The sequence below is a fragment of the Sebastes fasciatus genome, chromosome 2, assembly GCF_043250625.1.
Source record: "Sebastes fasciatus isolate fSebFas1 chromosome 2, fSebFas1.pri, whole genome shotgun sequence".
Lineage (NCBI taxonomy): Eukaryota > Metazoa > Chordata > Actinopteri > Perciformes > Sebastidae > Sebastes > Sebastes fasciatus.
In genome coordinates this window covers 42,298,119-42,370,207 of record NC_133796.1, presented here as the reverse complement: position 1 = coordinate 42,370,207, position 72,089 = coordinate 42,298,119, and the positions used below count along the sequence as shown (strand labels likewise).

At 40.1% G+C, this 72,089-nt stretch overlaps 2 protein-coding genes and 1 long non-coding RNA gene across 3 annotated transcripts; 1 reads left to right on the top strand and 2 right to left on the bottom strand.

The window, feature by feature from the left end:
* Positions 1-2,783: 2,783 nt before the first annotated feature.
* Positions 2,784-9,244, bottom strand: LOC141762189 (uncharacterized). The gene is made up of 3 exons (XR_012592747.1): positions 9,044-9,244; positions 2,955-2,994; positions 2,784-2,816 (listed from the first exon to the last, which is right to left on the bottom strand). It is a non-coding gene; the product is annotated as an uncharacterized LOC141762189 (long non-coding RNA).
* Positions 9,245-20,927: 11,683 nt separating this feature from the next.
* On the bottom strand, positions 20,928-69,422 carry LOC141761087 (uncharacterized). The gene is made up of 14 exons (XM_074624317.1): positions 69,187-69,422; positions 50,032-50,172; positions 46,121-46,379; positions 43,768-43,904; positions 43,453-43,687; positions 40,457-40,573; positions 39,005-39,028; positions 38,831-38,872; positions 34,864-34,895; positions 34,497-34,581; positions 34,242-34,382; positions 32,866-32,964; positions 31,280-31,385; positions 20,928-21,548 (listed from the first exon to the last, which is right to left on the bottom strand). Exons 1-14 carry the CDS (start codon positions 69,243-69,245, stop codon positions 21,523-21,525), a joined length of 1,503 nt encoding a protein of 500 aa, XP_074480418.1. The 5' UTR covers positions 69,246-69,422; the 3' UTR covers positions 20,928-21,522.
* LOC141760984 (uncharacterized) lies at positions 22,582-30,726 on the top strand. The gene has a single exon (XM_074624133.1). The coding sequence runs from the start codon at positions 22,614-22,616 to the stop codon at positions 28,146-28,148; it is 5,535 nt and encodes a 1,844-aa protein (XP_074480234.1). The 5' UTR covers positions 22,582-22,613; the 3' UTR covers positions 28,149-30,726.
* Positions 69,423-72,089: the final 2,667 nt, after the last annotated feature.

Genomic DNA, 72,089 nt, shown 5'->3' with positions numbered 1-72,089 from the left:
AAAAAATGGAATTGACTACAGTTTTCTTTTATTGTTGGTTTTACAGCAATATCTTTTTGTAATGAAATCACTTGATTTGGATGGATTTGGCGACACTTCTGGTGATTGTTGTTCACATCGAGGGTGTTTTCATAAGAGAGCTCGATGTGAAATTAAACTTGACTTTTGCTGTTTATTCCTACAAATTAGATGAATAAGAAAGAAAAATTGTTGCTGAAGCTACACAAAAAAGAAAACGTATTTTCCTTGATTTTAGATCTTCTGCTAACACCAACCTTTAACTGTAACTATAAGTTCAAACCTTTGGCCTTATTGAGGAATAGTAAACAGCATGGAAGAAGCTAAAAAGTAAATGGATTGTTTTACCCTGGTAAAACAATCCATTTACTAAACAAACTATCTAGGGAGTGTTGCAGGTTTTGGGTGACATTTGACGGCTGTTTGAAATTTGATAAACAGATTAACTCTTGTTAAAACAAGCTTTTTCCAGCTTTGTCTTCTGGCTGAAGTAAAGCTCTTCCTCAGTCGGCACCATCTCGAGAAGGCAGTTCACGCTTTTATTAGCTCCAGACTTGACTATTATAATGCACTGTATGTTGGTCTCAACCAGTCTTCCCTCGCGCACCTCCAACTTGTGCAAAATGCTGCTGCTCGCTTTTTAACTAACACTTCCAGACTTGAACACATTACCCCCCCAAACCCCCTCCATCCTTCCCCACCCGCATACTTTACTCACTCCGTTGGCTTCGAGTTGGCTTTAGAATCCATTTTAAGCTCTTGATGTTTGTCTTTTAAAGCCATTAACGGCCTCGCCCCACCGCATTTGTCCGAGATTTTAACTCCCGCGAGCATAACATGGCTTTGTGGTCATGTGGTCAACTTTTTTTAGAAGTCCCGAGGTCGAGGTATAAGCTGTGGGGTGATCGCAGCTCCTAAACTATGGAACAAGTTCCCCCCTGATATACGCACCATCACTGACCTACAGTATTACTCTTTAAATCTAAGCTCAAGACTTTTTTATTTAGATTGGCTTTTAATACCTAGCAGCGCTGTGACATTTTCCCTGTGCTTTGTATGTATGTATGTTATGTTTTTATTCCTGTTATGTCCTGATGTTAATGTGAAACACTTTGGGTACCTTTTGCTTGTTGTAAAGGGCTATACAAATAAATGCTGATTGATTGATTGATTTTGGGAGTCATTGGCATACAACCTATTCTTTTGTTAAGGTATGAGGACGTGTTGTTTTTATCTGTATTTGTAGCCTGCTTTTTGTTTACAAGGATATTTATCTGATGAAGACCTTGAAGGTCAGATAACCTTCTTTACTTTTTGTGTGATAATCTTAAAAGATAACATTTTAATATGATAAATTAAACATTTATATGACCAGTCATCACTGAGTTTTGCCCTGGTAGCTAACTGACTGTTAAATGCACTGTTTTCTCTGTAGTAGGATCTATTTGAAGTAACTCCAGTTTTATGAGAGTCCTCCAGGTAGTTTTCCACAGTCATTGTTAGAAATATGGCCGTTGTGTGAATGAGGTCAATGACAGCAGCATTGATGTGACATCAACAGATGACAACATGTCACATGCCGAGAAAATAAATGTAGAGAGTGTATAGAAGCTCACTCACATTTTTTTCTCAACCATGTGATTCAAAACATCACTCAGTCAGAACAAGTCACCCTTAACTTGGACGTGTTTGGCTGACAGCTGTGTTAGTTAGCGTTCTACCTGCCACTAAATCTAGGCTTCCTTTTTCCTCAGACAACTAAATATTGTACAAGGAAAAAAAGCTCTTTCTAATGCAACCGACGGTAAATAAAGCAACAAGGCAGATGAATTGAACATGATTAACTTTTATCACCTATTAAACCAAAATACTTTGCATTTTGCACATTGCATTTAGAACATCCTGCTACGACTCAGGTTAAATCTGTGCTGATGTTAGTACAAATGATATAAAGAGCAGGTGTCAGCGTCAAACACTTCAAATTAAGGGTGAAATCAGGCAGCTGACAGCTTAGTGCAGTGGAGAAAAGATCTTAAGTATGGAATCGATTCAGTCGTCTTTACCTTCCTCCTCTTCAGTTATGGAAAAACAAGGTGGGACAACAGAAAGAAATATAACATGGTGTCACTTCACTATTAAATTTTTTCTGAGCTCACCTTGATATGAATTACAGTACATGTTTTAAAAAGCCCAATTAAGTTTGTATGTAAACATTTATATGTGACCTACTTTTACAAAAGCATTCACAATATATGGTCAAAATATTGCATATACAGTGTATACATATACACACACATATACTGTGTGTGTGTGTGTATATATATACAGTATGTGTGTGTGTGTGTGTGCATATATATATATATATATATACACATACTGTACATATATGTATACAGTACATATGTGTATACATACATATATACATATACATACAGTATATACGTATATATACATATATATTAGCAGTGCATTTGAGGCGTATCATGACTTTTAATTAAATAATGAAAAATGTAATAAAATATTGCATATATATTTATATATATACACATACATACATATATACATGTATATACATACATACATACATACATATATACACACATATATACAGTACATCTATACACACATATCTATACATTTACTGTATATACAGTATATATATATATATAGAGAGAGAGGTATTAGCAGTGCATTTGAGGCATATCATAATTTTTAATAAAGCCATACAGCCTGCCTATTTTGTTGTTATACAATGATAAAACAAAGTGAGTGGTTGTCACTTACCCTCTACCTGATCCCTGAAATATGAAAGACATTAAAATTCAAACATGAAATCCCAGCTGACTTCTCTACATCACTTTCTGTTTTAATAAAGGTGAAAGTGAAGTGAACTGATGTAACATCAGACAGAAGTGTGTGTTGTTATTGACACTCACAGTTCCTCAGTGTCGGACATGATGACAGCAGACTTCACACCTGAGGGAGGAAACAAAGAGTGTGATGAGCTGACAGGGTTGAACCTAATACATCCATGGGTTGAACTAGCAGCAGAGACTGACAATGAGCATCTGTCCTGCTGCACAAACAACACACTTCTCCTGTTTACTCTTTTCTTCCTTTTCTTTACTTAACTGGAAATCGGCTTGATGAAAGGTTAGTTGGAGGAGTTAGACCAGAAGATCGATACCACACTCACACATGAAAGTGGTATCAATCTTCTCGTCTAACTCTCGGCATGAAAGCAAATACGCATATTTCCCAAATGATTCCTTTAAAGAAAGAAGTCTACTTGGACCCCAATAATTCCAAATATGATTTTAGTAAAGAAAACCTAATCACAGAGCTTCAAATTCAGTAGTGTACAATGCTAAGAGCAAGCTAAAGCTAAAGATTCCTCTTTGTGGAAACCTGTTCAAACCTTCATTGAAAACAACTCATATTGCTCTTTCTATTTCTGGCTTCATTTAGGATGCAACTAGGCAACGGGTTTTGTTCCCAAATGCACCTCTTGAAAATAACTCTGCTGTGTTTAGGAACATTTAAAATATTTAAAAATGCTTCTTTATAATGAGGAAAATACTTGCTCAAGTACAGTAGGTAAGTAACATTTTGAGTTACTTGTAATTTTATGACCATTTATACTTCTACTGTACGACATTTCAGAAGGAAGTATTACAGTTTTTAGTCTACTGCAATTATTTGAAATCTTCAGTTACTATTTACTTTCCAGTTCAAGATTTTATATGTAAAATGTGATCAGTTATAAAATATGCATTATTACATATTAAACTACCAAACATTCTTAGGTTCTTAGTTTTTACCTAAGTAAGATTCTGAAAGCAGGATTTTGACTTGTACTGGAGCATTTTGTTGTGACTCTTACTTAGGCTATGTGAAAGACCTCAGTACTTGTTCCACAGAAAGGTCAGAGGTCAATGTGTCCTCAGTGAAGCATTTTCACACTTGTCTCAAACACCTCGTCCACAACTGTTGACTCAGCTGGTTGGGAGGTGTTACCTTCCACCTTCTTTACACGTTTGTTTTCACACATGATAATCCAGTCCAAGTCCACAGAAGAGCATACATCATCACCACTTATGTCACAGGTGCCATTTTTAGCTTAAAGAATATTTCATTTTAATTTAATTTGCCACTGTTACAGTTACATGACCTTTGTGGAAGCCACATTAAAGGGTCAGTTTACCGAAATAACAAAAAAAGCTGATTTTTTTACTGACGTCTAGTGGCATCCTGACCTGCAGATAGTTTAGGTAGATAGTTAGTTAGCAGATAGTTTAGGTAGATAGTTAGATAGAAGATAGTTTAGGTAGATAGTTAGATAGTTAGATAGTTAGATAGCAGATAGTTTAGGTAGATAGTTAGATAGTTAGATAGTTTAGTTAGATAGTTAGATAGCAGATAGTTTGGGTAGATAGTTAGATAGCAGATAGTTTAGGTAGATAGTTAGATAGTTAGATAGTTAGTTAGCAGATAGTTTAGGTAGATAGTTAGATAGTTAGATAGCAGATAGTTTGGGTAGATAGTTGGATAGCAGATAGTTTAGTTAGATAATTATAAATAATTCAAATCAGAAGTCCAAAGTTATTTTTTCCTATTTCTCATTTTCCTTCTTGGTATTTAAGAAAGAGGCAATAGAAAATAAGATGATTAAACTGTTACACAAACCTGCACTGAGCTCAGAGAAGTGAGCCCTAAAGATAGCAGATAGTTTAGGTAGATAGTTAGATAGTTAGATAGCAGATAGTTTAGGTAGATAGTTAGATAGTTAGATAGCAGATAGTTTAGGTAGATAGTTAGATAGTTAGATAGCAGATAGTTTAGGTAGATAGTTAGATAGTTAGATAGCAGATAGTTTAGGTAGATAGTTAGATAATTAGATAGCAGATAGTTTAGGTAGATAGTTAGATAGCAGATAGTTTAGGTAGATAGTTAGATAGTTAGATAGCAGATAGTTTAGGTAGATAGTTAGATAGTTAGATAGCAGATAGTTTAGGTAGATAGTTAGATAGTTAGATAGCAGATAGTTTAGGTAGATAATTAGATAGCAGATAGTTTAGGTAGATAGTTAGATAATTAGATAGCAGATAGTTTAGGTAGATAGTTAGATAATTAGATAGCAGATAGTTTAGGTAGATAGTTAGATAGCAGATAGTTTAGGTAGATAGTTAGATAATTAGATAGCAGATAGTTTAGGTAGATAGTTAGATAGCAGATAGTTTAGGTAGATAGTTAGATAATTAGATAGCAGATAGTTTAGGTAGATAGTTAGATAGCAGATAGTTTAGGTAGATAGTTAGATAGTTAGATAGCAGATAGTTCGGGTAAATAGTTAGATAGTTAGATAGCAGATAGTTTGGGTTTGCCCAGGATTTCTTTTTTACTTGTGGTGCTCACAACACTGAAGAATTACTTTCAAATCATTCAACATCTACTTCTATCCTGGATGGGCCTTTTTCATGGAGGACATGTTGACTCCTCACAGAAGGAAAAGCACAGGTGTAAATAATGAAATTAACGATGGCTGGATTCCATTTAGCTGGTTTGATTTCAGGTTCCTGGTATTGTGCATGCTGGCTCACTGTCCCTCTCACTGGAACACTTGAACACTTGAATAGAAGAGCTATCAATAGGGTTATCAGTAACACCTGTTCTTTTCCTACTATGACGGGTCAACATGTCTGCTGTGAGAAAGCCTATAGTCCACAGACATCACTGTTAAAAGGTTTCCTAGGGCGCGACTCGCATACCACATGGGCGCAAATGCTCTGAGCAGTGAGTCCCCACTTGGATTCCCTGCTGGCCGTACCGCTGGCTGCATGCCATTCCCCTACTCTCTTTCTCTCATTTCCCCTCTCTCTCCCCAAAAATAATCTTCAATAATTTTTTGTAGGAAACTTTTCTTTGCTAAAATCACTCCATTGTTCAGTCATTCACTACTCCATGTACAATACACGCTAAACAGTTCACTCAATAGTGAGCAGTAAATTGAGATTTTAGACACTTATGAATCATCATTTGACTATGACATATTGTATCTGCTAACAAGCAGAAAGTACTTTTGACGTTCCATTGTGGACATTTTTAAGGGCACTATAGTGCATAAATTTAACATTCAGAATTCAGAAACTCAAATAAAATGGCTAGGGGTAAATATAATGCACTATATAGTAAATAGGGAGTGATTTCAGACACAGAATCAGATATTTTTAAAGGTATTTTTCATGGTTGTGAAAGTTAACAGGATAATAACGCGTTAACGGAAATTAGTGCAACTTGAAATTTGTAGGTTGTAGCGGGCATGAAACTAGAAAACCTGATGAATCCAGTTTGCCATGTTATGATTGGAGCATATTTTTATGCTAAATGCAGTACCTGTGAGGGTTTCTGGACAATATCTATCATTGTTTAGTGTTGTTAATTGATTTACAATAATACATATATACATACATTTGCATAAAGCAGCATATTTGTCCACTCCCATGTTGATAAGAGTATTAAATAATTGATAAATCTCCCTTTAAGGTACATTTAAAACAGATAACAAATGTGTGATTAATTTGTGATTAAATACTTTAATCGATTGACAGCCGTAGCATTTTTTCAAAGCTGTGAGCACCACAAATGAAATCCCATTCACCTCCATTGTACTGGAGTGGAGGCAGATATGTCAGTCAGATACCAGAGGTAAGTGAGAAAATTGAACCAACCCTTTAATGTGACCTGTTCCAACTGTTATCGATTAAATGGATTTCACTGCTGGTGCAAAACTCGCTTGATTTGCATTGAACAATGACCTCTCTCCTGGATTCACCACCAGCTTTCACAGTTCATAAAGAAATGCCAACATCCAATCTTATATACGGGAAATACCCTCTAATCCGCCCAAGGTCTTGCTGAACCTACGAAGCATCATTTCCTGGTCCAAAGAGGATGAGGAGCAGCTCTGTTGGAGACAATGTGGGAGGTTTTCTGCTCACTCTATTCTATATATCATATTTGATATATATATAAAATGTCTTTGGATGACTCCTTCACACTTAGCAGTGAGCACAGCTGCAGAGGACTCTGAGGATTAGTTCTGGATCATATTTCTACCCATCAGCTGAGGAACGGTGTCCAAATAGCTGCTTTAATCCCCCGGCTCGGTCCAGCGGGAGGGTCCTCGGCACTCAAACAGCCAATCAGCATCCGCCTCTCCAACAAACAAGCTCTTTGATCGACTTCCAGCTGACAGCGGCCTCACCTCTGTGTGTCCAGCATTCACTCAGTACATACCGACACTTCAGCACTTTGTATATTTAGTGGATGATCACTTCACGTCTTAAGTATGAGAACACTGAATGCTTCGAAGTCTTTCTGAGTCTTTCTGAAACTAAAACTCGGCGCTGAAACTGAAAGACTAATGAAACAGGTGAGACCGCAGAGGAGAATCACATCCTGAGCCAGTCAAGAGCAGATTTAGACGGAACGCCGATATGACACGGATTTAAAGGCCGATACATTAGTCTGGAGAAGGATGTGTATTTTGCTTCTGACAGCAAATAAACCTTATACAGTATATGTATCATCACCATCTCAAAACCTTAGATCTCTGAATATGCTGGCCTGGTTTTCAAGTTGACCATGATGGCTCTGTGGCAGTTTAAAGTTCAACATACCGACAACAGGTTACAGCAGGAGAAGCTTTCAGTTTCAGCCAAATTTAAACCAAAGATTTGCTCCTCTGTGATCATGCATGTGTAGATATTTACACAGGTTAACATGTACCATAGGGTGGAAGAACCACATTTACAAAAACAGACTATGCAGGAAACAAAGACAAAAGAAACGCCAATTTCCAATCAAAACAATGTCATAATAAATATAACTAAGTTAATTAGGAACTACATTTCAGGCATTCAGTCAGATTTTGGATATCGTAATATGGCATTTTCCTGGTTTTAAAGGCTGCATTACAGTAAAGTGATGTCATTATCTGAATTTACCAGACTGTTCTATTATTTGTCTTTAACCACTTAATCATTATATTCACACACATATTTTGTGAAAGCACCAACGGTCAATCCTACGATATCTATATCAAGGTATTTGGATAAAAATATCGTAATAATAATATTTGATTTTCTCCATATCGCCCAGTCCTACTTTGAGGCACATAAGACCGCAGATAAGTATTAGCCTGTAGTACATGTAGTTGTGATTTTGATGGTGATGTCGACCGCCCATCTGTGAGCCTCTAAGCTTCAGGCAATTAAGCTCAATATTGCACAATTCAGCGGGTCTCAGTTTACATCCAATGGCAAACTTCAGTGCCGATGCGGCAAGTATGCTATTTGGAAGTTGATTTATGTGTAACTAGACTTGAAATGATTTAAAGATGATGCTGGTGGGTTCAGGTAAAAACAGTTGGAAACCAAATTAAAGTGATGGGAAACATAAAATCCATTTATAGCTGCAGTTCACAGCTTCACAGCTTCACAACTGAAAACCTCAACATCACATAAAGTAAAGGTGCAAACTGCTCTAATTTCACAGTACATTTGGCAGTATATCACACTACTTTATAAGCATTTGATTACTTAAATACACACTGCTATTTGCCTCCAGGTTTACTCCATCATTTGAAATGATCCATGTCCTTAAAAGGTACATAACTAATGACTCAATTACATAAAGTGGCATTTTTATGAACCCGTTAATCAATCTGGTGTCAGGAAACTGGACTCCCGCTCTCGAGACTGTTTACCTTCCCAAACATAAACTACACATGTTTGACGTGCTGCAGAACATGTCTACGCCAGTTCAAACCGCCACGCTGAGGTTACAGCCTGACAGACGGTGTTTTCTCCTTCAACACCTGAGGCTCTTTTCTCCTGCTGCACACAAATGTGATAAAAACCAAATCTTCAACCTGCTGATTTGTAAAAGGAGAAAAACAGTCCGAAACATGTGGTTGAGTAGTGAGGAGTGATTTGAGGTTAGGTTAGGTCGGTGGTCGTCTTACCTCAGAGAGCAAGAGAAGCTCCTCGGACGATGGAGATGAAGGTCTGTAAGAATCAGAGAATAAGTCCTTGTGTTATAGTGATACATGAGCTCATCAGGCCCTTATTGGCTGTGGGATGAGAGTTAGGTGTGTGTGTGTGTGTAATGTATATGTTTATGTGTGGAAAAGATGGGGAGAGGGAGATGAGGGGGGGGAGACAGGCATGACCCTGAGAAGGAGATGGGTGAAATACTGTGGATGGAAGAGGAGGGCTCAGGTTTTGGAAAGGAGCAGCTGAGAAGCTTCTGTTGCTAAATTTACAGTGATAGAAGGCTGAGAGGGGGGGGGGGGGGGGGTTACACATCAGCTTGGCATCCAGACAATGGAGGGAAAATGTGTGTGTGTGTCTGTGTGTGTGTGTGTGTGTGTGTGTGTGTGTGTGTGTGTGTGTGTGTGCGTGTGTGTGTGTATACCAGGCACTTCATCAACCAGTCAGCCAATCAGTCTGCACAGAGAAACAGAATAATAGAATAATAATAATAATTGGACTATAAACAGAATGCTCTACCAGTCAGTCAATTTTAATGTGAGCAATAGAAATACACAAGAACACACACACACACACACACACACATATATATATATATATATATATATATATATATATATATATATATATATATATATATATAGTATATAGTAATTAATTTGATAACACCAGTTCATTTCATGTGTGTGCTTAATATAATTTAGTTCATAATTAAAGGTTAAATATATTAAAAACTGTATAAAAAGTGTTTGATAAAATGGATGAATAATTCATTGTAAATTAAAATACCAGCTATATTACAAAATACTGTATGGTAATCCATTGGATTGTTTTGAAGTATATCCTTAGTTATTGGTTATACATGATGAGATACTGTGAAAGTAGATAAGAACTGAATGAGCAAGATTACTTACTATCCTGCACTATTTGTGTAGGTTGGTTTTTCTTTTGGTTCTATTAAACGACAATAGAATCTGGAGGATTCAGTGATGGCGAGCCAAGCCCAGAGAGACCATGGATGTTCGTGGAAACGGTGTGGCCAACCGTAGGACCTGCCACAGAGGACATCTGACTGCTCAATTCATTTGGATACCAGATAAGAACACGAACACACTTTTACTACCCGGGTAGTTGGGTAGTAGGAACTTAAATACTGGAACTTGTAGTATTGTGGTGGTGGTGTATTCACATTACACCCACACCAAGACAGAAATTGCACTCTTTGGATCATCTTAATTAGAGGAAGGAATTTCATCTTAAAGGACACTGATTTTGGGGGAATTTCTATTTTATTTGTACTTTGAAAGAGCTCCCTTTTATTTATTTTTACATTTCATTTCATACTTTGACATCTATGTGAAGCATTTTGAATGTTGTTGAATTGTTGTGGTGCAATAAAATTGTCAACTGTTCAATCTATAATAACTCCTGAGTTATTTAAGGCAACTGCTCATCGATGTTGGCGTATTCATTATTCTCATCGGCTGAGTACCAGAGGCGCTACATAACCAAGTATTTTTGTAACCTAAACTCAACCAAGTAAACATGAAATCTAAGTAAACCTGCATTGTAAGTTTCTCACTGACACGTCGTTCCTGACACGTCCAAAAATGATGCGAGAGGGGTACCTGGAGCGTCATAGTTTGAAGCATAGGATCAATGACCACGTGTCAGTCAATATTTGACGAGTTGGGAGTGAAAACATGTTGATGAGAGAGCTAAACCTCATTAACAGGATATCATAATCACCATTAGTTGGAAGGAGCTGCGTTTACATGAGGATATCATTAGAGTAACGGTAAGAGGTGTCAGGCCAAGGTTATAACGGCCAAGCTGTACAACTAGATGAATATGATTGGTTGTCAGTAGTCAGCTGGTAGCCAAGTATAAGTTGTGACCATGAATGAGCCGCTGATGGTGAAGCATGAATGGAGCAGCTCATGATGAGATGCAAGCCAGACTTCAGTGCTCTGCCTGAGCTAACGCTACGCTCCATCACATCACTGCACAACACCAGGGAAATAGAAAACTGGTTAAACAACAAATGTATCTGGAGTTGAATCCTCATCACTAGTAGCAGCTACTCTCAGACAGCCCTGATGGTGTACTGTCATAGGAAGACCAAATCAGAGCTAAAAGGAGAGTGAATGTTGCACCTCCATTCTGCAGGTGTCCAGAAACACAACCCCTGACGGATGCCAATGTTGCTAACTGTTTGCTAACATGCTATATCCTTTAACTACTCTGTAAGCTGGTGGCAGGTTGTTTCTCTGTCAACTCGTTTTAGCTAGTGGCCAACATCGATTAATACAGCTTTAAAGATCCAAAACATTTCTACCGATAACTTGGTTCAAATGAGCATAAGATCTCTTCAAAATGTACTTACTGTTTATTAAGAAGGAACTTAATTAATAGTGCTAGAGAAGGTTTAAAAGGAAAGGATGAATATCCTAAACTTTTAGGGGTGGTCTCAAATGTGTTGCTGGTGTTAACTGAGAATAGCAGCTGGTCCATAGCTAGCTAACGTCTCACCAGTTCAGAGGAAGGGCCACTGACTGCTGCTGCTGCTCAATGCTGCACAACACTGCTTCTGGTGGTTAGAGGCTTTAGTGCTACAACACTGAGTCTGTGATCAGAGAGTTTTATTAAAATACAAATGACAAAATATTATGGCAATCGATTCAATCGATTCAAATACTAAATGTATTAAATTAATGGCATGATTATCAATAATTAATTGCAATTAATTGCAAATTAATCACACATTTTTTTTAACTGTTCAAAATGTACCGATATGTACAGAATGACAGATATTGTACAGAAACCCTCCCAGGTACTGAATTTAGCATAAAACAATATGCTCAAATCATAACATGGCAAACTGCAGCCCAACAGGCAACAACAGCTGTCAGTGTGTCAGTGTGCTGACTTGACTATGACTTGCCCCAAACTGCATGTGATTATCATAAAGTGCGCATGTCTGGAGGTCAGAGGTCAAGGGACCCCTTTGAAAGTGGCCATACCATTCTTTCCCCGCCAAAATTTAGCGCAAGTTTGGAGTGTTATTTAACCTCCTTCCTGAAGAGCTAGTATGACATAGTTGGTACCAATGGATTCATCAGGTTTTTTAGTTTCACATTGAAAGATATTGAACTTTGATGTCAGTATCTTCAGTCTAGCTTTAAAACTGAGCCCACTACCACCTAAAAATCGCAAGTTGCGTTAATGCGTTAAAATATTTGTGGCATTAAAACAAATTTGCATTAACACGTAACTATTGTGTTAACTTTGACAGCCCTAAAAATACACAAAACTATGCCACAAAGTTACATATAATTGAAATACTGCCTACTGCCCCTGAGAGCTGAACAGTGCAACCACAGCCTAGAGGGCCCTGAGGGCTCCACTGCTGTACCTAATGGTGTCCATGCCTTGCCTAAAGGCAGATCAGCAGAGTCAGGGCCACTTCCTCAACCTGCCCAAGAAATAAAGTCTACAAGATGACGCAAAGTTTTTTGAGGAAAAGTAAAGTGAGGCTTGATTTACAGAACAGGCGTTGCATGGCAACACGTGTTAACAGCAGCACTTAACAGGCGCTGTAACTGTAGTCAGATCACAGCTACACACAGTCTGGGTGTTAGATAGGGGATAGGTTTAACCCAACCTTATTAAAATACTTCAGAATTGTACAAACTGAACAACTTCACCCTCAACCTTGGGTTTGAGAAATTTTGTTTTTGCCATCGAATGCGGCAATCATTATAAATCTCCTTTTTAGAAAACAAGAAGCTTATAATACAGTCATACAGACGTAGGCAAAGTTGTTGGTACCCTTCCGTTAAAGAGAGAAAAACCCACAATGGTCACTGAAATAACTTGAAACTGACAAAAGTAATAATAAATAAAAATTTACTGAAAATGAACTAATGAAAATCAGACATTGTTTTTGAATTGTGGTTCAACAGAATAATTTTAAAAAACAAACTAATGAAACTGACCTGGACAAAAAATGATGGTACCCCTAGAAAAGATGTAAAATAATGTGACCATAGGGACATGTTAAACTAAGGTGTGTCCTGTAAATAGCATCACAGGTATCTTCAAACTTGTAATCAGTCAGTCTGCCTATTTAAAGGGTGAAAAGTAGTCACTGTGCTGTTTGGTATCATGGTGTGTACCACACTGAACATGGACCACAGAAAGCTAAGGAGAGAGTTGTCTCAGGAGATCAGAAAGAACATTATAGACCTTCATGTTAAAGGTAAAGGCTATAAGACCATCTCCAAGCAGCTTGATGTTCCTGTGACTACAGCTGCACATATTATTCAGAAGTTTAAGGTCCACGGGACTGTAGACAACCTCCCTGGACGTGGCCGCAAGAGGAAAATTGATGACATATTGAAGAGACGGATAATACGAATGGTAACCAAAGAGCCCAGAACAACTTCCAAAGAGATTAGAGGTGAACTCCAAGGTCAAGGTACATCAGTGTCAGATCGCACCATCCGTCACTGTTTGAGCCAAAGTGGACTTAATGGAAGACGACCCAGGAGGACACCAAATCATAAAAAAGCGAGACTGGAATTTTCCAAAATGCATATTGACAAGCCACAAAGCTTCTGGGAGAATGTCCTATGGACATATGAGACAAAACTGGAGCTTTTTGGCAAGTCACATCAGCTCTATGTTCACAGACGCAAAAATGAAGCATCCAAAGAAAAGAACACTGTACCTAATGTGAAACATGGAGGAGGCTCGGTTATGTTATGGGGCTGCTTTGTTGCATATGGCACAGGGTGTCTTGAATCTGTGCAGGGTGCAATGAAATCTCAAAACTATCAAGGCATTCTGGAGCGAAATGTGCTGCCCAGTGTCAGAAAGCTTGGTCTCAGTTGCAGGTCATGGGTCCTCAAACAGGATAATGACCCAAAACACAGCTAAAAACACCCAAGAATGGCTAAGAACAAAACATTGGACTATTCTGAAGTGGCCTTCTATGAGCCCTGATCTAAATCCTATTGAACATCTGTGGAAGGAGCTGAAACATGCAGCCTGGAGAAGGCACCCTTCAAACCTGAGACAGCTGGAGCAGTTTGCTCACGAGGAGTGGGCCAACATACCTGTCGACAGGTGCAGAAGTCTCATTGAGAGTTACAGAAATCACTTGATTGCAGTGATTGCCTCAAAAGGTTGTGCAACAAAATATTAAGTTAAGGGTACCATCATTTTTGTCCAGGCCAGTTTCATTAGTTTGTTTTTTTAAATGATTCTGCTGAACCATAATTCAAAAACAATATCTGATTTTCATTAGTTCATTTTCAGTGAATTTTTTATTTATTATTACTTTTGTCAGTTTCAAGTTATTTCAGTGACCATTGTTGGTTTTTCTTTCTTTAACGGAAGGGTACCAACGATTTTGCCTACGTCTGTACATGTTCTACTGATAGAAAGACAGTTTCAAATCAGCTTTCAGTCTATCGGGACTATTTATCTAGAACAGTGTCAGAAATTAAGGGAGGCAAAGGGCAAAAATACCCCAAGAAATCCCAGAATGTCCCAAAATTTTGGAAACAAATATTAGATTTACCGTAATATAAAAACCTAGATAGATGAAAACTGTCTCCTGCTTTCGCTCACACACACACATGGTTTTATATACACGTACAGATGATTGCACACTTCTCCTTGGAACAGCAGTGTTCTGCATTTATTTACTCATGTTGAAACTAGGTGGTGATTACAGTATGCATTTTAATCTGGGCTCATTTCACATTTAAAACGGTAGAACTGCAACGCAATTAGTTAATTAATTGCCAACTATTTTGATAATCGATTAATCGTTAGAGTAATTTTTCATGCAAAAAATGCTGTTTTCAGCCTCAAATATGGAGATTTCCTGCTTTTCTCTGTTTTATATCATAAAATAAACCAAATATTTTTGTTTTTTTTGACAAAACAAGTAATTTAAAGATAACACCTTGGACTTTGAGAAACTGGGATGGACATTATTCACTATTTTCTGACATCTTATAGACCAAAATGAATCGATCAATCTAAAAAATAATCAACCGATTAATTGGTAACATTTTATAATAACCATCATTTAGAAATGGTAAATTGATAGTTATAATTTTAGTTAACAGCTATTTTACTGTTAACAAACCATTAAATTAGATTAATAATGTTTACTAATTATTAGTAATGCTTATAGGTAATTTCTGTTATTTTAACAGTTAATTGTTGCACACATTATAAGATTTGATATACTATATTGATAATTTGTTAATGATTATGGATTTATTTGTAAATCTTTAAGAACTTGTTTGTAAAACATCTCCAAACATTACATAGACAGATATTTGTAACACTTTGTTAATGGTTATTAATCGGTTTGTAAAACATATCTAAACATTATTTGGATGGCTATTATAAAGTTGCAACTGATGATTATTATAAATTGTTAAATGGTTAACAGATACGTTGTAAAGCGTCTATAAACATTATTTAGATAGACAGTTAATAATTTGTCAATGGTTAATAATTGGTTTCTGGTCCATCTGTGTATGTAATGTTTAGAGATGTTTTACAAATGATTTCTTATAGGTTTGCAAATCATTTAGTGGTTATTCACAAATACCTAATATACTATAAAAAAAATTAGGATTTGTGGAACAATAAACTGATAATAAATACTTTACTAATGTAATATGAATGTAATTATTATCATCTCTTGTCAGCTATGATACAATATATAATGTATAAACTAATTATTTCATATTACACAAACTAATGATAAAATAAAATAAATTATAGCATTGCTAATTATTAGTAAACATTCATTATCATGTCATTGTTTGTTAACAGTAAAATAACTATTAACTAACTTTAATTAATTATCAATTTACCATTTAGAAATGATGGTTATTATAAAGTGTTACCAAGTAGACAGTTGGGGCAAAAGTTGCCTCCCAAATATTTTCTTTCATTTCCTCCTTCCCTCCTAGACTACATATGCACCGGAAAAAGAAATTAGGTAAAAATAAAGTTGGTCAAACCTGAGAGAAAAATAGCTTTGTGACCTTAAAATACTCATAATAGGAGCTTAATCACAGTTTTTGAATGCCTGAACAAGCTGAGAAGCTGCATGCTGTACTGGGGGTTAAAGGTGTGATTGGGTTATGACAACACTTTAATAAAGGCTGGGTTCATTCAACAACAGTGAACCCAACCTTGTTGATGTCAGGTACCGGGCTTGTGCTCTGCTCACATACTGGATTTCTCCCTGCTGGTCTGCTGAGCTGACAAAAGCTCCCCCAGGTGGAGGTGTCTACCGACCGCCTGTAGGGGCTGCACCTCAGCCATCTCAGGTAGCCTGGAAACCCCCATCTGCCCCTGCAACACACACTGAAGGCAACAGTTTTATTTTTGGAGCGTCCACGGGCACGGTGGCTCGCTCCCTAAGGCTTCAGTTCACTTCAGGATGAGTGGCCCTGTGGCACTCTGAGCCGGGATTAACAAGCAGAGAGCAGTTTGTCCTGACAGCCGCTCGCCAAAGGTAAACCAGTCAAACTCAGTGTCTGTTGATTGACAAGCTGGTGCTGCTGCAGAGTGGTCCTGACCCGCCGGCCGGGCGTTAACCTGCAAACGGTGTATAGGATTTGCTAGAAGCACGTGCACGATCTGAAATCTTAAGAGCATGATGCATATCAGACATTACTATCTGTGAGAGGAAGAGCTTGCAAAGCAGTGTTTGCCACGTTGTATGTTTCTACACAGTTTTGTGCCATGATAGATAGAAGCACGAGTCACCGATTAACCAACCTTTACACCAACACATTAATTATTATTTTCTTGGACTTTGTATCCACTTCTAGTTGTAAATAAATTGTCTCTGTAGCTTACTACAGGGTGGCTGTGGCTCAGAGGGTAGAGCAGGTTGTCCACCAATCGGAAGGTCGGTGGTTCGATCCCCGGCTGCTCCGGGTCACATGTCGCTGTGTCCTTGAGCAAGACACTTAACCCCAAATTGCTCCCGAAGGCATAGCCATCGGTGGGTGAATGATTATTTAGATCAGATCCTGATGGGCAAAGTTGGCACCTTAGCAGCCCATCAGTGTATGAATGTGTGAATGCTGACATGTAGTGTAAAGAGCTTTGAGTGGTCGGAAGACTAGAAAAGCGCTGTATAAATGCAAGTTATAGATCTTTTTTTTTTTTCACTTAGATTTTTTAGCATTTTTAAGATTTTTATGTCAAACTTCATAAAAATGACGTTAAAACACTGACTGTTTGTTTTGCAGCCTGTCAGCAAAACACGAGCAACACCTCTTTCCACTTGGTAAGTGTTGCTCATATTGATAATGTAGCAATGTGCAATGGGCCTCCATTTTGTTTAATTGAGTTCTAGATAGATTCAGGTCATGGCCCAGTTTTATCACAAAGCTAATCTTATACTTTCCTCTTCTGAGCTGCTCCAGTGGAAGCCTCCCAGATATCCAACCCCAGATCCTTAAAAGGGGGACTTCTCATGTGTCAGCTGGCCTCCTTGTCACTGTGACTGCAGGAGTCACTTTGACAACAGGGATTCATGTTAAACATTTACTCAAAACCAGCCAAACATCTCAGAGTTTAAATTTTAAGACGGGGCAACATCTTACAGGAGGTATTTCTATGCTGCAGCTTCTATACTTTAAATATTCAAATCAGAGATTGTCAAACTTTCAGAAAATATCACTTTGGGTGTTAATTACCCTGCTTCTCTCAGACCAATCTGGTGCTAACTTGACATTTATCAAAATTTTAGATAATCATCGCTCTGAAACACAAAGCTATAAGCTCCCAGTCAGCACAGCTCTGAGAGGATTTGGGCCTCGGATTGATTTCCAGCAGACTGAAGCTGTTTGTGTGAGTGCAGGACAGCAGGCAGCAGGTGCTCGGTGTCAGGATGTTTGCTCTTATTTCCCTCGCTCTAAAATTAGACCGTGGACCTTTTCTAGTGTCACCCCAAAGATCCACTCCGATATTCAGACAGGAAGGGAACAATTCGGCTCATGTTGCCTCTCGAGACGAGATGAAGTATGTTATAAAGTGAACAAAACTAACTGTAAAACGTCAGTCCCATTTGAATATGAATTATCTTTCGTATAATCCTGCGTGCAGAGCAGGGCTCAACAGCTTTTAAAAGTGGTTGCCAGGCTGTCAACCGGTCATCAGTTTTTGGTTGCTGAAAATGTGGTTGTCATTTTTAGTCACCTTTCTATTTTGAGTACTTAAGATACTATGCAGTTATATGCCAGCTTAATAATGAAAATGTGACATGTATACATGACATGTGTAAGCTGTACAATGCTTTGTACGCTTTGCAGTAGAATTTTCCGTCCAGCTCAAAGATGTAAGGATACTTCGCCTCCCAAGACTTCACAAATTTCCTTTTTGCTTGTCGTTCAGATTCATCTAGTTCTTCGTCAGATGAATCAATTTGCACATTTGTTTGTGATGTTGGCGGGATAGTCAAACTTTTCACCCCACAATCAAACAACTTCATTTACTTTGCCCCTATCTCACAGATGCCTCTGAGCACATGAGTAAACGCACCAACACACTCTGGTTCCGGTCCTGACTGTAACAGCATATTTAAATTAGGACTGTCAATCAGGGATGTTAATAATTAACCGTTTAACCGTTAACCGACATTAAGCATTTTAACCGATTGACGCTATCGGTTAAACGGTTAAAAGAAATATTAATAGTTCATTAAAAAGCTGAGCAAAACTCAGAGGAGCGGCTCATCACTTTAAGGAGAAAAGCTGGTCCACTTTAACAGCCCACCTTAAGAGAGTCTGAGCCGGAGTTGCAAGATACAGGAAGTTGGCTCCTGTGTTGAGCTGAGGAGAATTAGCCTCGTAGCATTTAATCACGACAAATAAACTGTACACACACACTGCTACACCTACGTTCACAGCTAGAACGCCACCGACAACCACACAACTGTCGGAAACTCGCTAACGTTACGCCGCACTGACAGAGCGTATGTGTGTGGCTACAGCGGGCACGGAGCCACCGGCAAACACTGTTTGGCTACACCAAGCAGACACACAGCTGACAACATGCTAAACTAAACTAAATGTGTGGTGGAGAGTAACTGGGAAAGTGGCTGCATGTCCGCGACACTACATGAGGCACCGTGGCTGATACAGTAACTCTCCTCATGGGTGAACTGGAGACTCAGTTGTCTGTTGTGCTCATACACTGCAGCTGGCGCACCGCTGCATGCTAGGCACTAATCTTGTTGGTTAACGGTTAATAATCGGTTAACGAGGGTCGGTTATAGGTTAATTTTTTATTTTTTCAAAATCAGCATCCCTACTGTCAATCGATTAAAACATTTAATCACGTTTAATCACATGATTGCACATAGTTAATCGTGATGAATTGTAAATTAATTCCTTAAAGGGAGATTAGTCAAGTATTTAATAGGCTACTCTTATCAACATGGGAGTGGACAAATATGCTTGATTTATGCAAATGTGTTTATAGTTATGATTGGAAATCAGTTAACAACACAAAACAATGACAGATATTGTCCAGAAACCCTCACAGGTACTGCATTTAGCATAAAACAATATGCTCAAATCATAACATGGCAAACTGCAGCCCAACAGGCAACAACAGCTGTCAGTGTGTCAGTGTGCTGACTTGACTATGACTTGCCACAGACTGCATGTGATTATCATAAAGTGGGCATGTCTGTTAAGGGGAGACTCGTGGGTACCCATAGAACCCATTTACATTCACTGATCTGGAGGTCAATGAAAATGCCATGCCAATTTTTCCACGCCAAAATGAAGTTTGGAGGGTTATTTAGCTTCCTTCACAACAAGCTAGTACGACATAGCAATGGCATATACCATTGGTACCAATGGATTCTTTAGGTTGTCTAGTTTAATATGATGCCAGTATCTTCACTCTAGCTTTAAAACTGAGCCGCTACAACCTCCGAAAGATCGATTGTGTTAATTAGTGGCGTTAAAACAAATTTGCTTTAATGCCTTATTATCGCCTTAACTTTGACAGCCCTAATTTAAATATCACTAATGCAACAAATTTTTAAAATGTGTTTATTTTGGGAAGCATGTTTTGCTGTTTGTTATACCTATTTTTTATATATTAAAACCAAACCAACCAAAGGCCAAGAATTGGTTGCCAATTTCTCAAAATAGGTTCCAATGGCAACCTGGCAACCCTTACTGTCGAGCCCTAGGGGATTGTATGTTCCATGTATTGTCAGTTAATTATGCTTCTGACCTTTGACCTGCTTCTTATTGTTTGCTTGTAATGCTAATGTCAGAGGAATGTGGACCCTGCTTCTCACATTTTAAGTTTCTCTGCTTATGAACATTAGCTAAATGCTGCCGCCCCTCCTCCCTGCATGAACCTGGTCCCCCTCCTGTATGTGTCAATCATCCTCCTTTGGGTTTACTTTTATTTCCTGCAGAGGTCAGTTTTAAATCCGACAGTCTCCTTGAGAGACTATTTTCATAAGTAGTTTGTCATCGTTTCAAAGCAGCCTTGCCATAAGCGACGGCTTTACAAGCCTTTCTATTTTCAATAGTGACGCTTCTTGTAGCCATGCAGCATCTTCAGGACCCAATTAAGACTTTTTTAAACCTGCTAATGAGCCCGTTGTCATGAGAGCTCATAGTTTTTTAAAGCCAGCTGCAGACGTGTCTTGGCGCCATTAGCACGGGTTAAATCAGTACAGTTGGGAAGCAGCTGAATACACTATACTGGGAACACAGTAGAAGCAACAATGAGCTCACCTACACAGTAAATGACAAAGGAAGCAAACAGCTAAAGTATTGAGGAATCAACCATCAGGAATGTGTTTAATTGAAGTTATTTCATCGTTTTAAAAGTTTTACTACTACTGAGATTGTTATTCACAGGATAAAATGAATACCTGCAAAGTATAAACAGAAAAGACTCACTATTTGCTTATCTACCTTTTTTAAAATGACAAGAAATTTGTAGGGCTGCCACCTCTCAGTCCATTAGTCGATTTATAGGTTGTTTTGGTCTTAGCTGACTATGATTTCTTTAGTCAATCAGTCTTTTTTATGCCTTTTCATGCTGAATGACTTATTTCCAAGAAATTTATGAGCACATCTCTGGTAGACACCAGATTTAAAGTGGTGCTTTAGTGTGATTCTTTGCAGAGAAACTCAGTTTCACAGATTTGTCGATTAAATCAAGTAATCCATTAGACAACAAAATTGTATTAGTGTTAGTCGACTAAGAATTTCTTTGGTTAAGGACAGCCCTAGATATTTGTCATTACAACAGGATTTAAGTACCATTTACAAACTAAAGCTTGAAATACAGAGAATGATGAAGTGATAGTGGTTAAAGTTTGTGCAGTATCAAAGTTGTTTTTTCCAGTCCAGCATGTGTTTCACAAATCTTCGTAGAACTGTCCAGCTGAAAAGGAAGAAAAAACTTATTGTATACGTCTCACATAAACACAATTAATGACCTAAATCAATTATATCTATAATTAATAAAAAAACAAACACAAACTGCTGAGATGTCTGGCATTAAAATAGTTAGAACAAAACTCCTCAACATTTCCAACTGCTTATTGATTGAGAACATCACACCATGCAACCAGCATCTCATCAAATTCCTGCTCTGACGTCTTAATAATCTATTTCCTAACCCATAAAAGCCAATGCCAAAACATCAAGGTGATGTGTAACCTCCTCGTGAGACATTCTGTTGGATCTTGGCTCTGATTTTTTTCTTTTTTCGGGATCTTTGACTCAATATTAGTAGAGACTACAAATGATGTTAGCATTTGTTCTGTTATCAAGCAAATATGATCACTTTTTACATGACAGGACTCTTGATGAATAAGACTCTTTTGTGTCTGCTTTGCTGCAGTTTTTGGCTGAAGATAAATAGGCTGATGTGTCTCGTCTGTCTTGCAGGAGTCTGAAAATGCTGATGGAAGTGAGCTACAGTAATGGGCTGGAGCCTGACCTTTCCCAGCAGTATCCTCCGCCCTTACTGCCAAAACCAGGCAAAGACAACGCGAGGCTTCAGAAACTCAAGAAGAAGAGAGCCAAGAAAAAAGGCAGCCTCTCTCAGACGCCCGTCCCCTTTCGCTCCTGTTTGTCGCCTGTCAACGAAGCAAGCACAGACCTTGAGCACAGTGACCAGTCCAGCCCGCCGAGGACACCAGATTCAGTCTACATTGCAGACCCTTCAGTGTCCAGTTTCCCCTTTGACTCCCTCTATGATAACTCTGCATCTGCATTCCCTCATCCTCGGAGCAGCCCCTACGGACAAACTGGCAGCTTCCTCCCTCAGTCCTACATAGCTCAGATCAGGACTTCTGAAGAGCAGGTGGCTCCGTTGTATGAGTGCTCTTCTTTTTTATTCGATGACGTGGCTCCTTTCATGATGCCACCTTCAGTTTCACCACCCCCATCACCACCTGAGCGGGTTCCAGCACCACATCTTCCCTCTTCTTTCAATTTAAACATGACACCAAATTCTCATGGGTCAGTCACAACAGTCCCTCCAGTCGCTGCATCGCAATCCAGCACTAAAATATCAACTCACAGCCTGACCCTATCCCCAGCCGCCCCCAACTGTGGCCCAGGCCTGCCACCTTCTCAGGTTGCAGACCTACCTCCTCTTCCAGCGCTGCTATCAGTTTCCAACACTCTGACACAACCTTTTATTCCCAGCCAGAGGGAGACAAACGCCAGTTCAAAGGACAAACCTCAGAGCCAGATGTCATCTTGGACTGCCAGACCTACCAGTAATGGCAACTTTGTTCCAAGCCAGATGTCCCCTGAGATAACTGCCTCAAAAATATCACTTGTTGAAGCAGATAAAGAGACGAGGCCTGACGCCCAACAAAGTAGGATTTATACATCAAAGGCAACATTTTACGAGATCTCTAAACCTCCCTCCATCCAAGACCTCACAGTAATGAACCAAGCCTACCAGGGAGCATCACTATCGGACATATACAGAAAGAAAACAGCTGTGTCTGTGGTGAAAACTGATCAGAAACTGAAAGTGTCCCAATGTGGAAGACCTAAGACTCCATCTTGTACACCAGCTCGAGTATCCACACCCTTTATTGAAATATCCAAACCTAACCCACTTTTATTTGCTGCTTTCAAGCCCTCCCAAGATCTACAAGCTCCTGCAATTCCCAACGAAGCTCCAAGACAGAAATCAGCAATTCAAACTTGTGGCATAGGTAAACCTTCAGGTGCCATAGAAGAACTGAAGCGGTCTGATGTTAATCACATTACTGCTATCAAACAAGCCAGCAATTATGCAGAGATAGAGATTACAAATACACTAAGGAGTACAGTAAATCTAAGCTTTGCCAATACTGAGCTGTACCCCAGAGAGAACTTGGCATCAAGTATGACTGCACCCAACTCTGATGTGGTAAAACCAACATTAATAGAACCAGACATCCCAAAACTACAAACAAACCAAGTCGCTGAAAGTGAAGCTTCATCTTTGCCAAAAGTCCCGTCATTTCTATCCACTGTACCAAAGACTTCAAATCTCAACCCTACACCAGTGACTTCAATGCAAGCACCACCAAGTCCAAACCCCCTGTCTTCCCCTTATCGTCCTCCTGTGAAGGATGCACGCAAGTCTTTGTCGTCACTATTGGAGAATCAAATGTCATTAGTGCCCTCAAAGCCCAAATCACGATCAACATATTACGGACTTACTCCATCGGAGTATGCCGCCTACGGTGGAATAAGGACTATCGCATCACATCACAGCCCTGTATCCCCCAGGGTTAATGAAACCTCTTCAAACAAAACACAGTCAAATGTAGCTCTAGATGGATTACACATTTCAAAGTCTGATGCAACAAAACAACACTATGGACATCAAGATCTTCAGTCTCCGATGGAGGTTTCTGCTGCTAGCATTTTACAACGTCCAAGGGATCCTGAGTTTCCAGCTGAACGGATTGTCACATGTAGCAAAGATGTGTTTGAGGAAAGTCAGTCTGAAGCTCAAAGTATTGGAATACAATCACTTACAACATCTAGCATGGATACAATAAAACCTGAGCTTCTCCTTGGCTTGGCACAGAAAGCAATGCAACAATCCACAGGTGATGTATCCACACCAAAAGCCTTTGAGGATCAAATACCCGTGCCTAAAGCAGGTGAGGCACACACACAAAGTGCGGCACTATTTTCTATAGAGGCAACGCTAAATAGGACTCCATGCCTGACTGATAGCAATGGTCTGTCGAGTTCTTCCTCACCCTTAGTGAAAGTAGACTCAAATGCAGAAACACAGCATAGTGTAAAAGGGATAGATGCCATAGAGAAAGGTGGTAATCTTGAGAAAACACCTACAAGAGGAGAATCCAAGGTCACAAATGCAAAACAACAGCCAGGACAAGTACAGATAGCTCCAGGCCAGTCTTACCAAACTGCTGGTGGAGTCAGTCCATCAACAGCCAATGGTCTCAATGTCCAGCTCATTGCCAAGCCTGTTAAAGACCTAGCTGACCATAAAAACCCAGTAGTTCGGTCTCCTGCCACAGATTTAGAGCCCAAATTCTCAGGGACTGATCTAATAAATGGTGCATTCATCTTAGGAATACAACAAGCCACCAAACTTGTTTCAGAAACATCACTGCCCAGTACAATGGCTGCTGAAGCGGTTCTACATAAACAAAGGGAAGAAATTAAGCAGCATATAAAAGCGAGCAGCGGGGTTACTCAACTCAATAAAACCAACATGGGGAATATTTTGCCTTCCGTGGCTGCTAATACCAAAATTACCATTGACAAAAACACTGATCCCCAATTCTTAAATATATTCTCCAAAGAATCAACTATCACTCCCACAGGATCCATTCTGCAACATGAGCCTGTCACAGCATCTGTATGTTCTGCACAGCACAGTATCTGCACAGCATCTGCAGCTGTCCAAAGCACAAAAATCACACAACAGCTCAGTGCTGAAACTAAAATTCACAGAAAAAGGCAAAACAAGATTAATTTGCCCGGAGAAGGACTATCTTTGAAATCTTCTCAAGCAATAAGTGTACCAAATACACCTTGTGTTAATACTAATTTAGCGGGAAAACCTACCATAGAAACTAAACTACCTGACCTTTCTGTCAGTGCAACCAAATCCCCCAACATTTCAGGCATTAAATTCCCTTTAGATATGACCGCCAATGTGCCCACTAAAGAGCAGAGTAGCATATTATCCAGTAGCCAAGATAAAGTTGTTCAAGGAGCAAGTTTCTACACAAACTCAAGCAGAGCTATAGTAGAAGCCACACAAGCAAATGAAACCGGTCTTAACATCCCTGCTAAAGATGCGAAACTGTCGAGCCAAGTTAATACAGAACTTAAACTCCCCACGTATGATAGTATTGACACTAACAGAGTCAGCAACTCAACAGTAGACATAGAATTTTATTCACAGCCCACCGCTGGAAGAGTAGGTTTATTGAAAACACCGACAGAGCATCTTCTCAGTATACCCATTAGAGCAGAAAACATTAAAACAAAATGTGTTATTGCAACAAGACCAGCTTCTAATCTTTCAAAAGGAAACACAGTGTTGAACACGCCTATCAGTGAAACCAAACTGTCCAACAAACCATCTGCAGGATTGCTAACAGTCGGCAAGCCTCCCACAGACTCGATCTCAATTGGACAACCAGAAAGTGTAGAGGCTATTCAACATGGCAGACTCGCTGCACAAATTGCACAGTCAAACAAATCCAATTTGGGCAGCAATGTTCACAGTATTTCTGCTGCTGAAACCAAAGTCCCTAACAACCTTCATACAGAAGGTATTCTGCCTCTGATGACAGACCCAGCAGTGAGCATTAAACCATCCTTTAATAGTGTGCAGGTTAGTAAAACTACCGTGCCGGCTAGCCCTACCATGAGGCATGTAGCACCAAAAAGCCCTCGGCTGAGATCAGACAGACCTGAGAGTCGATCTGCAACAAAAACACCCATCGATGCAAAACCTGTTTCTGACCCTGTTGCTCAAACAATAATCTACACAAACTCAAAAGCAGATGGTAAACAGATTGCCAACCCTGTTGCTGAGCAAAGATCATTTGAGACATCTGCACCACAAATTACTACTCAAACCAGCGTAAAGGAACAACCCCCTTTCATCCAGCCTACTATACTCAATAAATCTTTAGCAAGTCCCCCTGCAAAGACAAAATATTCTGTAACACAAAAGTCTGAGACAACAGCTACGTCTTCTCCTGCTTATGTCATGGCTAACATATCTAAAATCAGTGTAGAACAGCAAATTATTGCAAGTCAAATCACGTTGCCTGGAGATAATCTTCAAACCTCTGTAAATTCTATGAGCTCTCAGTCTGGAGTGAGACAGTTTAGGCAATCTGTCACTGAAACAAAGAACTCTATAGAAACTAACATTCACACTGATTTAAATAACCATGCTGCCACAAATATTCAGCCCCTTGCTGAAGCCATCAGAGATGCTAAAGCCCCACTTTTCCCTCCTAGAGCACCTAAACCTCGGAGCACAACAACAGCCTCCCCTCTACCAGAGCCAAGAGTGTGTAATACACCTATTCGAAGCTATACTCCAACCTTGCCCCAGTCTTCTCAAACTCCCAACTCTTTAAACCATACTACAGAAATTAAACCTTCGTCAGTCATTATGAAAGACCAAACAAACCCTCCCATTACAACTCTTCGAAATAATACACCTACTAGCACTGTTCAGCCCTCTGCTAAGTCAATCACAGAGAATATCTCAAAACTAGAGATAAAACCACCCTCAACTAAGGACACTTCAGTCCTGACTAATAATGCTGAGATAAACTTGCATTCCCAAACAAACAAGTTAAAAACAAACCTAGGAACAATTTCCAGTAAGGAAGGAAAACTCTCCTCACTGAACACTGAAACTGGCGCTCCCATCCAATCTGCAGATCCTGTTTTAACAAGTAAACCAACTCTTAAAGCACAACCTCCGACTAAGCAGGTAGTATCAAGACCTTCCTCGGCTACTGTAGAAACAAAAACCTCAGGCATAAAAACAGATTCCTCCAAGTCTCCCCCTTATCCGGTCCAAATTAGCTCGCACACCAGTTATGTTCAGCCTTCGACAGAGCCACCAGTAGAGAACATTTCCCCAGCAAAGCCAGCAACAGATACTGTCATGAAACCGTCCATAGTTAAAGCCGCTGTGATTGACTCTGCCACTCCTGCCTCTCTGCCTCAGGCCTCAGTCTCAGTCAAAGCTCCATCCCCAAAAAGAGGAACGTCACCGCCATCTCAGCAAAAAACTGGACTCAAAGACAAGGAGGTTCTGAGGACCAAAACTACAGCCGCACCGACGGAAGCCCGAGCGGTCAAACCCTCCACGAAGTCGGCGACATCAACTGCATCTTCAACTGCTGACAAGAAGGCTGTGACAGCAGAGACATCACCTTCATCTGCTGAGCCCAAAGCAGCCCAGAAGCCAAAAGGCCTTAAGGGTAAGCTCAGTGGATGGACACGGCTCAAGAAACACATGGTCGTTGAGCCAGAGGAACTTGCGTTTCCAGAGCAGGAGGCCAAATTTCAGGTTGATTCCAGTGGCAGCAACGAGAAAACAGATAAAGGTGGTGATATGTCAAACCAATGTGCTAGTCAGGAATTGGTAAACGACAAAGACGCTCCCATGGCGTTGAAGATGTGGGATGCCCTCCTCTTTCAGATGTTCTCTACCAAAGAACGCATTATGCAGCAGATCCACGGCAACAAGAAAGAATCAGATAAGAAAAAGGAACCTAAAGACAGTCAAGTAGAAGTTCCTTCTTTTGTCAGTCGCCTGCCCATTTTGCTGTACAGCCCCCGTTTTGATGCCAGGAAGCTTAAAGAGGCGGCAGAGAAGCCGCTCTCGAAAATAGCAGCAGTGTTTGAAAAGGGGCTGATAAAACGCAAATCTCAGGAAGACGAACGCAAGGACTTCAACAGGAAAGCAAGAGGATTTGGTTCGACTAATGCTACAGATATGTAACTTGAACTAATGCAAAAGTATGTGTGGAATTGATAACTGATATGTGAAAACAGAAAGATGCAATGATCTCAGATAGGTGGGGGAACCTCAGAAAAAGGAGTCAATAGAAGAAATTTGGAAGACAATAGACATAAAATCATTTGTGGATTTATTTAATAATTAAGTTAATTTTATAAATCAGGGCTGCAGTGAGGAGGTGGCTTGAAAACAATTAAAAGTGTTTTTGATTATTGATTAACTCTAAAAGAAAATTCATCCCTACATCAAATAAGTACTTATATTCTGATATTTTCACCAGTTGTGGTGATTTGACTTATGTATAAGTAAGTCTTTAAGTTAGCTGTTATAGCTTTTAAAGGTAAAAAATAATAGGTAATGCAGTTGTGGCATCTTTGCACTTTTAATAAAATCAAATAAGGATTTGAATTGGCAAAAAAGATAATGCAAAGAAAGAAAGGAACATTACTCTGCAACTCGCCTTGGTTAAATTGTTCGTTTTTCATTTAGTGAAAGATTTAGTGTTGAATGCATGTACTGTAGATACTTTGAAAGATAAAAGATTGTTTCTTTTGCCATGCTCTACCTTTTTCTATTTTTCTAAACAAAGTAAGGCTTTTAGTGTACACCGCTTGTAGGCTGTTTGTAATCTCTGTAATGAATAGGGCTTTTACATTCCTGGAACAACAGGGCAGATGGATTTTGATAGAAGGAAAACAGAGATGTATAAAGCTTGAAGGTCCAGTCAGAACAGATTTAGGTTTCTGTAAGTCCGGTATGGATGGAAACGAAGAGGTGGATGTCCGGGCTTTTGATCAGGGCAAGAAACTACAACCACGCTGGCTGGTATATCTTGGTGATAGGCAATAAGATAAAAAATATCATGATACCTAAAAGATCTTCTTCTGATGATATGATCGATAGTAGCTGCTTAGGTTTATAGGTGCTTAGGTTTTGGTCCACCACTTTGGTCTTGACTGAAATATCTCAACAATAATTGGATGGATTGCCAATAAATATTGTCCAAACATTCATGGTCCCCAGAGGATAAGTCCTATTGACTTTACTGATCCTCTGACTTCTCATCTAGCAACATTTTAATTAGTCCAATACTTGGGTTTATAACTAAATACCTGCATTATTAATCACATTCCCCTGAGCCTCAGCTGTACTTTGTGTTTGGTGCTAGCAAATGTTACCATGCTAACACACTTGACTAAGATAGTGAACATGGTAAACATTATACCCATAGACTGTATATAAAGATGGACAATGCATCTCCACTTCCTCCCACTGTACAAAAGTGAAGCCAAAATATGGCGGTGGAGCAGCGGTATTAAGGTCACCCACCCGAACCAATCGCGAGCCGAGCACGGCCGCAGCTTGTTAGCGTGAGCCACCTAGCTGCTACGTTAGCACCACGGTAGCTGTTTGGCTAGAAAGACACAACAAACTAAGCATAATATCTCTATAACTACATTTATGAACAAATTGACACATGTTCTATCACACAGACTTGTGACAGTTATGGAAAGTTAAAGTTACATCTCCTGTCTAGTACAATTCCCGAGCCTCCGGCTGCGCGACTACTTCACTTGACGTCTCACCTCCTTCAACTAATTAAAACCAAACTTATCAGAAAAATGAACACTTGAACATATATCAGCGTGATATGAACTACCTTAAAATGACAGAAAACATCTTTTGGAAACATTTATTTGACGTGTACTTTGACTTTTTAGTTTGTCCCAACCGGTAACACGATCTTATAACTGTTATTATAATTATAACTATTTTGAGACAACGTACATTGCCCAGCCCCATCCCAAAGTTAAATTCTAGTTTCATCATATCACCAGTGTTGTGTGAAAGCTCTTCACTTTTACCCTTTTAGTGATGTTAAGGACTCCAAGCTATCTGTCAGGTGAGAAAAGTCTATGAAGGTAAACTGGAAAAGTGTTCAGTTTTCAGTGAAATACATTGTCTTCAAGTTGTGTTAGTCAACTCTGAAAGTTGGAGATCCATTGTTTTCATCCAACATCGATGATAAGATGACAATATTTCCTGCCAATGTAACAAACAAACTTAGTGACCCTGATGGTTGTAATTTCCTGCCCTGTGGTGGATCGTCCAGGACTTGTGAACAATGTTGTTGAGTTTAGATTGTAACTAGGATGTAGACGTGGATACCAACGGATGATAAATAAATGAATGATGATGATGATGAAGCTTGCAGTAGGAAGACAGACTAACTGAAAATTGAGTGATAGCGGGAGAAGACAGATATTAGATGATGGGTATGATGTTTCACAGCTTTGGAGGATTTTGGTGCAGCCGTAGCAGATATTAGCATGTTGTTGTGTTTGTACTTATTTTGACCCTTTTTGTCTCTATATTGGATTTTAAAAATTGTTATTTTCCCAGGATGACCATCATGATGTGGAACTTCTTTTAGGTTGAGGGGGACTTTGCCCCTATAAGCTACTCACAGCCCCGTTTATTACATTGATGCTTAAACTATAACATGTTTTTGTTTACTGTGCGATTCTCAAAGATGCATAAAATTGAATGTGAAACTCTTGCATTGTCTTCCTCATTTTTTATCACAGGACTGGCACTTAAAATAATGCAATGGCAAGTTCCAACAGAACTAGATACAACTGTAGGTTTAAAGGTGGTGACACATCACAGCTGACAAGTCCTTGTTAAAGATAAGGCTTGTTATTCTATTGTTCTATTGTTGTTGTCCAATGAAGAGATCAAAACCAACATGATATCCAACAGTAATACTTTCTGACTTCCCGTCCCTATCTGTGGCTCAAACCCACTTGCTCCTACTGTGGATGTAAACCCTTAAAAGTGGGTCACAAATACAGTATATGGTTTGATTTTTTTTTAAAGGCTTAATAACTTCCTAAAACAGCTGGTCATTGTAGTTTTTGTAAACTTCTCTGTGAAAATGAGCCATATTTTAACTACTGATAACATTAAAGTGAATAAGCAAATAGGTAAATATGCATTAAATAAAAATAATAATAACCAATTTAAAAAAAAAAATATTCAAACAGGTAAAAATTTAAATATATTTAACATTGTTACAGCCCGAAATGAATGAATGAAGGATGTGAAGGCACCTGAGGGGCAGTTTGCATCTTCACTGTAGTCGATGTCCACAGAAATCTTCTCATACTTGCCGTGACCCGTCACCACAAACTTAGATCTTTTACCAGAGGAGTTCTCCTGAAATTCAGTCGATAAAACAATATTTATCAGAGACAAATTCACAGACATTTACGCTGTAACTTCAGTGTGTCCACATTCATCCAAAACTCCATGGTAACACTTTAAAATAACCATAATTTATAAATGGTAAATTACATTTAATTTAACTTAATTAATAGATATTTGAATGTTAACAAACAAAGAAATGACAATTAATGTTTACCAATTATTAGTAATGCTATAATTTGTTATTTTAACAGTTTATTGTTGCACACATTATGACATTTTATATATTATACATATAAGTATCTGTTAATCTTTAAGATATTATTTGTAAACCTTCAAGAAATTGTTTGTAAAACATCTATAAACATTACATAGATAGATATTTGTAACACTTTGTTAATGGTTATTAATTGGTTTGTAAAGCGTCTATAAACATTATTTGGATAGCTATTATAAAGTTGCAACTAATGATTATTATACGTTGTTAAATGGTTAATAATCACTTTGTAAAGCATCGATAAACATTATTTAGATAGATAGTTAATACTTTGTCAATGGTTAATAATTGGTTTCTGGTCCATCTATCTATGTAATGTTTAGAGGTGTTTAACAAGCGATTTCTTAAAGATTACAAATAATTTGGTAATCACAAACAAATACTTAATATAGTATATAATATGCTATAATGTGTGCAACAATAATATATCAGCTATGATACAATATAGAATGTATACATTCATTATTTCATATTATACAAACTAATGATAAAATAACATTTGCATTACTAATAATTAGCAAACATTAATTATCATGTCATTGTTTGTCAACATTTAAATAACTATTAACTGAGTTTAATTAACTATCAATTTACCATTTATAAATGATGGTTATTATAAAGTGTTACAAACTCAACTTTTAACATGCAGTTTTCACTCATCTCCTGCAAACTCTGCCCGTTTTCATCATATTTTTTCAAATTACCGTGGCAGATATCTGATATTTTTGTGGTAAATATTTGTTATTACTGCCTAAAATTACAACTTTCTCCCAGTAAACAAACAAGCAGCAGTTTTTTATGGATGATGTGAAGGGTCTGAATGATGCTCCTGCAGCCACGAGGGGGCAGTCGTTCACTGACTGCTCTGTTCAACTGAGCTGAACTGATTTACACCAGATGTAAAGAGACTGGGTGTGGTTGCATCATGAAGCAGAGAGGAACAGAGAGGAACGGAGAGGAACAGTGAGGAGCAGAGAGGAATGCTGATTGAAAAGTTAAGGAGTTATCAGACAGACACAGTTGAGGAGAAAAGTTTACAGAAATAAACAGTTGTTGTAAATTTCATGTCATAGAACTGAAACTTGTTGTAAAAAAGATCAGCTCAGGGGTCAAATGCTTTGTTTATCTTGCCAAATAAACAGCAACACAGCTAGATAGTGAAGCGAGGAGACGTTTCATAACAAGTTTCATACAATCGGTAAGATTCGGACTTACTGCTGGTCTGGAGGGCGAGCTGCACCTGCTCCCATCTTCACTTCCTCTCACCCACTGATTGATGAGATCAGCCACACCCACTTTTAAACCACCTGCATCCTGATCCAGAGAAGAAGAAATACTCATGATTACTGTAAAAAAAACAATTAGGTTGTTTTTTGTTCACCTATATCTAGTTCATGTAGCCTACCCTAAATATTTGTGTTAATTTTATACATACACCTCAAGAATGCAAGGTAGCAGAACATTTTGTTTAGTTTCCACCCTGCAACTTTCATTAAATATGTTTTGAGTGAATGGACAAAAGAAATATTATTGTAGAAACTAATCTTTTAAAAATGAACTCTTCCTGTTCATCAGAGGGACAGAAGCAAAGTGGAAAAAACAATTCCTGAGGTGTCATGAATGGTTTAGAATTAGGGCTGTCAAAGTTAACGTATTTCTTTAGAGCATTAACGCAACTTTCAATTTTTAGGTTGTAGCGGGCTCAGTTTTTAAAGCTAGAGTGAAGTTACTTCTATCACATGAAACTATAAAACCTAAGGAATCCATCGCTACCAACCATGTCATACTAGCTTGTTGCAAAGGAGGTTAAATAATGCTCTGAACTTATGCTACATTTTGGCGAGGAAAAACTGTCATGGCCATTTTCAAAGAGGTCCCTTGACCTCTGACCTCCAGATCAGTGAATGTAAATGGGTTCTATGGGCACCCACGAGTCTCCCCTTTACAGACATGCCCACTTTATGATAATCACATGCAGTTTGGGGCCAGTCATAATCAAATCAGCACACTGACACACTGACAGCTGTTGTTGCCTGTTGGGCTGCAGTTTGCCATGTTATGATTGGAGCATTCTGTTTTATGCTAAATGCAGTACCTGTGAGGGTTTCTGGACAATATCTGTCATTGTTTTGTGTTGTTAATTGATTTACAATAATACATACATACATATATTTGCATAAAGCAGCATATTTGCCCACTCCCATGTTGATAAGAGGATTCAATACTTGATAAATGTCCTTTTAAGGTATTGTATTGTCTCTTAAAATTGCTGAGTTATTCCACAATTTGTCCAGGTACCCCCCTGGTAACTGCAGAAGCCCCACCTGGTTGGGAATCACTGAGTGGAGGCACAATCAGACAGGGAGATACTGTAGCTGTCAGCTGCTGCTGTTTCAGTCACCGTGAATACTAATGCATCTGTTCAAGACGAGTTCTCAATGAAAAACAAATAATGACGTCTTCACCTGTAAATCTACAAAATAGCAAAAAATTGAACTTCTGAACACATCCTCATAGCAAAACGATGAGTAGTTATTTATCAGTCATGCTGTAACAAAATAGATGATATGGCTGATGACTTCATTATTAACCTTAGATGGTATGACTGAGATGGCGTTTTGGTTCCAGGCGTCTCCGGCTTCAAACAGGTTCTTCTTGGAGGAGACGGGTTCAGTGGGACTCGTCAGGTCCGTCAGCACCTGACTGCCTGTTCTGCCTTCCTTTGAGGACACCTGGGAAAAATAAAGTGAGATTCAGGAAGTTAAGTTATAACATTGTGATAGTTTGAGTACATTTCCAAAGGAAAATAAGCGTTGAGAAAAGAGAGTAACTCAATGGGGTTTTACCTCGATAGCATGTGTGTACAACTCCAGTTTCTTGTCAATCTTTGAAACAGCAACAGGTGGCAGCGTCTTCTTGATGTTGCTGGAGCTTTAGAGGAACGGATAAATGTTCAGTTAAGTCGTGGTGAAAGAATATTTCTGTTAGAAATCTGCTAGAGCAAAACCGTCAAGCCTGCAAGTTCAGCTTCATTCAAGCAGTGTTACTGTTTAGGAGGAATCAGACTTTCTTCTGAACTCCATTGCACTTTATTTTTGTACCTGCAACTAAATTCTTGGAGCATTTCCAAGACGTACCGACAGACTTGTTGCATTACAACACTGCTCAGTTAATCTTTTAAATCTATCTCACGACACACAAACACACACTCACCTTTTCCTCAGAGACTCGGTTCTCTCTATGATCTGAGGAAAGAATAAAGACAATCAATGGCTAAAAGTCACAGGAATTATCCTGATAACACACACTTGTAAATGAGTAAACAGTAACACAGGCTGCAGTTCAGACAGAGAAACTGGCGCAAAGTCTGTATTTTTTTTCACAGAGCAAGGTAGAAACTTACAGTATATTCTCTCACTGGTTTGAGAAAACCCCTAAAATCTGGGAACATAGTCTAAATTAAAATGAGCTGTTCAAGGTGTTACTTTATTCTGCTTTCCAGCTGATGTGGTAATCCTGTTTGAAGAGGCAGGCTCCAGTTTTATCACATTAGCAGACATTTTCTATATTTGCCCAAAGACTGGTAGAAGAGACTCTGTGTCTGATTACATGACCAAGCTTTGAATGACATAATGTGGAGATAATAATAATAATAATAATAATAATAATAATAATAATAATAATAATAATAATAATAATAATAATAAACCATATTCATACAGCATTTTTCAAAACAAAGTGCTTTACATGGTTGAACCAGGAATAAAATATTTCTACAAAGATGCAAATAAAATAAAAAATAATATAAAAATATAATGGAATAAATACCTAAATAATGATAACATAATAATAATAATAATAATAATAGTAGTAATAATAATAATAATAATAATAATTAAAGCTGCGAGCAGCAATGAACGGGCCCTCGCCCCCCCCCTTAGGCGTCGGGGGTACCGGCGGAACGCCGACTGACACGGCCGGGCACGGCAAAACCGAATCTCTGATGAGCGTCTTGACGCCTGCCAAAACACTCTACGACAAACGGTTCACGAGTTAAGAAAGGGGGCGTGGCTAATGTGTAGGGGGCGGGCAAAACCTTAACCAATGAAACAGGTACTCTCTGCTGAGTGATATGACACCTCCCAGAAGAGTCTATGACAAACGGTTCATGATTTATGAAAAGGGGGCATGGCTAATGTGTAGGGGGCGGGGATAACAATACCAACTTAATAGGCACTCTCTGCTGAGTGATATGACACCTCCCGCAAGAGTCTATAACAAGACTTATTTGTTGACATTTTGAATCCCCACTCATATGACCATTTCTCCACCTTCCCATTTTCCATCACATATGGCACATTTCTTCCCCTCAGCCATATTGTCCCATCATCTGCATATATCGCTGATTTGATGCATCCATCTAAATTTTCAAATATATAATTTATCATTATGTTAAACAACCTGAGGGATACCACTTTCTATATTGTAATCCTTAAATACTTCTGTTCCAACCTTGACTCTAAATTTCCTGTCTGCTAAAAAGTCCATTATCCAATTATACAACCTTTCTCTAATACCCATTTTACTGAGCTTGATAAGCAGCCCTTCCCTCCACATCCAATCAGATGCGTTTTCTATATCGAAATAGACTACTGTCATAACCTCTTTCATTTTGAGTGTCTTTTCTACCTTAGTTACTCTAACTAGAGCATCTATTGTAGATCGACCTTTTCTAAATCCACACTGAACATTACTCACTAACCCTCTCTGTTCCAATACATACATTAATGTACTATTATCTTCCCCAACCGTTAGCATAAGTGAGATGTCAACGCTATGGGCCTATAACTACCAGGATTAGCAGGATCTTTCCCTGGCTTGTTGAATGGTAATATTACTGCCCTTTTCCAACAACTTGGTATGACTGCCCTCCGTCCAGATTGTATTAAAGAGTCTCAACACTAACTTAAATGATTCCACTGGTAGCTGTCTAAACATGGCATAACATAACTGGTCTTGTCCTGGGGCTGTATATCCAGAATCTTTCAAGGCTATTTTGAGCTCTGCCATTGTAAATTCACATCCAGAGTTGACATATCATCCTCTCTCTTCTCTCTCACATTTTCATTCTCTCTAAGCACACGCTCTTCCTATGTACACTATATCATCAAGGTGCTCCCCACTATATGCACTGCAGCAAATGCCTTACCTAACACATCCGTCTTCTCTTTATCGATACTGCCATCTTCTCTCCATCAATCAATGCTGGAATTTTAACTGACTTCCTTTTCCCACTCATTTGTTTAAACATGGACCAGACATCACCTATCTTCACTCCTCTGCCAATAGGGGAACAGAATTCTCTCCAAGTCCTCTTTTTGGTATATTTGACTGTTCTACGAGCCACTGCCCTTTTCCTTTGATACACAATGAGATTCTCTTGTGAAATGTTTTTCCTCAAAGCTCTGAAAGCCTTGTTTCGTTCTCTAACAGCTATGCTGCATTCCTCATTCCACCAAGGTACCACTTTCTTCCTACCCTGTATTGTTCCTTTTGGCACACTCAATTTTGCAGCATTCATCATATGTTCCATAACTTGACTTGTACATTCCTCTATGCTTCCTTCTAATGTTACCAAGCGTGCTGACTCCTCACAACATATCCTAAACTTCTCCCAGTCAGCCTTGCAAAAACACCAACTTGTATTTGTGCTCCCTTCCTGCATACATACGTTTGTATTTACTATAGTGAGAACTGGGAAATGATCACTTCCTAGAGTTGAATCTTCCTTAACGCAAACACTCACCAAACTACGTGACACCATTGTAAGATCTAAACATGAGACTGTACCCCTACTCACATTTATTCTTGTGCCTCTTCCATTATTAAGACAGGCCTTTCTTCCAATAGTTCTTCCACTGTAGTTCCATTACTTTACGTGTGATTACTACCGCGTAAGCTGCTGTGTGCATTGAAATCCCAACACCATATTTCCTTCCTACATACCTCCCTTGCCATTGAACATATCCATGGTTAGGTTCCTAATTCTGCGAAAGTTCAGACAGGAAGACCCTCTTAACACTCTCTCTCATTCACAACCTTCCTGTCTCTCTCTCACTGGTTCCTACTCTATCAGCTGACTGTGGGTGGTTCATTCTTAGATAACCAAACAGATTCTACCACACTCTCCATGAGCCAATCATATCGTTGCAATCACATTTTAAAACTGTTCTCCTCTCTACTGCTGTCAGTTGTCATTTCAGTGCTACTCAATGCAAATGGCAAATCGTTCACGTTACCTTTTTATCAGTCTGGTGGTAGTAACAAGCGACGTCTGATCCACAGCAAAAGAATTTCTTCTCCCTCTTGTTTCACTGCTCAGGCAGCCTCATCTGCAACTCCGGGCTACAAACGATCGCACTCGCAGTCTCTGGTTAAATCCAGCAAACATCACTCCAGTCTCATATGATCTGGTTACATTCATTCCACCTCAAGCCGCTCTTTATCTCAAGGTAACGACCTAGAGTTCACGAGCCTCATCTTACCGCGACAAAATATCACCATCGAGGAAATGTTGTCATACGTTTTGGTAGCTTCAATATCAATGTATCATGATCAACCCATTCAGTATTCAGTCAGAGATAACATATTTACGGATCCCTCACGGCAAGAACTGGCGTGACTCAAAGTCATCTGATCGATCCACACCTATAAATGTTCAGCGTGTAACATCCAAATTGTTTTCTCACTCAGATCCAGTACTCGTAGATCATCCGGCTGCTTTTAACTAGTTTTCGAGGCGATTGTCCACCGTAACACGGTTTCATTTTCTCGGCCGATTCCCTGCTCACGGGGATCCATTACCGTAAATTCCGTAATAGTGGTGTACCTCTCTTTCTACTAGTGTACAGGATAACAGACTTTTGACTGAAGCAGTCTTCTGTTTCATAAAGTCTGTGACATATAGCAAACTCCCGGGTGCATGGGTATTCTCATACAACATTATGCCATCTTAACCTACAATTATCACTCTGCATCATTCATAAAGCATAAATCATTCATTGATTCTGCCAAAAAGACAACAACAGAAGCAGAGAGTTGCAGAATTGACCTGCAACATCTTTAATCTTATTGCAGCTGCTGACCTTTGACCCTGAAACTCGTCTACAGCAGCACTCACCGTGCATTTACCGTCTGTTGAGACTCTGCTGTTCACTTCATCCTGTAAAGAGACACAGATTACTGCAGGCTCCAGCAGCTCAGACTAAATGAGGTACAACTCTGATATGCAGAAATGTAAAGTGTAAAATCAACCTCAGTTCAAACAGTCAGCTTACACATGCACAGGACTTACTGGGTAAAACTGAATGAGGAGTTTCTGGAGGAACAGCAGGTAACATGAAAGAAACACAGCGTGGTTAACATGACACAGCACTAAATAATTTCACCATCAGTAATCATAATCATCACATTCATTTAGAAGCATTAGTGACGCCATCACTTCGATGACTGGCAGCCTCTGAGGCTGACCTCAATCCCTGATCCAATTCCAAATCTGCACAATTGTTTTAAAACATAAAATGAGAAGAAGGTAGTATTCTTCCAGAACTAACTGGCAACATCCTCATTGCAACAGGAAACAATTGGATTAATGGGAAATGTAGTTTTCGAGGAAGTATTTTACTTTACTTCACTTTACTGAAATTAAATCATGCACTATGCAACTGTGTTATCAAGGAAAATACAGATATCAAATCTGGACATTGTGCTTGTCTGAACATCAGTTAGTCCTTTTCAGGGTTCCTATTTTGGCTGTCGGGATGTCACGATACCAGAAATGTAGTAGTCAATATCAATACCAGTGAAATTCAACGATTCTCAATACCAATTTGATACCACGGTAAAAAACAAAAAGTAAAACAATAAATACCATTTACTTCCACATCCACTCCTTTATTACGGTTTGCATACAGTTATTTGTCAGGAAGTTAAACAGGTCATAATTCCCTCCCTAATACCTATTTTATATTGCTGTCAAACAACTGTATTTGTTCAAGTTTTTTTCCCAAAAACTATATGTTACAAGATTACATTTAAACACATCATGATAACATTCACCCAATTCACCCTCATTTTTACTGAATAGAGTCTGAATACATCATAATGTAAATCAACGACACCTTCCGTTAACGTTAGCTGTTAGCTCCGTGCAGGACTGTGCTGCTTACTGGCTGCTAACAGGTAACGTTAACTAGATCTCTCCCTGACGATTTCAAACTGGATTTATTGTTCACAATGTCGCATTATCAGGGAAAAAATGCGGTGCGTCCCCTGGACATATCGATAGTAAATGTATTTGGGAAGCAGTAAACTCACTATTGTCCCCGGGACGCCGTTAGTCTTGAGCCCTGACTGTACCCACGGTACTGTAAAAAAATGAGTACCTTCACGTTTTCAGAATTTTGGGATCGTCTTGGTACGGAAGTATCAGTTCTCGTGACAGCCCTAAGTCGGCTGCTGAATTTTACAGCATGTGGAGGAATTAACTGCATTAGAAAAGGCTGATTATCAATTGTTCAACTAGGTTGTTAAATGCTGCTGCAAAATGGCAGCTTTAAAATGAAGTACTTGAACTAACTAAACCTAACTGAAATGAACTCTTTTAATTTGGTGAAACAAAAGCATTGTGAGACAGGGAGTGCCGGTCATCTCCACTACAGTCACTTATTGATGCTGGTGTTCATTTCAATGCTATTAGAATCTGGAAAACTTTACTGTACAAACCCCCTTTGGTTTGATGAGATACCTTGAATGTTGGGCTCATGGGGCCGTAGTTTAGCAGCTCCTCGCTTTCGCTGCTGCAGCAAAGAGAAGCTGCAGATCTTCTGCTCACCTCCTCACTCCTCCTGCTCTCCACTGATCTCTAGAACAACACAAACATACATGAACCTCTAGGATAACACAAGCATACGAATGTCAACAAATGTTACCATTTCATAAGCAGTCAATCATAACTCGGTATAAAAATATCATACTGTAGCTGTCTTATTGTGTTGAAAAGTAAAATCTCAAGTACAGTTTTTTTCTTTGGTTAAAACCTTTAAAAGGTGTTCACGCTGCTCACCTTTACTGCATTACCTGGTGGCAAAAGACTATAAAACACTGGCAAACCCCTGATGCTAAAAGTAGGAATTTGTTACAACATCTTACATCATTGCTGCTTTCGTCAGGCTGCGCGCCTCATTTCTGCAGCCAGCGAGCCAAAGCTGCATTCTTTGGCTTTATTACTTTCAGATTTGAAGCCAAATTCTAAAAGTCACGCATGTGTTTGATTATATGTTTTATGACACGCTGGGAGAAACAAAACTTTGCTATTATGTCAGCAGCACACTACTGCTTAATAGTAGAAGTGTTTATGAATAATAAGAGTAAAAGTTTAAATTCCTACTCGAGGCCACATTTTAGAGATCCAGTCTTGAAGGTAAAGTCAAGTCAAGTCAATTTTATTTGTTTCACCCAAAATCCCAAATCCCAAATTTGCCTCAGGGGGCTTTACAATCTGTACAAGATACAACACCCTCTGTCCTTCACTACCAAAACAACCCTTTTAACAGGGAAAAAGAAAAATAAGTTTGTCCTGATGGAGGCACATGTGGACATTAAAGGTACCCTGCTGTGCTATAATAAAGTAAAATAAAACTAAAGAAAATAAAAGAAACTTTATTCAGCACTTTTTAAAATAAAGTCACAAAATGCTTTACATGGTTGAACCAGTATTAAATCATTTCATGACTGCAATGAGGCAGATAAAATCAGACAATTAAAATGATACAAAATTAAAATGGAATAAAATACTCAAGAGTAATATAAGATAAAAATATGAATAACAATAAAACAGAAAAGACATGAAAACTAGTGCTGGCATCATTAAAGATTTTTTTTTTAAAAGATAAGTTTTGAGAAATGATTTCAAAAGATATCACTAATTCAGGCACGCTGTTCCAATGTTTTATATGGAGCAATGTTTTTAAGAATGAGTCCCTGTTTAACTTGTTTGCATGCACGATGATGCTCATGCATGTGCAAGCGGGTGACGCGATCCACATTCCTGACGATGGTTTCACACTATTCCACTGATCTACATGTGGAAGTAATGCGCCAAGAAATGCATCAATGCGTCAGCAAGAGTAGAGAAGAGCTAGTAAACATGGATATAAACAAAGTGCATCTCAAACTTTTAATAAAATACATTTTGCTAATGTTTTATGAGGAAGGAAATTGATTCAACATGTTTGTTGTTGATTATGCATGCAGTGTGTTTTGGTAGGTAACACTGAATGTAAATAGAAACTTTGTTAAAAACAAAGGGCACCTTTATTATCAAAAAAGTTTATCTGCTTGGAAGTCTGAATGTGCTCAACAAATCTCATGGCAATCTGCCCAACGGATTGAAAAATCTGAGCAGAAATGATAGTTTAGCCTGAGTATAATGCTGAATAATGCTCATGAAGTTTATAAAAACTTAATTGTAGCGTCCATCATCCAACTATGTATTGATAACACGCTTAGTATTGTACAAATACATTTTAAAAATTTGATGAACATGGGCGCTGATATGTGCAAATTAACTAAATGGGTTTTATTTCTATAAAAAAGGAAAACGACTCTTGGGGTGGTGGGCGAGTAATAAAAAAAGTAAAACCGGTAACACCGACTTTCACCATTAGAGTTTCTTATATACAGTATGGTGTATAAATAGAATAAATATAAATATAATAATTTAAGTATACATTTTGTGTGATTGAGGTGCCTGAAGAAAGATCACCTAGTGAACAAAAACACCATTAATATATACAGCACAATTGTCATGTTCTGGCTGTGCCAGAGCATTGAACTTTTTTCTCTTTGTTATAAGTTTAGATTGTCTCTCGTTATTAGTTATGTTAATGTGATTTTGGTTTGTGTTGGGCTTGGTTTCTTTTATATTATCTCATTCCAGTGTTTCCTGTTTTATTTTGTAATTCACTCCTCCTGTGTCTTGTCTGGTTTTACTTCCTACCTTTGTTTGTTTTCCCGCCTTTGTTGATTGTCTGCCCCGCCCTGATTTGTTTCACTTGTGTTTAATCACCGTCTTGTATTTAGGCCTGTGTGTTCCCCTCTGTCTTTGTCGGTTCGTTTGTCGCTTCAGCCCCATTCTAACTGGTCCTCCGTTTTGCTTGTTACCTCCTGACCTGATCCTGGTGTTCCTCATGTTCCCCTGGTTGGTGATTTTTGGTTTTGTTCTCAGTTTGTGTTTTTGTTGTTTGTTGGATTTGTTTTTTGTTCTTTGTTCCCCTCCATGCATTTTTTTTGTTTTTCTTGATGCCTGGTTGTTTTTGTTGTTTGGATTATTCAGCTGGATTTATTAAAGCTTGATTTTATTTAAAAACTACCTTTTCTGCCTGTCAGTCTGCGTTTGGGTCCCCCTGTAAATTCACATCCCATGACAACAATTCATCAGTTTTCAAGATACCCTGCCATGGACTAAAGTGTTGGTCAACAAGAAATTCCAACATGACAAAAAGTCCAGTCTCCAAAATAATTAGAGTATAGTTTATAAAATAATTAATTTAATAACCAATTTGGATGGTATTTTCAAAAATTAATTTGTAGTGCACTAAGATGATAGACGATGGAAAGACGAACCAACTGACAAATGTCATCTTTAGGTCGGGGGGCAAACAATACAGGTACTGTAATAGTACAGTAGCAGTAGAGGTAGTACAGTAGTAGTAAGAGTAGCAGTATTATTGGAAAGCAAACCTTGTCTGGTATGTTGTGCTCCTCCTCTTCCTCCTCCTCCCTGTGTCTCCCCTCCATCCTGAGGTGGAGATCTTCCTTCTCTTCATGTGTGAAGCTCAGTTCTTCTTCCTCCTGATCATCTTCATCTCTGGGGCTCTGTCGGGTTTCTGCTGGCCTCCACTCCCTCTGCAGAGCAGCCTGGACCTCCTCCTCCTGCTCCTGCTGCACCTCCCCATCCACCCTGCAGGCCACTCCACTGTGGAGGAAATGTTTTAACTGGTTGATAAAGTGGGAAAGAAAATAGAGATAAAACCAGACAATGAGTGGAGAACACACCGTGGCCTCATTGTCCCGGCCACTAGGTAGGAAGTCCTGTCTGCTGGTTGGCCTGTGGCGTGCTGCAGCCTGGCGTCCTGCGACAGGAAGACCGTTGAGCTGTATGACGTCCTGACTTCCTTTCTGCTGCTGGAAGTCTAAAAATGAACCAAAAGAAAGCAGGTAACATATTACTCTACATGATAATATGAAAGTATGGGGCCAGAAAGGTACAGAAGTTAAAAAGTATTAACTTCAGCTACAGGTTAATATTAAATATTGAGCTTGGAAAGTTTTCATCTTCATGGAATCATATATAACAGAGTTTGAAGCTTGATATTGCCTGAGAATTATTGTGTTCTTTCCCAGTGTAAATAAATGATTAATAGAAGGTTGAAGTAGAAACAAATAAGTAAATAGTCATGATTATTGCCTTCACTTTCATATTGAATATTTAAACAACACTAAGAGTTGACAGCCATGTTAGCAGCTCTGTGAAGTTCTTCGGCACAGCGGTACTATGTTAACATCAACATGCAGGTATAATGCTAACCATTTTAACCATCTTAGTGTACAGTAGCATGTAGCTAATTATTGTTTTTGGAAAAATTTATATTTGACCTAATGGTGGTTCTAGATGAAAAGTCAGGATCACCAAAGTTCAATTCATCCTGAAGGGGGAACATGAATGTCAGAGCCACATTTCATGGTAATCCATTCAGTGGTTGTCAGCGCATTTCAAACTGAAAATAGTTATTCAGAAAACAACAGATACCCGACCCAGTGAAACTCTCAGGGCTTGTTGGATTGCAATAAAGACTCGGTCAAAACCAAGTATTAGCGAGGCAGTTAAGCACAACTCTGTATTTTGCGATAAAAGCAACACATTTGGCACAGATGTAGGTTTATATGTTTTTGAAAAGATATAGATATCGGGGTGCTGCAAATTTGGGGCCATTTTTCAGAATGGCTGCCAAATAGGCACTTAATATTCCATAAAGAGTTGCAGAAAACTGGTTTTATGAGTCTTGGTGATTTCCAAGGTGTATTCAAGCTGATTAGATCAGATGTCAGAAGATCACAAACAGGTTTGTTCCCTCTTTATTTTTTAAAGGTGTGATTAATTACTTAATTTATTAATACATTTTTACTTCTCATTAATGACTAGAACAACTTGACACACAGTGCTGAGCTGCCGAGCTCAAATTCATTTTCAGGTTCACAGCTTTCAGATGATGTACTCCACGTCTATGTGGCATAAATTGTTGACTTTTTATCTACCCCTGAACATCCCCTGTCCCCCAACCCCATCCCTTTAAAAAATTAGTTCAGAATGTGTTGTTATGAAGCTATGTATTTTGATTTAAGCTATGTGTTGGCTTCTCCTGCTTTCCATTGGAAATGAATGGAAAGCGTTGAGACGCTATCCATCACAGGATCTGGTGGAAATGCGCCGATAGAGGAGCACTCACGCTGGTGAGTGGAACCGCTGACATGCCCCCCTGAAAACGTAAACAGAGGACTGTTCCCGCCTTTTCATTTTGAAAGAACAACGGCCAATGAGTAAACTCCAACCGTCGGCCGACCAATCCTGTAACTTCATCACTCAGTGACAGACTTTTGCGTTTGTAGGGCTGGCCCTCTGCGGTCCAGCCAAAAACAATTTTTTGCAGCGCGATAGAAAAAGATCGTAATATCATCTCGAAACCGACTGAGAAAGCCACATTTGAAAAATAATTTGAAGGCACGACACCTCAGGCAAAAAACATTGTTTTTCATGCCCTATTCAATTTTGAGATTTGTTTTGTTAGTTAGCTAGTTAGTTAGTTATTAGCACAAAAGGAAGTGATAAAAAACAAAAGCAGAGACTGTGCAGGAGGGGTAAGAATCCCCAAAAAGCTTATAGTAAAACCCCCCCTCTAGGTTTTACAATTCATCCTGATACAATGGATATTTGTTTAGGGTTATTTTGATTCCATAACAGTCTTCTTTCAGACTAGTGGAAAGAAAACATCCAAAATATACATTTAGGTGTTTATTTCACTACTTGTTAATTTGCGTCTCTAGATTTCTCCTAAAGTCAACAAAAGTTATCATTGGATAATGCCTCATTTGCATATTTAGGACATGAAATTTCAGAAAACTTGTAATTCAATAAAAACAACCGTCTTAATGAAAGTAATCAACTGGGGAAGTTTCATGGTGATATCAATTAGTTCATTTTTTTTACCCTATTCACCTGTAGTGTCTCCTCTAAAATGTTGACGTGGTGAGACATGGGCCAAATTGACTGGGACAGATCCAGAACAATACAGACAAGATCCACCTGAAAGCCCCAGTATTGGCTGTATTGTTCTGTTAGGTGGCGGTGTACCTTCTCTGGAGGTGTCGTTGAAGCTTCCTGTGACCAACTGCTTCGTTCTGGCTCACATCCCTCCTCTTCTTCACCCTCCTGCTGTTTCTTCTCTTTGGGCTCTGGTTTCCACTGTTGTGTTGAAGGTCTCTGCACCCGGGTCCTGCAGTTGTCCTGCACCTCCTGCTCAGTACGATTCTCCAACCTGTGACTCCAGTCGCTGAAGCCCTCGTCCTCCTCCAGAACCAGGCAGCATCTGGGCTCCAGCTCCTCGTTCAGCCTAAGGAGAACCAAGTGGAAAACTGTTTTGTTTTATTTTGAAGAAATGCAGACGTTGTACAACCATGATGTCAGTGGTACAGAGGAGTGATTGAAGGTACTTTCTAGCTTGAATTAGTGAAACCAAAGCTACATTTCTGAGCCTTGATGAACCTTTCAGTCTGAATCTTGACAAACACATGAGAAAGGGAACCTGCCAAAATCTAAATAAATGACTTGATAAATAAATAAATGGAGCAAAATTAATATTAAAAATAAATGTAGCCATTAATTAATTGATAAAATGTGACATAAATTGATTTGTCTGTTTTATTTTTCTTCTCTACAAACCTCTCATTTAGATAATGAGGCAGAAATGCATAAAAAAATGTGTAAAGAAAATGATACATAAATAAATAAGTTTGAGGAAATTAATAAGAGGTGAAATGCAAAGGGGAAATTGTGCAGAAATAGATATATAAATGTATAAATACATAAATAAATACACACATTTAAAAATAAATATAAAAAATAAAAAATGAATGCAAGAAATACATTTAAAAATTAATAAAAATAAATACATAAACAAATAAAAGGGAAAACTAAACAGGAGAGTAAATAAATAAGGAAATTAATACCAAGATAAATAAATGAAGCAAATTTATTTCACATTCATGTCACATTATATAAATTGGTTAATGGCTACATTTATTTTTTAACATTATTTCTATCTATCTATCCATACAACTATCTATCCATCTATCTATCTATCCATCTATCTATATATCTATCTATCTATCTATCATGGTCTTAACATATTCTCCTTAAAATGTATAATGTACCTGGATGCTAAATAAAGGTGTTTCATAATGTACAGTAAGATTATTCATGTGATTTAAATACTTGTAATGTGTTACAACCCAACCTGGGTTACATATTCTGTTAAAAATGCAAGTTTCCTAAAATTAAGTCATACATTGAGTTTGTAGTGACTGACCCACACTCTGAGATCAATTTAAGTTGTGCTTGAGACAACAATCGACTGCATGAACCACTAGTTTTTGAAGCATATTTGCCTTATTGACCCAGACTATCACACTCTGATCTGAATGACGAGTGATGCCACAGACGTGTTCTTCTTGTGTCTCGTTGAAAAGGTTTAAAACAGCAGAAGGGTTTGTTTCCTGTCACTGCTGGGTTCTTTTACCAAGGTAACTGAGTATCTCCGATGTCACCCAAAGGATTCTCACAGGGCGGCGTGTTGAGCCGGGTGGCAGGTGGTAGACAGGACCTGCAGCTTCAGGCTCCACGGCAACAAAGACGGTGCCCATGGAAACAATAAAGAGAGAGTCACTGAGTCCTCCTGTTCCTGGTCCACTCAGATCAGCAGACTGGACATCATCAGCACTAACTGAACACCTAAAGCCTGATGTTTTCTTCAGAGAGATTCAAGTGGTTTCTAAATGTCTGTGTGTGTGTGTTTAACCTTCATTTAATTCCGGCTGACAGGGAATCTATCTTGTCCCATTGTTGGCTGAACGGTGCAAACACAGTTTCTACTGGTGTCCTCTGAAATGTCGCTGATGTTTATGATTATATTTTCATGTCCTGTTTGTATGTCTGTCTGTTAGTTAGCAGGGTGTCTCAAAAACTATCGAACAAATTTCAGTGAAATTTGGTGGGATATAATTAGGGGTAGGGATCACCAGAGAACCCACGACACGATATTATCACAATACTTAAAGGGAGTGTTTGTAAGAATCAGAAATTGGTTGTAACAGCGACACCTGGCCGTTAAGTCAAAAAACGTCAGTGTCCTGTTGCTCGCGCTCACCTGTGTGCACGCGCTACGTGAATGTAAGCGAGCATCCGTCAAAACAGTGAGGCGACACACGTCAGCTAAAAGCACAATATCACTCTATATTTCAGCTGCTTGGCAGTAATGTTAGCTGACCAGACGAAGGTCTCTCCATGAATCAATGCTGATCCTAGTGTTGGCTTTTCCTGCCTCAGCCTCCCGACCGCGGCCGGAGGGAACAGGGGAGACACCGGAGTTTGGTCGGAGACGATAACGTTTCTCTCTGCGGATCCCCGTCACTTCACAAGACACGGGAAACCTCTGTTGGTCTGGAGGAGCTGCAGCAGTTATTACTGCACAAACGTCCACTGTACATTCACTAGATATTCTCAGAGCTAAACTAACTCTTCTGCAGTGTGAAGTGAGCAGCATGCATGTGAGAGTGAAGCGAAAGAGCAAGTGAGAACGAGCGTGGTGTGTGAGAGAAGGCAAGCAGGCAGAGGAGCAGAGGAGCAGAGTACAGCAGAGAGTCCGGCCCTGGAGACCAAAGCTACGGTCTCCCCCGCGTCCTCCGACCGCGGCCAATACTGTTTAACAGACGGGCTTCACTAGATACAACCAAGAGGTTTTGGTGCTTCACTGTAGTTTGTGTTGGAGTCTGAGTCTGAACAGAGTAGCTACACGCGAGCGTGCCTGGGACACCGACCCACAATGATTTATACTTGTAAGAAGTTACAAACAGTCCCTTTAAGATCGATACTTAACGTCTGTGTATCGATACAATATCGGCACACAAAATATTGCGATACTATCCTGTATAAATTTTTTCCCCGCCCCTAGATATAACACCAATTTAACAGCCATTTATGAATAGTTTTATATTTTGGCAAATAACTTCTGAAATGCAAAAAAAAATGAATCATGAATCTTTCAACACATTTGTTGCAAAGTGATTTTGTAACACAGAAAATTCTCTTCTGTCAAAACCAACTTTTGTTAGTGCAGTATTTGCTATTTTCCCTAAATGAGTCTGCTCAGCAGCTCACAGTCTCAGGTGATGAGGATATTCCTCCTCGTGAGACATCATATCTCTGACTGATCCAACAGAAACTGAAGGGACAGCAGCCCTCTCAGCTAATTCACCTGCAGCATCACTGGAGTGTGTAACCTACTGATTACACACAAACAAACAAGTCTTTTCCCCTGTAATCAGCACTGCATAACGAAGACTCAGCTGTAAACATCTAGGAGAGTTTCACACAAACACACAGATGGGTCGCCCCAACTCTTCAAAACACAAGACTCAAATCTATCAGCCCCAAACTGAGCTAAGGACAGTTAAAGACAAGCAAGCTGCCCACTCCGAATGGCCACGAGCCCCCAACAACGCTGCAAGCAGCAATACTGGGAGGCTACCAGGAGGCAAGCAATCGGCCTGCTCCAAACGGGCACGCGCTCCAAACGGGCACTGCACTAGTTCCTTTAAAGCATTCATAGTTAATTTATTAACCTTTAACAAGCCATTAGTTCTACCTCATAACCCTTATGAAATGGTACTTGTGTAAAATAATACAGTGTTAATACTGCTTATTTTTTTTAACTTAGGTGAGAGTAAAAACATTCCTTTGTGATGTTGACGCTGTTTATTCAGAGACTGTTTTATATGCATGAATGAAACTGAAATGAATGAAAATAGACAGGGAGATGGAAACTTACTTACAGTAACCTATATTTAGAAACAAATCTATATTACGGTCATATAGATTTGTTTAGATATTTTGGAATATTATTACCTGTTTCACTTTGACTGAGATTGTAGTGAATCTACAGCCACATTACGACAAGAGAGGAGAGGAGTAAAGTGTGTCGTACTCACTCCGTGTTGTGTGCCAGGTGGTTGTGTTGGGGAGGCTCTGGCCAGGAGGGGCTCAACTCTCCTCTCTGCGTCTCCCTGGCTCTCCTCCTTCGCTCCCTCTCCACCTCCTCAGCATCCTCCTGGCTCCGCTGGGCCGTCAAACTGCAACCAACATGGACACCAACAAGCTGTCACCACACTCCTAAAACACCCCCCAAAACACCCAATTAAGAACCTATAGGAGCCAGCTAACATCCTATGGGTTCCAAGCATAACAGTCTTAACATACAATTTCCCTGTTTGTCCTCCTTATGTAGCTTTAAGGTCAGAAAAAATTATCTTCACACAATTTGACAGTTATCACATACATTATATATTCTGTATCTGCTTGATCCAGCCACAATGGAAGTGTTACACTGAGTGAAATCTTCAACCCAAGTTCAAAACCCATCATATCGTTAGACATTTTAATAATTGTTTTGTTGGTTTTGAACATTATTTGGCTTCACAGAATGAGTTTGTAATAACAGTTATTACAATTAGTGGTTTATGGGTTAAATATAATCAGTAAAGCTCAAGTTCATCGTCCATAAGGCTGACAGCCAGGAATATGAACAAAACTAGTTATTCACACAGCTTCCATCTGTTTGATGCTACTTGATCACTTGAAAAGAGATGTTGAGTATGATGACTAAGATAAAGTTAGTTTTTCCCCTCTACTTCCACAGCTGCCCCAAATCCCTCAATCCCCAGGGACTAAAACTCCAGATACACTACATAGCTAAAAGTATGTGGACACCCGAACATTACAACCATATATGATTTTTGAACATCTCATTTCAAAATCATGAGCATTAATCTGCTTCTTTAATAGCCTCCTCTTCTGGTTTCAGTCTTTCCACCAGATGTTGAACCTGGCTGCAGAGATTTACTTCGATTCAGCCACAAGAGGTCCAACACTAGGGCTGGGTACCAGTACCCTTAAAGTGGTACCGATATCAATAGAGTACTTCGTTGGATACCCATAAAGTGGAAGCTGTGTGTGTCCCACTGGCTTTGTTCCCTTCTCTCCCCGGGCTCAAGGCTCCACTCAAATCGCTTCAAAAAAGAAACAAGCTGCGTTGTATTTTAATTTGGGCTTTAGGCTACCGGATGTCATCTTCTTTTACATTCAAAGCTTCTATTGAGGTTTCCAGATGAAGCTTTGAATGTCTGTCATCATATTTTATGACCCTCAAAAAAAAATCCTCAAACAAAATTCTCAATTTGAATAAAGTGATTCATCGGATTGAATGAGCCAGTCTTCTTTCTTTTTTTTTTTTTATTAAATCAACTTTCTTTAATGAATATAACTGGTAAGTTTTCTTTGATTGCTGCTAGACTGCCCCATTAATACAGGTATATTTTAATAGAAAACAATGCAATCAAACTGATTTTGTCACTGACGCTGGCTCGCGTTAAATAAAGATGTTCCACGTCGTCTTTCCCCTCCAGAAGCCAGGCTGTTGGTTAGGTCTGGGTTAGGTGGTCAAACTGAATCTTCTTCTATAGCTTTCTGCCAGTAAATGCATCTCTTACTTACAGATTGTTTCTACAGATCTATGCGCTAGGAATTGGACAAAATTACGTAACCACACAGGAGGGAAGTTGCAAATATCACGTGGCCCATAAATGCACAGGAAGCGATCTGCAAATGCGCAAATTTCATTCCGCGTGGGGAAATGGATGTGCAAATGCACATATATCATTTTACTACATGTATACATATAACATTTTTATGTGGAATTAAAATACATATTTACAGAGTAAGTTATGTTTATTTGCAAATCGCCCCGTATTTTTGTGGATGTGACTTTAAACAACACAAATACAAAAATACGTTTGTGGGTAGTGAAATATTAGTAGATCATGGACATAGTACGTATTTGTGAATTTTCTTCTGTGATTTACAACTATTATCTATAGATCTGCTGTGGTACGAATCGGACAAAATTCCGTAAACAATAAGGAGGAAAGTTACAAAAGTCACATGGCCCATAAATCCACAGGAAGCGATCTGCAAATGTGCAAATATCATTCCACGTGTAGAAATGGATGTGCAAATGCGTATATATCACTTTACACGTAAACCTTAAAATACGTATTTACAGAGTAAGTTATGTATTGTATGTATTTATTTTTGTGGATGTGACTTTACACAACACAAATACAAAGATACATGTTTGTGGATAGTGAAATATTTGGAAATCATGGTACACATTTTGTGGATTGTCTTCTGTGGATTACAACTAATAAAGTCCAATAAAAACCTCCATATAAACCCATCTTCACTCTCAACTTGTCAAATACCGCCGGTTGGTAAGTGACCCTCGGCATTGGAAACCGACGCACGAAGGCACCCTTTAGCAACAGTATGTGATGAACCGGGCTTTCAACTAACTCCACTAACCCGTGTCGTTATTCGATGGTCGGAGCAAGTGATGTAGTATCAATAGCGTGAGAGTCCATGGGTGGGCGGAAGGGGTGGATGGATGGTTCAAACAAACACAAGACTTTCAACCGCGTGACTTGTCGGTATTCTGTGAGTCACATGAGTGTCGCGGGGTTCTACTTTAAAAGTCTGTACAACATGAAAACACTGGCATAGTCGAAAAATGTTGTATTAGTCCCTTTTATTATGTCGGCCTCCCAAAGTGCAATCAGTGCTTAATATTTACAAAAGGTGAAAAAATAGAAAATAAGCTATGTACAAAATTGAGTTCTTCAGTAACTCCATACTTTTCTGTCAGAAACAGGCAAAGAAAAACAATCCAAAATGCAATCTGTAAATTCTGTGTTACCTTCTCTGTAACCACTTCAAGATAAGACTGACTTCACTAGGCCAAGATGACCCCCTTTTAAACTAATAGCCCCTCCCCTGGGCGTATTACTTACATAGAAAAATACCAATTAACAACATTCTTCAGCAGAAGAGATATTTATAGCCCCTTTAACCTAGGCATATTTTACATATAAATTCTATACCTCTGTCTAATCATTCCCCCCCAACCAAAACAAGTTAATTTATAACAAAATCCCAATTAAAAATAATAAACATATTTATGCTGATCACATGACATAAAAAACGCGCGAGAGCGCCCTTTTTAACGGGGGGACTTGTTACGGCCCTGTTTCGCTCGTCAAACCCATGAATGGGACATGACAGGATGGACATGATTACAGGATGGACAGGCAGCGTTTCATCAACTGGTGAGTGAGAATAATGTTTGTGTGAATATATGCGTATAGGAAACAGCAGAACAATCAAGTGTGCACCCTTGGTCGCACTACTGACAAACAGTTTAGGGGAGAGGGATATGTCGCGATGTGTTTTAACTTCGGAATGAATCAGGAAGGGAGCGGAGAAATGTTTGGCGTATGTGTGTGTGTGTGCTGACTGCAGCCAGCGGGCCAGCGGCGCAGCGGAGAAATGTTGATGTGTGTGGCCTGAGGTGATGTGTGTGCGCTGCTCACAGTCAGTGACGGCTACTCCGTCACATCATCCCCCTCCTCCCGGAGGTTGGTGATGTGCGGCAACCTGGAAAGGTAATCTGCCACCACATTGGCCTTGCCGGATCTATGTCGGATGGTGAACTTGAAGGGCTGCAGTGAGAGGTACCATCGAGTCAGGCAGCTGTTGTGATCCTTCATGCTGTTTATCCAGGTGAGAGTCCGATGGTCAGTTTCCAGGTCAAACTCTCGTCCAAGCAAGTAGTAATGCAGGCTCTCCAGTGCCCACTTAATGGCCAGGCCCTCTTTTTCCACAGTGGAATACCTGGTCTCACGTGGCTGCAGCTTGAGGCTGAGGTACAAAATCGTGTGTTCATCCCCAGGGTCCCCTTGGGCCAGGATTGCTCCAAGGCCGACTGCCGATGTGTCCACCTGTACCAGAAATCTTTTGTTGAAGTCTGGACTCTTGAGGACGGGAGAAGAACACAGGAACCCAGTAACCTGGTCAGATGGCTGTTTCACAGTCATCTGACCGGGTTACTGGGTTCCTGTGGTCGCGAACTGGGGCACGAATCGCCTGTAACACCCAATCAATCCCAGGATCGATCGTACCTCCTTCTTGGTCCGTGGTCGAGGGCAGTTCTGGATAGCTTCCACCTTATCCACTTGCGGCCGTACCTCCCCTCGTCCCAAATGGTAACCAAGGTACCGTGTCTCTTGTCGTGCCCACTCACACTTGGAAAGGTTGAGTGTCAGCCCAGCCTTCTGGATCTTTCCCAGGACAAGAGATAGATGTTGGACATGCTCTACCCAGGTGTTGCTGAAGATCACCACATCATCCAGGTATGCAACGCTGCAGTTGTCACAACCCTGGAGTACTCTGCTCATCAGTCTCTGGAAGGTGGCTGGTGCTCCATGTAGTCCAAATGGCATCACTGTGAACTAGAAGAGTCCAGCTGGGGTTCGGAACGCCATGTAGGGTCTGCTTGACTCCTCCAGCAGCACCTGCCAATATCCCTTGCGGGTGGTGATGTACTTGGCAGCTCCAATCTTCTCCAGCAAGTCCTCGATTCTTGGCATGGGATAGGCGTCAAACTCTGGGATGGCATTGATTTTCCTGAAATCAATGCATATTTGGAGGGAGCCATCCTTCTTGAAGACGATGACCACTTGACTACACCACTCTGAGCTGGATGGTTCAATCACTCCAAGTTTCAACATCTCCTCCACCTCCTGCTGCAGTTTTCCCACCAGCTGCTGCGGAATACGGTAGGGACGTTGACGAATTAGTCGTCCATCTTTGAGGCGAATGACATGCTCCACTAGCGTTGTCTTCCCTGGGCTGGCAGCAAATAAGGACGGAGTCGTCTTGAAGACCTGGAGGAGCTGTGCAGCTTGTCCTGGTTCAAGATTTGCCAACACAGGAGCAGCTGGTGTTGTAAGGGTCTCCAGTCCCATCTCCACCTCTTTTTCACTGTCGACCTTCCTTGCCAGCAGAACCTCCCCTGGAGCCTGGATCAACCGGTCCTTCCACTCTTTCAAGAGGTTCACATGGTAGGTCTGCTTGGGTTTCTTCTTCTCTGGGTGATAGAAGTGACCGGACCCATTTTTCGGGTGATGAGGTACGGCCCTTAGCATTTTGCTAGGAGCTTGCTGTTGGATGAAGGGAGAAGCAGCAAGACTTTTTGGCCAGGCTGGAACTCACGGCGCCGGGCCTGTTGGTCATACCAGGTCTTTTGGCTTTTCTGGGCCTCCCGCAGGTTAACCTCTGCCTCCTCCTGGTACCTTGCCAGCCGATCCCTCATCTCCAGCACAAACTGCACCACCCCTCTGTCGTCTTGCGAGGTGGAAGGTGTCTCCCAGCCTTTCTGGAGCAGATCCAAGGGTCCCTGTACCTCCCAGCCATAAAGCAGCTCGAATGGGGAGAAACTAGTTGATGCCTGGGGAACTTCACAATAGGCGAAGAGCAGGAATGGCAGCCAATGGTCCTAGTCCTTGCCAGTATCATCCACGAACTTCCGCAGAATATTCTTCAATGTCTGATTGAACCTTTCAGCAAGACCATCAGTATGTGGATGGTATGGCGTAGTCTTGATTGCTGAGATGCCCAGCTGCTTGTGGAAGAGCTGCATCAACCTGGAGGTGAAGTTCGTTCCCTGATCCGTCAGGATCTCATCAGGTATTCCCACTCTGGAGAAAAGTTGCACCAACGCACGCAGCACAGCAGGAGCGGTGATCGTGCGCAGGGGAAAAGCCTCTGGGAAACGAGTAGCATAGTCACACACCACCAATATGTACTGATGTCCACCACTGCTTCTCACCAACGGGCCCACAATATCCATGGAATTCCTGCGGAATGGAGTGGAGATAACAGGAATTGGCTGCAGAAAAGCTCGGTCAGACTTGAGGGCAATGCATGTTTTTTGACATGTTGGGCATGTGGCACAATATTTCTGAATGTCTGTGTACATGGAGGGCCAATAAAAGCGTGAACTGATACACAGATATGTTTTGTGGCGGCCAAGGTGTCCAGACCATGTGAGTGTCTGTGCTAGGTGCATGACAAGTGACCTACAGTTAGCAGGAACTACTAGGCGTTTGTGGTCATTATCAACGGTGTACAACACATAATTTTCCACAATAAACCTTTCCCTTCCCACACAATCTCCCTCTGCTGCCTCCCCCACCTAAGCAATCAAATGTTTCAAAGTTGTATAGCACAGAAATATTTCCAGGTACTGCCCATATTTCATTTGACAAAGGACTCTTTGTTTTGGGCTCTGCTGACTTCAGCTGCTACTCAAAGCGGCGTTGGCGACGGGACTTTCTTGGGCCCTTGGTGCCACCATCGAACAGACTACTGTCAAAGTCTGGGAGAGGTTGAGCACAAGGATCCTCTTTTCTTAGACCCTGAGTGCCACCCTCACACAGACCACGGTGAAGGTCTGGGAGCGGTTGGACCCCAGCTTTCGCATGGGCATGAAGTGATCACAGGACAAGAAACAGTGACTTTGACTTCCCCTCTCTTCCCAGAGTCGGTTTCCACTGGCCTGTTTTCCTGCAGCAAGTTCAGAAGTACAGTTAAGTCCCAGCCCAAGAGTGCAGCAACAGGTAACTTTGCAACCACCCCAACAAGTAAGGCTGTTCATCAATGGTAACAGTTAAGTCAGATGTGGGATAAGGATGCTTATCCCCATGAACACACAGAATGTCCTCTTGTCTGCTGTAATCCACACTGTTTACTGGCACCAGATCCTGCTGCACCAGCGACATGAAGCTACCACTGTCCAAAAGAGCAGTAACCTGCTGGCCATTAACAGTCACAGTTTTGTAGCGTTGTAACCTCACTTCACTATCCTCCACCTCAGGCCGGGGAGCATAGCAAGCGCAGGTGAGTTTAGCTTTGCGTATGGGACACACAGAAACTTTGTGCCCTGGCTGTTAACAATAAAAACAAACAAAGTCCTTACCGGGTCCTCGTTGGTTTAGGGCAGAGCTGAGGTTACCTGGTGGCTCCTGGCTAGACTCTCTCCTCAGAGGCCGGGGCTGGGGTAGCTGAAGTGTAGGTCTGTGAACTGCACTGTAGGAATGTGCAGCTGGTCCTCCTCTCCGAGCGTTGAGGTACTGTAGCGCCAGCTTGGTAGCGGAGAGTACCCCCTCTGGTTCATGCTCCTTCACCCAGGTCCTCACTTCAGGGGGGAGTATCCAGGGTAGCTGCTCCAGGATGATGGCCTCACCGACCTCCTCCTTGGTGTGCTGCTCTGGCCGAATCCAGCGTCGATAGAGACCCTTAAGGCGATGGTAGGTCTCTGTGGGGGTTTCACCAGGTCGTAGCGCTGTGGATCGGAACCGCTGCCGGTACGTCTCTGGGGAGATGTCAAACTTGGTCAACAGTGCTCCTTTCAGGTCGTTGTAGCAGTGGGCCTTCTCCTCATCCATCATGGTGTAGGCCTCCAATGCATTCCCAGACAGCACTGGAACGAGTCTGCATGCTCACTCACTCCCTGGCCATCTCCATGTTTTGGAAATGCGCTCAAACCGTAACAAATAGTTCTCAATGTCCTTCCCCCATCTGAAACTGGGATAATTTGGGCTCGGTGTAATGTCTCCACTCTGGCCTTGGATGCTCAGGGCTGCTGCTATAGTCTTGCATCGGAGGAGAACGCCTCTGGTGGTGCATGCCGTTGCCCATGCCGGGCTGCTGGCGTCGGCAGATCAATTCTCGGACTGCTTGCTGTCACCGTGCTTGGAGTAGGAGCGGCGTATCTCAGGCCTCAGATCTCTGCCAACAGGCCCTCCTACCTCCTATTTTGTGCTGCCAGAAAGTCTCTCATCATTGTCAGTAGTTCTTCTTCTGGCCCCCCAGTTGATGATGGAGCTGCAGGTGCTATGATATCTGCTCTGTACCTGACCCCCTCCTCATCCTCCTCTGAGGACGTCATAGTATGATCTGTCTCCCCAGCCGGGTCCATGCTAGCTGCCGCGCCCTCCTCTGACTGCCCTTGCCGTTGGGAACACAGTCCTGTGCGCTCCTGTGTGGTTATGTCCTTCCGACTAGCCATTCCACTTCTGACACCATATGTCGCGGGGTTCTACTTTAAAACTCCGTACAACATGAAAACACTGGCGTAGTCGAAAAACGTTGAATTAGTCCCTTTTATTATGCTGGCCTCCCAAAGTGCAATCAGTGCTTAACATTTACAAAAGGTGAAACAATAGAAATTAAGCTATGTACAAAAACATCAAATAGCACTGAAAATTGATTTCTTCAATAACTCCATACTTTTCTGTCAGAAACAGGCAAAAAAAAAAAAATCCAAAATGCAATCTGTAAATTCACTGAGTGTTACCTTCTCTGTAACCACTTCAAGATAAGACTGACTTCACCAGGCCAAGATGACCCCCTTTTAAACTAATAGCCCCTCCCCTGGGTGTATTACTTACATAGAAAAATAACAATTAACAACATTCTGCAGCAGAGAAGATATTTGTAGCCCCTTTAACCTAGGCATATTTTACATATAAATTCTATACCTCTGTCTAATCATTCCCCCCCAACCAAAACAAGTCAATTTGCAACAAAATCACAGTTAAAAATAATAAACATATTTATGCCGATCACATGACATCAAAACCCTGCGAGAGCGCCCTTTTTAACGGGGGGACTTGTTACGGCCCTGTTTCACTCGTCAAACCCATGAATGGGACATGACAGGATGGACAGGCAGCGTTTCATCAACTGGTGAGTGAGAATAATGTTTGTGTGAATATATGCGTATAGGAAACAGCAGAACAATCAAGTGTGCACCCTTGGTCGCACTACTGACAGACAGTTTAGGGGAGAGGTATATGTCGCAAAAAAAAATGTGTTTTAACTTCGGAGTGAATCAGGAAGGGGGCGGAGAAATGAGGTGATGTGTGTGTGACACTATGCATGTAACAAGCATATATTGACGCACCAGCCCTGGTCAGTCCAAAAGTAACGCAAGAGGGGTACAACACTGATGTTGGGTGATAAGGTCCGGTTCATTCAAGTTCATCCCAGAGGTGTGGGATGGGGTTGAGGTCGGGGTTCTGTGCAGATTAGTCAAGTTCTTCTACACCAAACTGGGAAAAGCATTTCTTTATCCAACCGACCTTGTCATGTTGAAACAGGAGAGGATTTTCCCAAAACTGTTGCCATTAAGTTGGATACACACCGTTATCTAAAATATCTTTGTATGCTGTAAGATTTCTTTTAATTGGAGCTCAGAGGCCCAAACCACCAAAAATGTCCCCAGACTGAAAGTGCACAAATGTTTGTGGACAGAGGGGTATAAAGCACAGGTTGATATAGTGAAGAGAGATACTATATACTGTAAGCCCATAAACCACTCTGGCACCCAGCTACACATTATTCACATTTCCTGTTTGTTATTTGTCTGGTATAAAAGCGAAAGTTATCTATAGAATAGTTTATATTTGAGGATTTTCTCAGGTAAGTGGATTTTGAAAATCATAGGGGAAAAATAGTTGTTCTTTTCTTTCATAGAAAGCTCATTGAGTTCTTCTCTTTCCAGACGGAGCGACTTTATAACAATAACTCTCTTTATTGTCCAAGCACATCTGGTGGAGCTGGAGCCAGCTGCTGTGCTGTTTCACTTCATTTCAATCTCTGGAGAGAAACAAAGAGAGAGAGAGGGAGGAGGAGATGGAGGAAGAGCAGGACGGAGGATGGAGAGAGGCTGTAATCCTGAGTAGTCAGAACTCCATCTCGTCATACTTATGGAGGTCTGGAGGGAATCTTGACAAAAAATTTGGAATAACAAAAACTTTGGAAATATTCAGTCACCTTAAAATCTCTGGAGAGCACCTGTAGGTTGGGTACAAACAAGTTTTCCAGAGTGTGTCATTGTTTTTAAAGGATGATTATGGTTTACAACTTGGATCGTATTTTTGTAGATTTGGCCCTGACAACATTGTGCTCACCAGAGTAATCTCTGTGAGCTCAAATGTCTGACTGGGCAAGAAACATGACAGTCACACAGTACATGTTTTAATCCAGCACTTGGGGTTAGCCAAACTACTGTCTGTTGTAAACATCCATGTTAATTCACAGACGGACTTCGTGGTTCAACTTTGACCTACTACACTGTTAGTTGTACTGTAGTTGTTTACAAACACACTTTTCCTGCACAATGAGGGATTATCATCATCATTTCAGACACGTTCACTTTTAGTTTTACCTCCAAATGAAGTGGTTAAAATAATCTGGCTAAACTGTCATGGATGATGAATGATCGAGTTATCCATCGGATTTGAACATACATAGCTATATGCCACTTCTCATATGATCCTTACCGTTGACCTGTTTATATATTTGGCATTGTGTACACTTGAACTTGCACTTTATTTGTATTTTATATTATTATTTGCATTCTATATATTTCCACTCTTTCCTACTTTGTACTGCAATTGCTGCACAACATTTTCCCTTGGGATCAATACAGTTCTAGCTTATCTTATCTTCTTTAAAATGTAGAGTGTGGAGGATTTGGTGGTGTGGTTGCAGATTGCAACCCACTGAGTACCCCTCCGCTCACTCCTCCTTTTCCAAGACTGACGTAATGTGAGTCGCTAAGTGCCAAACTGTGCTAACGCCGTTCTCCTTGCTCAGAGGCCATCCATACCATAATAACACTACTTTAGGAGCAACAGAAATCCGACTGCGGCTGGCGGTACTACGGTTTTACACTCTGCGGCTCACGTTACCGCAGTTTCACAAGCGTGTCGGAGAACTACGGTGGCCTTCAGGTAACATAAAAACGTGAAAGGCTTTCTCTAGAGCCAGAGTTTGGTTTGTCCGTTCTGGGCTACTGTAGAAACATGGAGGAGCAACATGGAGGACTCTGTGAAGAGGACCTGCTCCTTATGTAGATATGAAGGACTCATTCTAAGCTAACAGAAACACAATGATTCTTAGTTTCAGGTGATTATACACTAATGAAAACATAGTTATGAATATTATATTCCATTTCTGCTAATAGATCCCCTGAAATGTTACACTCTGTTCCTTTAATAGGCGAGATTGGAGCAAATATGATTAAAAAAATATATTTTTATAAAACGGTCACTATATCCTGACAGTAGTTCATGAAACAGGTAACCTGAAAAAAATCATGTCCCTCTGTGTCCTCCGCTGTCTTCCGGTGCTCATAACGACATCTGCAAGATTTCACAGACCGGAGGAAAACAAGCAGTCAGAGCTGATCTGAGGTCTGAGGTCTGCTGTCCATCTGCCGTCTACGAGAGACGGCTGTCAATCACTCGCGAACTCCGACCAAACGGTCAAACTAGGCAGCGTTGATCAAATATGAATCAATATTCTGTTACGTTAATGTCTATTTCTCTCCTCAGATGTTCTCAGAATCATCTTGTAGTGCACGGTTTAGCTGTAAAATGAGAAAGTTTGTGACGCCGCCGCCATTGTGAAATCTAGTGAAGGAAAGCCAAGTTCTGGTCACATGACCGGAGCACAGCCAACAGGAACGCTCTCTCTCTCTGAAATGACCTGTGATTGGTCAAAGTCTCCCGTCACGGGCTAGATGTTCTAAAGCCTGAAAACAGAGCCATGAGGAGGAGCAGAAGTCTAGTTTTCTCTCAGAACACTTAAATTACAAAATGCTGAAAGGTTATTATGTAATTTTGCCCAATGATGCCAAAAATATACTGCATACTGTGGCTTTAATATGAGGCGTCAGTCAGATGACTGACGCCTCATATTATAGCTCAGATGAGTTAGACAAGTTAGACAATCAAGTGGATATCTTCCAAAATTAAAATCTTTTTAATTTCAAAACTCCCTCTGTTTTCTTGTTGAGCTGCAATGGAGGGTCAGTAACACAAAGAGGGAATTGTGTACCAAAATGGCTTGAACTTTGGGAGATACTCACTTCATTTTGTTAACTCTGACTGCTGAAGCCTCATATTAGCTTCAGATAAACTTTGCATCTTTGCACAGAACGAGGAGGACTGGTAAAATCTGTTGGTAAAAGCAAATTGTGAATTAAGTCCTAAACACTGCAACGCTGAAAAACAGGCCAAAGCCTCGAGCTTGTTGGTTCTCATTAAAAAAAGACATAAAAAAACAGACCACTTGCTTTTGTAACACAAAGGCCTTGACCCAAAAATATGATTGATTCTCTGAACATGTCACTCCGTCAGCTCATCAAACATTTGGCTGAATGAAATCATCACGATGAAATATCCTTAAAGTGTAAAAAACAAATCCAAATATAAAAGGCTGATGCTAATGTCATTGGTTGTGGTTGTTGGTGAGGACATGGGTCATGGACGGCTGTGAGTCAAACATGCTGTGGTCATTATTATGTGGGAAAGTGACCTACATAAGATCAAACTCACTAGAGATGTAGAGGGAGCCATATTGGCAAGAGTCAGTCTTTAGTTTCTGTAAATCAATTTGATGTGTGATAGGGATGTTTTGGCTTCTCACTCAGGCTTTTTTTGGGGGGGGAACTGGATCAACTGGGGACGAGGTTTGATTTTCTGGACCTCATCATCGCTGCCTGAAATACAACAAGGGGAAGGAGTATGAAATCCTCAAATGACCTTATCAGTGGTGTTGCATGTTTAAAAGTTTAAGCCGATAGCTAAAAATCATTTACTCCTAACTTAAAAGAATCATCTGAAACTACTGTGTTTCAGTGTGAGCAACATATTATCATGTGTGCACGAGATGGATCTTGTTAAAGTCATTATCTTATTATCAAGATGGGAATTTTGTGTAGAGATGCACCGACTGCAATTTTATTGGCCGATTCCGATATTTGAGTCTGACCTGCCGATTCCGACTTTCTTTCTAAGAACTATAATTACTAACTTTTTTTTACCACCATCCCAGAAACGTCCCATTAAATAATTTCAACTGTCAACAATTCTAAATGTTATCCTTTTACTTTGTTATTGCCATCTATCATGGTTATTTGCATAGAAACACACAACTCAAATGATTAGGAAATAAATTATTGTATTTTTATTTTATTATTGGCATTAGTATTTTAAATTATGTAGTTGCTTAGAGCTAGTGTTGGGAAGTTAAGCAGGTGACAATTCCCTCTCTAATATCTATTTTATATTGCTGTGAAAACATCTCCTTCAAACAACTGGATTTATTCAAGTTTCTCCCTGAAAACTAAATTTTACCAGATTATATTTGAACACATCATTATAGTGTTATAATTTACCTTCGCCGAATTCTCATTTTTACTTAGTAGAGCTTGCATAATGTAATAATGGAACTGCCGTTAACGGAGCTGTGTAGCTTCGTGCCGTCAGCAGACGAGCCGGTCACTGTGATCACTCTGAGCAGCATCATGGGAATGAATAACAATATAATAAGAGTCTGATAAAGTGACTTGTTCCAAGTGTTGTTAAGGTTGTTCCTCACAGCTGTTTTTGCAGTTGTGACAAATTGAGAGCTTCATGTCTCCATCACTCACACTGAAGAACTTCCACATCGACATCATGATAATTTTGTGCGAATAAGATAATAGCTTGGGCAGATAATAACTTAATATCTTATGTCTCTGTTTATATACAACTAATCTGCAACAGCAAATACCTTTAGAAAACTCTTTACGTTTTCTATTAACATAATGAGGAAATGTTTTTAATCACCATCACAACATATTTGATTATTTTCTTCCAAAATATCCGATCTTGCAATGCAATTACTGCCCATATTGACTATTATTAAGCTTTTATGGGGATGTTTAGTCACTTACAGTACTTAGTTACAGTTAGGGAAAGATCATAGTCTGGTTTAATACGGAAATAGTCAGCAGTGACTTCAGAGAGAACATATTTATTAACGTTTTATCTAAACCACGATCTTCCCCCAACCTTAACCAAAGTGCTTTTGTTGCCAAACCTAACTACAGACAGGATTCTCGATGCACTTTGGTGTTAAAATCCTGAGCTTTGTACGCCCTCCTTCCACGCTGACCACCTCTATGTGACTCAAGTGCGGTAGATAAATGTAGCTTTTCATTCACTAAACAAACACGTAGCCTCTCGACATAATCCAGGAAGCCATTATGTTTGACACCACAGAGTAATTGGCAAAACAATTTAGTGCCATATAGACAGACTTTCTTGGAGACAGGTTGCTTGTGCACACAAGATAAAAAAAAATATCTTTTGGGACATTGGGGGCTTCAAAAATATCTCTGAACACAAAGTGGAAAACCATCTACTGTACAGTGATGACAGATAACATGTCGAGATCACAACTGAGGGCAACAAGTCATATAGTTATAGATAAGGCATGTCTGCTGTGCTTTGTTCACACAGTGAATAACTGCTGTTACAGGCTATTGTCTCTGCAGGACAGTCTGTACTACCAGGTACCTTCAGAGTCTGCTGGGACATTTAACTTGATGCTGTGAAGCATAAATGTGAAATGAGCAAATCGTGGGGGGAAATCTGTCTGATACGCATCACTTTTTCCACCATTTACACAATGAGGCAATGGAGGCCTGGGGAACTGCATTTTCTTTGTGTGTGTGCGAGCAGTTGAGCGGGGGGGGGGGGGGGGGGGAGCGTTCAGGACTCAGCCAGATGATGTCATGGCCATTAAGGAAGTTGCAGCTATAAAAGAAGCCATTGAACTCATAGCTCAGTGTCATTTTCAGTGAAGTCACACAGCAATGTTCCACCGATCACTAAGGAAACAAGAACCTCACTGACGCTGAGGAACAGTAGTTAGGAGAGGGCTGCAAATATGGAAAACAGCACAAGAGATCAGGCTCCCGGTGCCTGTTAGAGGAGATAAATCAGAGAAGGCTGTGTTAAGTGGCCAACAGGCCAACAGGGAACTAAATTAGCAACAGGGTACAAAAAAGAACAAAAGGATACGATAAAAGGCGATTGAATTGAAAGTGATTGTGATGATAGAGATTATTGAGCCTCCAGCATCCTTCTAAAAAGGAAGTATTACGGAAAACTCAAATTGTCTTGTTTTGGGGTTCATTTTGCAGTTAGCTAACATGTTGGGAAGGAGGCTAAATAATGCTCCAAATTTAGGCTACATTTTGGTGAAGAAAAACTGGCATGGCCAACTTCAAAGGGGTCCCTTGACCTCTGACCTCCAGATATGTGAATGAAAATGGGTTCTATGGGTACCCACGAGTCTCCCCTTTACAGACATGCCCACGTTATGCTAATCCCATGTAATGCACTCTTTTTCATGCAGTATAAATATGTCATCTATTCTAAAATGGTGTATTTGAATATTTCTGCCTACTGGGCAGTCTTGGAATTGCATAAATTGGGAAAAGCTGAGACTCTTGTAGATCAAATGAGCCCAATTGTGTTCATGTGTGATGATTTTTCCAAGCAGAAGTGCTTAGACATAAGTGAGCATGGGAATGGCCATCATATACTTCTATCATAATGTTCTAAGACCTTATATACTTTCAAAATGTATTTTTATCAATTAGGTAATTCATATTGTTTATTTCTGACTTATAACAACTTGACACTCAGTGCTGAGCTGCATCTCAAATTAATCTTCAGGTTCTCAGCTTTCAGGTGATGTACACCACTTCTCTGTGACATCTACTGCTGACCTGCTATCTCCCCCTAAAGACCCCCTGGACCCCCCTAAAGAAGACAGAAATGGGTCAATGAAAAAGAGAGATGGAGTGGAAAAGGTTAAATATTTGATATACTGCTGGGTGTAACTGTAGGATTCTAAAAGTGTCTTAGCGAGGCTTTTGCAGTTTGAGACGTTATTTAGTGTGATTTAATTATGAAGCTAATATTTCTGCCTGTAGCGCTTGTGTCACAATTGGAAAAGCTATTGATATCAGTGTTTTTCGGAATCAGGTTTTTATACTAGATAATGCCTTTGGATAAGGTGTGGTATATGAAGGGAAATGCTACCAGTAAATCACATTAGTGGTTCATGAGTAACGCAACTTGATTAATTACAGGTGGGTGTGAAGCTCTGGAAACCAAACGACTTGGAAAAAACAAACTAATTTTATGAAAACAATATCAGTGTACTTTGCAGGTATACATTAGTCATACCATCCGTCAATAATAACTCAATAAACTGTTGATGATGAGCAGTTCTTAAACTCGGCGCTGTATTCACTATAATCACCTCTGACAACATGTGGCTTTGAAATGGACTCAACCGGATCATAGACCACATTGTGGTCTTCTGTTCCCTGCTCGTCTGGTGTCTGGTGTCTGGTATGGTTTGATTCTAGGTCCCTTATCGTTCTCTTTTTGAGAACACAGTATACCCTTCTTAATTGGCAACCATACTTAAAGTATGCAGAAATACTTTAAGTTAAACCAATCTCTGACTGTATTCAAATGAATGGGAACAACCATCCATTCTTCTCTCGTTTCAGTGATTTACGACAGAAGCCCTGAGAGGCAAGTCAAAAAAAATTAATTGTGGTGATCCATTATTTTCTAAGTCTGTTCTAAATTGCTTTCTATCCTGTGTTTATGACTTAAGAACGGGCAGTGCTTGAAGTGGAAAAAAATAAGTGTCGGTACTCTCTTTTCACTTGTTTGGCGTGTGTATCAGCCGCAATCTCTTATTCCTATTTATTCATTATTTCTTTAAGCATGTTAAACTGTGTCAGTCATAATAAGCTGTGGTTTTATTGCTATTATTATACTTGGGCTATGCATCTTCTAGAGTTGGCTTATAATACTCCAATAATATTCCAACTGGAACATTATAGGGTTAAAGTGGTGTGTTTAGTGTTAATAGTTAAAGTGCTTTCCTGTGTTATCTGACTATAGGCTTATAGTCGGGTATCATTCAGGTGTTAGGAGCAGTGTCCCAGTCAACATATTATACAGCAGGATAAAGAGACACATTCTGAATATCTATAGTGAATAAAAGATACTAGGAGATATACTAGGATCATTTTGGACCATTATTATTACTAATTAAATTATTTTTATTATTAATCACAGCCCTCGTCCGAATATTCAATTCTCAATTCTTCCGTCCGTGTTTGTAGTTATAATACTAATTTCGGCCATAAGAGGCTGAAGTGCGCCACCACACCAAATATAAGGATTCATGTTTTCGTCCAGGTGAGTATTACAACAACAAACACACACCTGCCAAAATTTTTATTCCACCTGTTTCACAGATGAAAAAAAAGTAACTTAGAAAAATTGTTCTGGCAAAATCTTTTTTCCACCCGTTCTTAAGTCATAAACACAAGAGAGAAAACAACTTAGATCAGACTTAAAGGGACTGTTTACAATTTCTTACACGTATAAATCAATCCGTGTCGGTGTTCCATGCGCGCTCGCGTGTGTCTACGCTGTTCAGACTCAGACTCCAACACAAACTACAGTGAAGCACCAAAACCTCTTGGTTGTATCTAGTGAAGCCCGTCTGCGGTCGGAGGACGCGGGGGAGACCGTAGCTTTGGTCTCCAGGACCGGAGTCTCTGCTGTACTCTGCTCCTCTGCTCCTCTGCCTGCCTTCACTCACACACCGCGCTCGTTCTCGCTCTTTCGCTCCACCTCTCACGTGCATGCGCGCACACTCCACACTGCAGAAGAGTTAGTTTAGCTCTGAGAATATCTAGTGAATGTACAGTGGACGTTTGTGCAGAAATAACTGCTGCAGCTCCTCCAGACCAACAGAGGTTTCCCGTGTCTTGTGAAGTGACGGGGCTCTGCAGAGAGAAACGTTATCGTCTCCGACCAAAACTCCGGTGTCTCCCCTGTTCCCTCCGACCGCGGTCGGGAGGCTGAGGCAGGAAAAAGCCAACACTAGGATCAGCATTGATTCATGGAGAGACCTTGGTCTGGTCAGCTAACATTACTGCCAAGCAGCTGAAATATAGAGTGATATTGTGCTTTTAGCTGACGTGTGTCGCCTCACTGTGTTGAGCGATGCTCGTTCATGTCTATGTAGAGCGAGCACAAGCGCGAGCAACAGGACGCTGACTTTCGTTGACTTAACGGCCACAGGTGTCGCTGTTAACAAGACATTTCTGATTCTTACAAACAGTTCCTTTAAAAAAATTGATCACCAGAATTTCTTTGTTCTTTTTTGCCTCTCAGGGCTTCTGATAACAAAGATAGCAAGAGCGGTAAATATGGTTGACAGCACAGACACCCCTGTCATGTTTTCTGCAGTCTGTTCTCCCTCTACATAAATATGTACATCATGTATACTTTATATATCAAGTCTCTCATGTCATTACACTGTTCCATGCTCAGGATGAGTCATCTGATGATCAGACTACCATATAATATTGGTGGGTGATGATGGTGATCTTGTTTTAACCACTGATGATTAAGTTTGATGTCATTTTGTCACTAACAGATACAAGCAAACTAAATTTTGGCGAGGAAAAACTGTCATGTCCATGTTCAAAGGGGTCCCTTGACCTCTGACCTCCAGATATGTGAATGTAAATGGGTTCTATGGGTACCCACGAGTCTCCCCTTTACAGACATGCCCACTTTATGATAATCACATGCAGTTTGGGGCAAGTCATAGTCAAGTCTGACACACTGACAGCTGTTGTTGCCTGTTGGGCTGCAGTTTGCCATGTTATGATTTGAGCATATTGTTTTATGCTAAATGCAGTACCTGTGAGGGTTTCTGGACAATATCTGTCATTGTTTTGTGTTGTTAATTGATTTACAATAATAAATATATACATACATTTGCATAAAGCACGTGTATTTGTCCACTCCCATGTTGATAAGAGCACTTGACAAATCTCCCTTTAAGGTACATTTTGAACAGATAAAAAAATGTGCAATTAATTTGCAATTAATCACAATTAAATATTCTAATTGACTGAAAGCCCTAATCAAAAGTAAAAGTACTCACATGCAGGCAGAATGGCTCCTGTCAGTGTAACATCATTATAAATGATTATTTTAGTGCATCTACATATTAAACACATTTCAATATCAATCTGGTCGAGAGTAGTAACTGTCAAGTAAATGTAGTGAAGTTAAAAGTAAAAGTGAAATAATACCCGAACCCTGAAGTAAAATACAAATACCTTAGAATTGTGACGACAATTTATCCACACTGAATGAACTCATTTTATCCTGCTGGTGCAGGTAAAAACATCACCAACCTGTGAACGTCATGTGTTAAAGGTAGTGTCCTCTCACCTGATGAGGTTCTGCAGGAGCTGTCTGCTGGAGCTTTTTCTTCTGATGGACTCTGACATGGTGGATTGGGCTGCTCCTGATCGGTGGTCCTGATTCTGGTGCCGGTCGTCGTGCAGCCTCTGGTCCTGGATCTGACCTTGGTTCTGGTCCTGGAGGCTTAGATGTTCCCTACAGCTGCTCTCTTGTTCTTCTAAGTGTGTCTCTGTGGCTCACGTTGGCCTCTCTCTCTCTCTCTCTCTCTCTCTCTCTCTCTGTTTGCTCGCAGCTCTATCCTCCCTCCATGTGGTTTTCATTGAAGCCTCTCACCCTAACAGGGGTCATGTGACTCACCCAAGGGGGAAAGTAAGATGATATCATAACAGTGGATCAGTGACAATATTATATGCATGTGTATTGTACATATTCATATTGTGAGCAGAGCGACACAGTGAGTGTGTTGTACACTCATTTTCTGAACACATTTAGAGACTCCAGCTTGTTATAAGAGAAATAATTAAAAAATGACACAATAGCTGTGAGATGCAGCTTCATCCTCCATTGTTGTTGTTTTCTGAACAGAGTCCTGACTGTTGAGTGATTTACAGCCTAATAGGAGCTGCTAGGTGTCTCACGAAGTTAAAGTTTGACGTTTGGTAATTAATTAGTTTTTTGTTTTCTGTTGAGATCCAAGAAGCAGAGAAAAAAAACTGGAAGTGTCTAAATCAATCAGTAAAGATGATAAATGACTGTGGAAATAATGTTTTAAAAACAACTTAAGATCACCGGTTAGCATGAATGTGCACATTTATGTGTTTTTCTCTTCTACTTTACATAAATGTTTCTGGTGATAGTATACATTCTGTGGTGTTCTTATATACTGGAAAAACAAAGTACGGAAACTTGTGTTTGGTGGATTATTTCTCTGTTGTTACAATGCTAATTGGCATTGTATTTTACATCGTTGGAAAGCCTGTTTATTTACCTTCGCAATGATGTCCAACTTGTGATGATCATGCATTTGCGGGATGAGCAGCACAGCTGATTATGTGGGTAGCGCCCAAGAAAAATTTGCCAAAATACTCTGCCAATGGTAAACAGTGTATTCTCATAAGGCTACCAGGAAGCCTGCAATGACTGCCCTTCACCGTCAGGCCCGTTTGCGCTGGTGTCGCAACACAGACAATGGAACCAGTGATGAGTCCAGGTTCTGTCTGCCAAAGTCAGATGGCAGGGTCAAAGTATGGAGACGACGTGGAGAACGCTATGGTGATTGTTGCACCGATGGAGTAACAGCTTTTGGTGGGGGCAGTGTCATGGTGTGGGGCGGCATCTCCCTCACTGGCAAAACAAGGCTTGTCATCATTGAAGGCCATCTCAATGCAGTGAGATATCGGGATGAGATTCTGCAGCCAGTGGCGATCCCATATCTCCACAATCTGGGACCTAACTCCATCCTCCAAGATGACAACGCTCGCCCCCACAGAGCCAGGGTTATCACAGACTACCTCCACAATGTGGGAGTAGAGAGAATGGAACGGCCTGCCAAGAGTCCAGACCTCAACCCAATTCAGCACTTGTGGGATCAGCTTGGGCGTGTTGTACGTGTTAGAGTGACCAACACAACCACGCTTGCTGACCTGCAACGAATCCTGGTTGAGGAATGGAACGCCATCCTACAGCAACGTGTGACCAGGTTGGTGACCAGCATGAGGAGGAGGTGCCAGGCTGTTGTGGCTGCGTATGGATCTTCCACCGCTACTGAGGCTCCTGACGGTGTATTAAATGAATAAAGTGTAAAATAGCCAATATGTCTTGTTTGTTCCTTGTTACTGATAGAGAGTTCAATCATCCAATCCACCAAACAACTCAAAACAAGAGTCAATACCAACAGGAGAATACACTGTTTACCATTGACGGAGCATTTTGGCAAATTTTTCTTGGGCGCTACCCACATAATCAGCTGTGCTGCTCATCCCACAAATGCATGATCATTACAAGTTGGACATCATTGTGAAGGTAAATAAACAGGCTTTACAACCATGTTAAATACAATGACCTGACAATGATTGTAACAACAGAGAAATAATCCACCAAACACAAGTTTCCGAACTTTGTTTTTCCAGTTTATTTACTTTGAATCGCACTTCTGGCAAATTAAAATCTGAAAAAAGAACATTTACATGCCTATAGAAATCCTGCAGAATGGTCCGCCAACCACTAATTTGCCACAGGCCAAGCACCTTTGTTACAAAAAACCCTGCAGAATCCAATAATTTTTTTTTTTTTAATTAGGATTAAGACAACTATAATAACAACTTTTTTATATACTTAAGTATATTAATGTTGATTTGGAAACTAGTTCTTAGCTACATCTGGTGCAACACATCTCTTCTCCTTGTGTCAGATCCCTGACAAATAAATGTAATAAACTAAACTCATTTTAAAGGAACTTAAATTGCAAGAATGTATAGGAATTAGGGCTGTCAGTTGATTGAAATATGTAATAGCATGATTGTCCATAGTTAATTGCGATTAATTGCAAATTAAGCACACCTTTTTTATCTGTTACCTTGAAGGGAGATTTGTTAAGTATTTAACACTCTTATCAACATGAGAGTGGCCAAATATGCTGCTCTATTGATTAACAATAATAAATATATGCATATGTATGTATACATACATATGCATATATTTATTATTGTTAATCAATGAACAACACAAAACAATGACAGATATTTTCCAGAAACCCTCACAGGTACTGCATTTAGCATAAAACAATATGCTAAATGCATTTTTTAAGGAATTTAAATGGAATTTCTGATGTAAAAATTTTTTATAGGAATTGTATATTATTGTGCAGGAAAAGCTGAGTACAAGTTCAACTTTTTCTATCTATCGTTATGGAACCGGAAATTAAATACAAC

Excerpts from the sequence above, each read along its gene's own strand:
- LOC141760984 (XM_074624133.1), top strand. The coding sequence starts at position 22,614 with ATGACACCAAATTCTCATGGGTCAGTCACAACAGTCCCTCCAGTCGCT.
- LOC141761087 (XM_074624317.1), bottom strand. The coding sequence starts at position 69,245 with ATGTCAGAGTCCATCAGAAGAAAAAGCTCCAGCAGACAGCTCCTGCAG. Across the intron at positions 34,896-38,830 it reads CAACAGACGGTAAATGCACG|ATCATAGAGAGAACCGAGTC; the intron begins GTGAGTGCTGCT and ends TTCTTTCCTCAG. Across the intron at positions 34,582-34,863 it reads ACCGAGTCTCTGAGGAAAAG|CTCCAGCAACATCAAGAAGA; the intron begins GTGAGTGTGTGT and ends GTTCCTCTAAAG.